This window comes from Lacerta agilis, chromosome 3 (genome assembly GCF_009819535.1).
Source record: "Lacerta agilis isolate rLacAgi1 chromosome 3, rLacAgi1.pri, whole genome shotgun sequence".
NCBI classification, from domain to species: domain Eukaryota; kingdom Metazoa; phylum Chordata; class Lepidosauria; order Squamata; family Lacertidae; genus Lacerta; species Lacerta agilis.
In genome coordinates, this window is record NC_046314.1 from 16,012,849 (window position 1) to 16,084,937 (window position 72,089).

The window sequence follows — 72,089 nt, forward strand, 5'->3', positions numbered from 1 at the left end:
CATACAAATACAAACTCACAAAAAGAACAGAAAAGGTTTCTAGAAATAAACTAAAAAAGACTTCCAAATATTCTCATTTACTATATCTATTCTTCTTTCCTTTGTACCGCACAGTCTCGTATTACGCTAGTTTATCTTCATACGTCCACACAGAATGTCATTTACACTTTTTATTTTACAAGAATCACTCTGATTCTGCCAGATTCTTCGGACTTAGTGGATCAGCTCCAACTTCCTCCCATTCTGAGGGGCTATATCTGAGACTGTTTGCACCTTTTTGTGCTTCCTGTGAGCTTTGGCTGTGTTCTAGCCTGCTCTTAGCCACTGCCTTATCCGCCTACCTGTCAAGGTCAGGAAGAGCCAAAGTCTGCAGCTGCCGGCTCTCCCCTGCCTGACTAACATCTAAGCCTCTCTGTTCCTGACTGCTTTCTGCAGTTGGCTGCAAACCTTCACTTGGAGCTGGCTCATTCCTGACAAGAGGGTGAGGAAGCACCTGGCCCTTTGCTTGCCTGACTTGCCTTTTTCTCCAGTCCTCCGCCATCCAACTCTGAAACTTCCCCTGACTCCAAGCTCTTGTCTCCTGGCTGATACTGGTACTCACAAATCACTGGCCCCCGATTTTGGCAAATATATTGAAAAATTGCACAATACTAAAACAGACCATGAAATTTGAGATATTACCATGCAGAAATGACCAAAGATAGGGAGTTTTTTTGGGGGGAGGCAAGAGTTGAGGCTGCTGGTCCCCTGGGTGCACCCCCAGATCCCTAATCCCCGAACCACTGCTGTAGAAAGGAGCTACAGCACTATGAAGGTAATGGAATCTGTATGCTGAGATGGCTAAAGAGAAGAAGAAAACGAGGAAAAAGTTCTTGAAGAATGGAAATATTTTGTGGAATATTACATGGGTGTAGCTCCCCCCACCCCCGGTTATGCCCATGCATGGTTATATTAAAAAGTATGTAGGATTTGAAGTACAGCAACAGATTGGAATTGGTAGTTTAATAAGTTAGAATTAAGGTACAGTGGTGCCCCGCTAGACAAATGCCTCGCTAGACGAAAAACTCGCTAGACGAAGGCATTCATCTAGCGGAAGGCTGCCCCGCAAGATGAATTTGTCAATGGGGCTGCCTTTCAAGACGAAAAATTTTTTTTTTCGTCTAGCGAAAACCGCGATTTGCATTGGTGCTTCACTAGACAAAAAAACCACTAGCCGAAAATACTCGCAGAACAAATTATTTTCGTCTAGCGAGGCACCACTGTACTGTATATTCTGGCGTATAAGACTACTTTTTAATCCAAGGGGTCGTCTTATACGCTGGGTGGAGAATCTGTTGTCGAGTATATCTCAAACTCTATATTTTAACTGGAAAAGTTGGGGGTCGTCTTATACGCCCAGTCGTCTTATACGCCGGAAAATACGGTATATAATGGGTAAGGCTCAAGTAATATAGCAGCTTTACACAGTAAGAAAAGAACACCATGGAAGGGTGGATATGAGAGATTTGTTCTAAGTGTTGTTTAAAAGAATTTGTAAAATCTGAAAATTCAATAAAAAGGTTATACGAGAAGAAAAAAGAAAAGAAAGGACCGATTAGCAGCATCCTCTTCTGTGACAAGGGATTCTGCTTCGGAATTATAATTGTCCTTCCTCTCTGTGGGCAGTGTGTGACATAGACCCCCCCCCCCAGCTCCTTCACTCAATGACATTCATTGGTGTCATATGTACATACAGCAAGGTAGTCAACATACTAGGCTGTCTTACCGCTTCTGCGATTAGATGTTTCTCACTCATTCTCACTTCCCAGCCTCCCACAAAAGCCTAATCAAGAAGCAGCATCATTTATAGAGCAGATGGTTGAAAGGCTCTAATCTGCAAATTCGTTTTCAGAGAAGGAAAGGGAAAAAAAGCCACTAACAAACAAAGGGCCCTTTTTTTCCTCCTAGGGCTGCTGGGTTTTCTGCTGCCGCTTGGAGAGATCGATTGCAGCTTTCCTTCCCGCGTGCACGATGCTTGTGGAATAAATCTGCTCTTTCTAGTAGAAAGCTATCATTCTGGAATGGAGAAAGCAGTGCTCAGAATGTAACCCTGCTCTTAATAAGGCCTGACTAAAAAAAAACATAGGCTATCTGCTCCTTCCCTCTCAATTTATACACAGTTTTTGTTCATTTTCCTCAGCAAAGTGTCACCAGGATATCTCTCTCTCTCTCTCTCTCTCTCTCTCTCTCTCTCTCTCTGGACTCTGTGTTATTTAATGACTTTACTAATAATCCCAGGCATATTTATTTGGGAGTAACTGTCACGGGAGTAAAAATGATTTGCTCCTGAAAGTCTAGGATCAAGTGGTAGGAGTCTTCCTATAGCTGTGTTTTCCAAAGGTTGCAAGTTTGATACTATTAGCTGAGGCTGTTGTTGTTGTTCAGTCGTGTCCGACTCTTCGTGACCCCATGCACCAGAGCACGCCAGGCACCCCTATCCTCCACTGCCTCCCGCAGTTTGGCCAAACTCACACCAGTCGCTTCGAGAACACTGTCCAACCATCTCATAATCTGTCGTCCCCTTCTCCTTGTGCCATCCATCTTTCCCAACATCAGGGTCTTTTCCAGGGAGTCTTCTCTTCTCATGAGGTGGCCAAAGTACTGGAGCCTCAACTTCAGAATCTGCCCTTCCAGTGAGCACTGAGGGCTGATTTCTTTAAGGATGGATATGTTTGACCTTTTTGCAGTCCATGGGACTCTCAAGAGTCTCCTCCAGCACCATAATTCAAAAGCATCAATTAGCTGAGGGAACTCAGCCCCAAATGAGGTAATTAATAGTCTGGGTATGATAAATAATCAGAAGACATTCCCGAAAGACATTCAAATACAGAGAAGTGAGGGTTTTTTTTGGAGGAAAACAAGGAATGCAATGAAGTAATGAAGCAAACCATTTAGACCGCGAAGCTGCCTTACCGAGCCCACACCTTCCTCATATTGAGGTTTTATTACAGGAAACGGCCGCCAAAGACTTTGTGACAATGTTGATTTGACAACAAGCTGCATTGATTTCTCGCCTCTGCTTAGACCTGTAGGAATCTATTGACTATAAAATTCCACTTCAAGTGACTGAGGCGTCTGTCAACGAGAAGCAACCATGCTTTGGTGAAATCGTATGAGAGGCTGAGGCTGAAAGTTTGGCGCGACGCATACAATTTAAAACAAGCACGTTTGCTTCCAGGAGGAAAATAAAGACCTGGCTTTTAATTTTTGGCTGGGGTGGGGAGATGGAGTCTGTCCTGTATTAGATCACCGCAGCTCGAAGCAAATATATTAGACTTCTGAACAGCACCACAAATTAAGAAATGTTTGTTTTCAGCCACATTAGCCACAGATCCACAGAACATTTCATGCTGATTTACTAGGGTTTAGGCCGCATTCCTAAACCTCTTTTCCTGGGAGTAAGCCCCGCTCTCCTGAGGAGTACAAGTGCTCATTGTTTTTGCTGCAGCAGATTTAAGTATGGTTAAACTATGGAACTCAGTGCCGCAGGAGGCAGCGATGGCCCCCAACAAAAAGAGGGATAGACAAATCCACATAGGATACAGTTCTCAATGGCTCCTCACCATAATGGTTAGGCTGTGGCTCCATTTTCGGAGGCAGTAAGGTTTCAGACTACCAGCTACTGGAAACCACTGGAGGGGAGAGTGCTCTTGTTTGCAATTTTTCCACAGCCATCTGGTTGGCCATTGTGGGAACGGGATGCTGGACTAGATAAGCAATTGGCCTGATCCACTAGGTTTTTCTTAAGCTCTTACATTAACAAATTTATCAAGGTGCAACCTTTCATGAACTACAAAAATTGATGCAGTAATAAATGTGTTTTTAAGGTGCTACATAATACATTTTGTTGTTTCAATTAAAATAGGGAGGCTGTTTTACTGAAAACAGTGAGTTGCCCTGTCCTACCCCCACCCCCACCCCTGTTGTGGGGGGACTTATGCCATACCCTCCAACATTTCTCTGATGAAAATAGGGGTGCCCTGTTCAACAGCAACAAAAATAACAACAATTTTATTATTCATACCCTGTCCATCTGACTGGCTTGCCCCAGTTAATATGGACGACTTGCAACATATGTAAAAACATAAGAAAACATTAAACATTAAACAAAAACTCATAAGTACATTGCATATAAATCTCTTCCCCTCTTTCTGCCCAAATTCACCTCTCCCTCTCTGTCACAGACCACAAATACACAAACTACACATTAATATATACTCAGCTCCTTCTCTCACAAACACATACCTGCTTGTCTCTCTCACACATACACCACACACACACACACACACAGAGAGAGAGAGAGAGAGAGAGAGAGAGAGAGAGAGAGAGAGAGAGAGAGAGAGATCTCCTTCTCTCCTCCATCTCTCTCTCTTTCTCACAAATGGGTTCCCCTAGGGCAAAGTAAACTACTGAAAGTGCTAACTGAGAAGAATTGTGACTCTACATTTTGCCTCATGGCTCAGGTTCAGAAAATGCTGGGAATGTGCTTTCAGCCCTAATGAAAGATGGGAATCTGGAGGTTATGGTTCCGCCCAGGGCACCAAGAAAAGCTTCTGGGGACACCAGGTAAGTGACCCCTAGCTAGGGCTGGATTTAGGTTTGATGCGGCCCTAAGCTACTGAAGGTAACGGGGGCCCTTTATATGTCCAGCTGCCCTTTGTCAGCAACAAATTGTCACTGTATTTTTTGTGTTGAATATATGCTACATGGTAATTTATGGACCTAATAGGTATCTAAAGCCATTTGCACATGTTGCCGTGCAACCAGCCCATGCAGACTGTAGGCACCCTATATATAGAAATGAGGAAACCAGTGACATTTTAGGGAGCAGGCTAGCAGGGCTTTACTTACATCATACACACAACACAAAACACTGTTGCTGTGCGTAAGTTTTATTTTATTTGGTTTTTTTATCTTATATTTTGGAAATGTACATCCAGGTTCTTTTTCCTTTACATTCCACCCCCCCACCCCCACCCCAAGAGCTATAGTTTGTTTAGTTTATATGTAAATCCGGCACTGCCCCTGGCTTAGAGATGATAGTATATTTAGCAGTTTGGAAATGCTAATAATAATAATAATAATAATAATAATAATAATAATAATAATAATAATCCAAACTACGTGATTAACCTCAGGGGCTGGGGCAACCTAGTCAGATAGGTGGAGTACAAATATAATAATAATAATAATAATAATAATAATAATAATAATAATAATAAGAAGAAGAAGAAGAAGAAGAAGAAGAAGAAGTTGTTTTATTCTCACACTAAGGGAGGGATTTTTGGGGGCAGGGAGGCAGGAAGTGAGAACTTTTCCAAATGTATGTTAGTGTCTTCTAGGGTAGCCAGTTGCAAAAGCTGTGCAGGTACTCCTGCACCTTTGTTATTTGTGCAGAATAAGGCATTTCATCAGGTGTAGCAGACCATTCCCTCTGGCACACTACTATTAAAAGTTTAGGAACCCCCCCTTCCTTTGCATTTGGTCACCCCAGAAAGTACTTTTTAGAAAAAAAACAACAGCCCTCCACCACAACATTCTATGCAAATGTTTCTGAGCCAGGCACATAATATGCCACAAGAATAGAAAGGCACTCCATTATTCATTTGTGTTTCTTTGCCCTGCTTCTCCCAGAGCCCCAAGATGACTTGCAGGTTATGTAACAGTCTTTCCTTCTGGTGTCATGCAAAAACATCGAGGTCGAGGGAACTCGGAAAGGACAGGTGGCAACAGAGCCCGTGGAGTCTCTCGTTCAGTGAACGGTACTTTGCAATATATGCATGCCTTTATTTACGAAATAAATTCTTCTTCGCCGAAGAATTGATGCTTTTGAATTATGGTGCTGGAGGAGACTCTTGAGAGTCCCATGGACTGCAAGAAGATCAAACCTATCCATTCTCAAGGAAATCGGCCTTGAGTGCTCACTAGAAGGACAGATCCTGAAGTTGAGGCTCCAGTACTTTGGCCACCTCATGAGAAGAGAAGACTCCCTGGAAAAGACCCTGACGCTGGGAAAGATGGAGGGCACAAGGAGAAGGGGACAACAGAGGATGAGATGGTTGGACAGTGTTCTCGAAGCGACTGGCATGAGTTTGGCAAAACTGCGGGAGGCAGTGGAGGATAGGCGTGTCTGGCGTGCTCTGGTCCATGGGGTCACGAAGAGTCGGACACGACTGAACGACTGAACAACAACAACAATTTATGAAAAACATTTTATATGGCATTTTCCAGCCCCAACGAGGAGCTGCGGAACAATTTGCGCAACAGAACGAAACTAAAGAACGTCCCGTTAAGTAACAAAAAATTAAAACGAGTACCTTAAAATCGAAGGAGAAATCAATAAAAGGAAAGAAGCTGAGGCAAAACTTCAACAATAGATGGGGAAACCACTAAGGTCACAGTCATGCCATACATTTAAAACACTCTTACACTGTGAACAACCCTGAGATCTTATGACTAAGGGTGTTATATAAATCTTAATCACAACAACAACAACAACAGCAACACCACATTAAAACCTTCCACTAAAGAATCTTGGAATGTGTAGTCAGTTAAGGGTACAGAGAATTGTTCTGAGACCTCCTTACAGAGCTACAATTCCCAGCACCATTAACAAACTATAGTTCCCAGGATTCTTTGGGGGAAAGCTGTAACTGTTAAAAGTAGCGTCAGGGTGCTTTAAACATATGGCTTAAATGTGACATGAGAGGCTGCAATCCTATGGTCCCTGGGGAAGCATCCCAAGTGTCAAAGGATTATTCAGATCACCCTTTCTGAGAGTAGAGAGATAGATGTCCACCCTCTGAAAAGGAGAACTGACCTTCGATGCCTCCTCCATGGTCCCTCCATTGTCAGAGCTCTGAAAATGGAGGTGGCAAACAGGAGGCATTCTGGGAGGCTGTCAAGACCTGCACCCAAACCGATGAGGACAAGCAATTTGGGTAGCATCTACACACATATTTAAAATGTTCTGAAAATACATTGAATTTCCCATAAGGCTCACCATTGCCATCTAGTGTCACATTGTATATTGCACTTAAAACACACTCAAAAATATTTGATTTGCACCTGTATAGCTGAGTCCTAAGATTTTTTTGTTGTTGTTCTTTACTGGTAAAAAACTGGATTATGTCAGCTGCTCATGTGCAAGTGATCCACAACCACAGGAGCCAACTCGGAAGGGCCGAAGGGCCTCCCCCCCAAAAAAAATATTTGGGGGGGCCGGGCCACCCAAAGTTGATGGGCATTGCCATTCAAATTGTGTGTGTGTGTGTGCACCGTGTCATGTGATCAATTATGCAGGGTGGGGTCTACCTGGGCTCCCCCCAATATTTTATTCAAGTTAGTACCCCTGTCTACAACAAAGCTCCTTGCTAAGTAGCTGTCTAATCAAACTGGCACAGAAGATCTGTGCCAGTATCAGAGGGCTGGAGCAACAGAGCCTTCCCGCCAACCGTCGCCCTTTGCCATGGTTGCAAAAGAGGGTCCTGTCTTCTGTTGCCATCAACCCAACCTGTCAGGCTTCAGGGAATTGGTTTCCTCCCCCCTTTTGGTGGTAGATAGGCAGAACAAAGGAAAAGGAGCCTTCTTACCAGTTAGAAACTTTAATAATCACAGCGAGAGAACAAAGAACCCATCTCCTAGAAATGGGGGTGCTTCCAATTAAGGATCTCACCCCCTTACATCCCTATTGATCTACGTCACTTCTACGTCTTGTAATCTGAGCTTGTACCTTCTGTGCTTTCTGTTCTGTCACTTTCTGAGCATCTGTGACTTTGGAGAAGGGGGGGGGGTGCCATCCAGAGACTGTGAATCTGTTAACCCTCTCTCTCCCAGTGTTTCTTCTCCTAGCTGTCCCCCATCCAGTATTTCCCAGCTTCTGCCTTCTGAACTATGCCCCTCTGCAAACCACTGTTCCAAATCTATACTGTCCTCCTGCTCCTGGGATATTCAGGATCCGGAGCAGGGGGAATGGGGAGGCTCCCGCCATTACTCCTCAGTGCAGCCCTCCTCAGCACGGTCTCAGACACAACCTCTGTGATGGCGGAGCATTTGACAGGGCTTGACAAAAATGGGGTCAATGCCACATCATGGAGTTCTTCCCAAGTCACAACTTCCAGACAGAACAAAGTGATTGCTTGCCCTGTGCTGATCCCTTTTCAACATCTCCGTGAACGAAGACAATGTGTTATTGAAGTGTGGCATGCGAGAAGCTGAGGGCAGCATAATTTTCACTTGGCTTCATTTCTCACCTGCTCCTCTGAGAAATTCCTTCCCTTCAAATTATCTGAGGGAGGAGGGGTGGGGTGCCGGGGAAGGAGGAATCAATGCTTTACAAGTAATGGGAGCCATTGATTCAGTTACATAATTTATATACTGAATCAGCAACAGCTAAACAAAACTCTGTGGCCGCAAAAAAAAAAAAAAAGCTCGGATGGAATTATAACTTGGAGCGAGAGGGGTTGCACAATTGCATGGAACAACAGATTGCCTGGAGAGCTCTAGGAATCCACACATCAATTAAAATGTCATGTTCTTTGTATAGTCCATTCATTGGGCAGCAGCATGAGGTAGATCCCAGACAATGCCCCCCCCAACCTCAGGCAACATGCCCTCCAGTTTCTGATATTGCCCTTCAGTGAAGTCAAGAGATAGACACTGGGCAGAACTAGCATGGCAGTTTTATTGAAATAAAATCTACCAATGTGGCAAGACAGGGAACAGCCTAAACATCTCCCTTCCAAGCTGCCATTATTTCCCACACAATTTTCTTTCAGGTTTCATTTTCAACATCATCAATGATTTTAAAAATCATTACACACACACACACACACACACAACGTAAACAGGAAGAATTCTATTATCTTTAGTATGAATGGTCTGCTAATATAGATGCAGGAGTACGCCTTTGGGGGTGAGGTCAAGCTGCTGGAAGGCTGCAGCGCCTGTTGTGACTGTAGAGGCCAATGAAAGAGACAAGTTTTGTTGCAGCTTGGGCAGATGAATGTGTGAGGCTGTACAGCTGCAGCTGCACCATGGCGTTTCTTCTCTCTGTGCTCATTTCTTCTTTGGTCACTGCTATGGATACATGACTTGACGGCTTGTTTCCAGGCAGCAGCGGAGCAAGCCAATCGGGTGCCTGGGGTGGCGTGTGTGCCCCGCACCCAGGGGAGGGGCAAGCCGCCTGCAGGGTGGAGAAAGCTGGGGCAGGACGTTCCGCGGGGCCTCCAAGGAGTCTGCCTGCCTTCTCCCACTCAGCCACCCTACAGCTGAGGCGGAGGCAGCAGGCAGACTGTTTTGGGTAGTGTGGAGCCTGCGGGCACCCAAGCCACCGTGTCACTCCCAGATGCCGCGGTGAGTGCCACCCGGCATTTTGTCAACCCCCCCAGTGGTGACACCCAGGTCAGCCTGCCCCCACCGCCCCCTTCCTCCGCCCCTGTTTCCAGGCACTGCGGTTGTCTGCAAAAAAGTTTCTCTTCAACCATGCCTTTGGCTGGTTAACATTCTGTGACCCTTTAAATGTATTTGTGGGAAGGGGGTTATTGATTTGTTTTCAGTCTTGCTTTTGTTTCATTATGTATTCTTGTGTTCTCATTTTGTATTTTTCTGTAGTGAGTCACCCTCTTATCTTCAGATGAAGGATGGTATACAATTTTAATAACAACAACAACAACAACAACAACAACAACAACAATAATAATAATAATATAGAGTGCCCCTACATGTGCCAACACATCCTCAATAAATTGTAACCAGATTTAACTCACATTTGTTTCTGGTGCAGGGAAACAATTTGCAGAGTTATACTAGAAGCAGCAGCCATATAAGCCACATTTCACATTTTTAAAATATTAAAAACACATTGTAGGTTTAACGCTGTACCAAAAGCTACAGTCTCTCAGACATATGATCAGGTTCTTTTCACTCTAGGTACAATGCTAATTTTTACAAGCATTTCTCTCTGTTAGAGGATTATAACTCAACAGAGAGAGAAAATCAAAGTTTACAAATTGGCCAAGTTATTCACTATAATACTCCAATAATAATCTGGAAAGTGTGCATTGATCAGGTTTCACCAGACCATAAAAAGGAGACAATTTTTCAGTACTGGAGTAATACCCCATAAAAACAAACCAAGCAGTGATGGAGCTTCATGCTCCGGCACCAGGGGGCGGAGAGCAGGCGGGGGCATGGCTGGCGCGTGTCCCAGGGGCGTGGCACGCATATTGGGGGCGTGATGTGCTGCCTGCAGGGGCGTGGTGCCCAGCGCGGGTGGGGGCAGCCATGATGGCACCCCACCAGGATCGTGGAGCCGGGGGCGGTGCGCTCCCCCGCCCCCTCTTCCTCCGCCAGTGAAACCGAGTGCAATCATTCCATGCACCCTTTAGAGATATTACTACAGAAGGATTGTTCCAGTAAAAGGAATATTGCAGGTGCATGCATTTGAGCAATGAAAAAACTCAGCATGATGACCTCAGAGATTTCATTGTAGCCAAACTGTAATGGAAATGGGTCACATCCACACTGCAAACTAAAATGATTTATATACATGTGATTAAACTGATCACGACAAAGATCAGTGGTCTTCTGTAAGACAAGCTGATGAAAATTAAGCAAAGAACTAGAAAATCGAGATAGCATTTGCCGTGATGGATTCTGCAAGCAAAGATGAAATCATCGACCACAAATGTTGGTCATGGGGGACAACCACAAATTTGTACACTAAGACCCTGTCCTCCCCTTTGCCCGAGTGATGGAGTCTTCTCCCCACGGCTAGCTCAACCATTAGGCAAAGTGAGACAACAGTTACTAAGGGGTCAAGAAACAGTGGTGAGGTGTTGGAGACCCTTGGATTTCTTATGGTGGGTTGAGGGTCGTGGAATACTTGACATGGCAAGCTTGTGAAAAGTGTGAAATGGTGATCCTACTTTTGAGAATGAACGTGTGCAGGGATGTGTGATTTGTGTTTGTGAATCAGCACTGTGGTTATTTTATTGTTTACCAGAATGCTCTTAGTAAATTGGGATTGTTCCTGCCCATCGATAGCAATAATTAACAGACAGAATTTTAATCCGGTAAACCTCTGACCAATCACTTCATAGGAGGAAAGAGGACTGGCTATTCCAGAAGGAAGATTTATTGGAGATTTTGAAAAGAGGGAAGAGAATCTGAAGGACACTCCATATAAATATATATTCTCTCTCTCTCTCTCTCTCTATCTCTCTCTCTCTCTCTCTCTCTCTCTCTCTCTCTCTCTCTGCCTTGTTGCAATTCTACTTTCTCTAAATACACCAGTAAAACCCTCAGTGCTTACTGGAAGTATATATCAAAGTTATATACTGGTACTTGGGGAAAGGACTGCTGAATGCCTTTAAAAAAAAGAAGAAGCAGTAAAACCACTGAAAGCATCAACTTGATCCAGAGCTACATATATGAGCATCCTGCGCACACACAATTCTAAATGCAAATAGGCTGCTTTATCCATTTCAATGGAGGGAGAAGCTTGCTTAGAATGGCCGTGAGAGCTACATGGGTGATCTGGGATGTGTGGCTTCTGGTAGCCTCCCTCCTCCATCAATGGGCCCTGGAGGACTTAGTTGGTAGTGAGGAACATCTGGGTTTAGCTGCCGTTTAAATGATCCATAATGCCCGAGAAATTAAAATGGTGCCGATCTCCTTGAGGCCAAGGTCCCTTTGGCCCACCAATAAAATATTTCAGGGGGCCGGCCCCCCCAAAATTGATGGGCATTGCCATTCAAATGGTGTGCATGTGATCAATGTTGTGGGGCAGGGCCTACAAGGGCTGCCCCAATACTTCATTCAACTGGGCACCCCTGAAGGTGATTCAATCCAGCCTCTTGTCATCGCTCAGAGTGCCAGACCAGGAATAAAAAGCAGGTGGGGGAGTTAGGAGAGGAAGCGGTGGTGGGCTCTGCTGGGGCCATCCCAACATTTCCCCAAGGATGCAGGGCGGCGATAGCAGTCCTGATTGCTACCACAATTAAAATCAAGAGGGAAAGAGCTGCAGGTGAAGGAGGCCCACATACTCGTTAGGTTCTCTGAACTGCAATAGCTATCTTGACTTGTAGAGCAATTTTATGCGGGTTCAGGCAGAGGTAAGCTGTCAGGCTTCAGGGAATCGGCTTCCTCCCCCTGTGGCAGTAGATAAGGAAAAGGAATCTTCTTACCAGTTAGAAACTTTAATAACCACAGCAAGAGAACAAAGAACACCGCTCCTAGAAATGGCGGTGCTCCCAATTAAGGCTCACACCCCCTTCCGTCCCTATTAATCTATGTCACTCCTACATCTTGAAACCCTCTATGCTTTCTGTTCTGGCACTTTCTGATCTCTTCTTGACCTTGGGGAGAGCAGAAGAATGCTGTCCAGAGACGGTGAATCTGTTAACATTCTTTGTTCCAGTGTTTCTTCTTCTAGCTGTTCCCCATCCAGTATTTCCCAACTTCTGCCTTCTGAACGATGTCCCTCTGCAAACCACTGTTCCAAATCTATAGTGTCCTCCTCAATGCCCATCAACTTTGGGGCCCCCAGCCCTCCTCAGGACAGTATAGGAGGAGGAGGAGGAGGGTCCTACCATTCCTCTTCAGCGCAGCCCTCTTCAGCACGGTCCATGACATATGCCCACCAAGCTAGCAGGACTTGCTCCCAGGCAAAAGTGTGTAAAGAACTGTGGCCCTAGCTTTCTGAACAGAGTGATACTGGGACTCAAGCTAGTTTGGAAGCCCATCCATACTACAGAATTCTAGATGATTGTGGTTGGGTGACAGAGATTTGGTTGGCCACTGTAAGAATGCTGGACCAGAGAGGCCTTGGTTCTGATCCAGCAGGGCTGTTCTCACAGAGTTGTAGAGTTGGACGGGGGATGCCAAGGATCATCTATTCCAACCCCCTGCAATGCAGGAATCACAACTGACAGATGGCCACCCAAGCTCTGCTTAAAAACCTCTAATTTAAATATTTCGTTGGGAGAACAAGATTTTATTTCCCAGGTGGGCCTCCTCATGTTCTCAAGGAAACGTACCTGGCACATGTTCAAATGGACTATGAATCCTTATGGTGTCAGGTGCTGAAGATCCATATTCTGTCATTGGAAACATGTTTTTGGGGTTAGCCTTGTTTTAGTCTGGCTTGAATTGAGCTCTGCTAATGCTCACAGGAGAGATTCAAATTTTATAGCGAATATTCAGCTGCCGGCCATTTCCCTTCTATCCCAGCTGCACTGATATGTTTAGAAGGCACTGGTTTTCTTGACGCAAATAGATCCTGACTTGTATATTGGATTGAGTCCTCACGGATGCTAAGAATACCAATTTCTTGCTAATCTTTTTAAACGCCCCCCCGGCCAGGAATGATCACGAAGCTGTCATTTATTTATTTTTCCGTTTGGAAATACTTCTCTTAACTGCTTTCTCAACCATCATTTCCAATGAAGATGAGTTATGCAATCAAATATACATTACTTGCAGACACCCAGTTACATTGCAGTTGCTACAGCAGGTTGAATCTGTGGGTTAAGTGGTTCAGCAACAGCATTTTGCAGCCAATGATGAATGACTGTAGCACTATTCATTCTTTTAACAGGATTTCTTTCGCTGAGCTGAAGCATTAGGGATTGATGTGTGTTATGGTGCTTGCAGTCTTTGCCTGCAATGCAGTGCCAGTTATCTTTTTTCACACACACACACACACACACACACACACACTTTTATGGAGGCAATTTACTCTTTATGTTGTTTTCCTTATTCAATAATTGATTTCCATAGAGGTTATAATCTGCAATTACTTCGGTTCTTGAGGAAATGGATTCTGACCAGGGTTCAATTTTAACTTGCACAATTTCGTTCATTTATACATTTATGTATACATGTATGTATACATAATTAAAAAATATTGTTATTATTATTACTGTGAGCAGCGAGGTTACAGGGAACCAGGCAGAGGGCCTTCTTGGTAGTGGCGGCCTCCCTGTGGAACACCCTCCCTTCAGATGTCAAGGAAATAAACAACTATCTGGCTTACAGAAAACATCTGAAGGCAGCCATGGATCAGGAAGTTTTTAATGTTTGATGTTTTAGTATGTTCGGATAAATGCTGTGAGCCACCCAGAGTGGCAGGGGAAACCCAGCCAGATGGGCAGGGTATAAATACAACAACAACAACAACAACAACAACAACAATATGGAACTTGGTTATCATTTGGCAAGACCTCTGAAACTTTGGCAGCCAAATTACATGTAAATGTGTGCTGTGCCTAGTACTTTGTTTCCACAAACATCTTGTGCAAATATATGACCCAGTCTTTCCAAAAGCCTGACTTGCTTTTCAGAGGTCAAGCAGGAATCAAGCCACCAGTTTTCCCCCAGTTGTTTATTTCCTTAACATCTGATGGGAGAGCATTCCACAGGGTGGACGCAACTACGGAGAAGGCCCTCTGCCTGGTTGCCTGTAACTTTACTTCTCGCTGTGAGGGAACCTCCAGAAGACACTTGGAGTTGGACCTCTGTGTCCGGGCTGAATGATGGGGGTGAAGGCGCTCCTTCAGGTATACTGGGCCGAGGCTGTTTAGGGCTTTAAAGGTCAGCACCAACACTTTGAATTGTGCTCGGAAACATACTTGGAGCCAATGTAGGTCGTTTAGTACCGGTGTTATATGGTCCCAAGTGGCTCCCAGTCACCAGTCTATCTGCCACATTCAGGATTAGTTGTTGTTTCCGAGTCACCTTCAAAGGCAGCCCCACGTAGAACGCATTGCAGTAGTCCAAGCGGGAGATAACTAGAGCATGCACCACTCTGGCCAGACAGTGCACAGGCTAACAGAACCCTGGAGATGGGAGTGCAGAAGAAACCTAATGAGATGGACATTCAGGGAGTGTGCACAAAAAGGAGGTTTCAGCTCTCCTGCATTGACCGTTGTCTAGCTTACAGTATTCATTCAGCCGGTGATACTGCAGAGGTGATATGAGGAGTCACTGCAGAGACGTGAGCAGAATGCATGAAGACACCTATGAAAGTTGTTTTTTTTTAAAATAAAAGGAGCAGTCAAAAGGTGACAATAGGAAAGTTGGAACGCGAGGAGGTGTCCTTGTGGCAAGGTAAAGCAAGGTGAGGGAAAGTTTAAAGCACAGGCTTCAGCCTGGGCATCTGTTGGGAATTTTAATCTTGGTTTACTACAGAAACACAAAACTGGAAGACTTCAGCACAAAACTGGAAGACTTCAGGATGAAGGCAAGATGAAAAACCAATTGAGCAAAATTGCAAGTAGTTGTCTGCCAGGACACCATTAGAAACGGATTATTTCATACATGACGGGTTCTAAGATATGTCTGTTCATTAATAGTAAGAATATTAAATCACCGGGGAAGAAGGTGATTGAAATTAGGATGTTATACCCACGAAGGATGCATAACAAAGCAGCCATTTAAAGCACTCCCCAACCATAGAATCCTGGAAATTGTAGTTTATTCTCCGCAGAGCTAGAATTCCCAGCACCACTGACAAGTGACTGGATTCTTTTTTGGGTGGTGGTGGTGGTGCTTCAAATATGTTTTAAATATGTGGTGTGTATGCAGGCAAAGCCTGTAGTAGACTTTATAATTCAGTTATGAGTCCTTCCAACATTTTTAGTCACTGGCTGGGGGTTGCGGGAAAGGCTAAAGGTGACCCTCTCATAAGGCAGGGTGAGGTAGCTGACTTGGCAGCAGATTTTGAATGCCATTTCAGGCAGTAAATGGTCCTTTGGATGCGATTTATGGTTTTATATATATCTCCATGGTGGGGCTGCTCTTCATATCTTCTTCCTAATGCCCAGAGATTTCTTGGGCCATCCCTGGGCAGGGGTTGTTCCTCTTTCTCAAAAACGTTTGCCTTAAATTTAGCTGTGTTACCACAAAATATTGTTTACCTCTCGATTTACAGTTCAGCCAACTAAAACAAAATGGATCAAACATGTGCATACGCATTAATGGTCACAATGTTCAATCTCTTATTGAAATTGGTGCTTGGAGAGTAGTTCATGAATAAGTCATTAAGAATCATAAAAAGGAAACTTAGGTAATAATGAACCTGAAGACTGCAAACCTGTAGCACTTGCCTGGAAATAAGTGACACCGAGTTTAATGAGCTGTACTTCTAAATGGGCACTACCTCTTTCCCTGGAGGTCAAAAGCTAAAAAAAAATCTGGAATGCGGAAGAAATTCCCATTCCAGCATTTTCTTCACCCTACTGCCTCTGAGGTAGCTCCCACCCCATCAGTTTCCCCATGAAATTATTCATCTAATCTCCACTCCACTAATAGAGCAACTTTAATCTGTACTGATACCAGGTGGGGTACACCATAAAACTGTTGTAGGGGGGCAAGGACCTTAATAGGGCCTGCAAGGCCCACCTGACCTACACCCAACATTATATATGCAAAGCTCTGTGCAAAGTGCCCTGTGTGGCTCTTTGCAAACTTTGACCGCTGATTTGTGGTGCTTGAGAAGAGCCGCTTGTGGCGTTTTGAAGCCCCAATAGCCAAGCTGATTGTCGGGCCTTCAAAGCACCGTGCACAGTCTAATTTCAAACTCTGGGCGAAAATGGGTCTCCTGAACTCAAAAGTGATGTCAAGTGATTGACAGGCGAGTATCCCTCCAAATCTTTCAAACTTGGCGCCCACAGAAGTGGGGGAAGATAAGGATTTAATTTTCTGGCAGGACCCAACCCCCTGTCCTATTTCAGATGCATGCCCATAGCTTTGTTTAATTGGACACATTTGGTATATAGAGCTAAGGTTCAGTGTTGATTATTTGCCATTGTGTTTCTTTAATAAGGCTCCTGGAATTGGTATATCAACTGTGAGCTGAAAGTCGGCACGACTAACGGTAGGGTTTTGTGATTTAGTGGCTCTGAGTCTTTGTTTTATTTTGGTGGAGACCGTCAAGTTTAACAAGTAGAAAATCTATTCACTCTTCCTGAGGCCAAGAAGGAAGAGTAATGACTCCTTTATTATCTCAGAATTTAAATGGCGCTTTTAAACTAAAGCTTAATTCAACTCTTTCTATTAAAGGTTGAATAACCTGTGCAGTTAATGGCTGACCGTTCAACAAGCTGACGGTTGTATTTTGGCTCCTTATTTATTGTGGTTGAGTGTTTAGCTACTGACAGACGGCCCCCGACAGCTTAATTTCAGGACGCAGGCCAATTTGAAGATAGCAGATGACAAGAGTTTTGCCATAAATTACGGAAAGCAAAAAATATTTCTCCTCTTTCACGGAGTAGGGGGAAAAGGAATTGCGGCTTAGGTAGCCTGTATATCAAATTTCCTGCTGATGCAGTTTTTTAATGGCTTAAGTTATTGACCTCTGGGAGGTGTGTGTGGGTAATGGAAATGCTGACAGACTGTAAACCAAATGCGTACGGCTTGGGTGGTGGGCACTGTAATTAAGGATACATAAATATGTTTTAGCTATTACTTGGCAAGAGCAAACAAACTGCCACGACTGCGTGGCCAGGGAATTGTCTATCGAGGAGGAGTGACCTACCCTTGAATTCTGCACGATGCCCCTCCTTTAGTCCTTGAATATTCTCCAAAAACATTTTAAAAGTAAAGAAATTCCCCACTATTACAGAACTACAACATGTTACCAAAGAGGATGATGATGATGATGATAGCAACAACAGCAGAGGTGGAGCAATACAAATCCCTGATCTGCCATGCTGGAGAGGCAGGGTAAAAAGGTAGACCCCTGGACGGTCAAATCCAGTCAAAGGTGACTCTGGGGTTGCGGCGCTCATCTCGCTTTCAGGCTGAGGGAGCCGGCGTTTGTCCACAGGCAGCTTTCTGGGTCATGTGACCAGCATGACTGAACCGTTTCTGGTGCAGCGGGACACCGTGATGAAAACCAGAGTGCACGGAAATGCCATTTACCTTCCCGCCACAGTGGTACCTATTTATCTACTTGCACTTCGTGTTTTCAAACTGCTAGGTTGGCAGGAGCTGGGACCTTCTGATTGGCAAGCCCAAGAGGCTCAGTGGTTTAGACAACAGTGCCACCCTTTGCTCAGTCCTGCCTGACTCTGACAGTGGGGAAAATTTGCTGTTGGCAGAGAAATCACGTCTGCAAGGAGTGTTCCACTCAAATGTTGGGTGGGCAGAAGCTACTCACAGGGGCACCCCTACTAGCAAAATGGCTACTGCTGGTGGCATGCGGGGGGAATAAGAAAACGGCATGAAAAAGACATGCACAGGATAAAACAGCCATCAATCCCAGCAGCCATTGAGAGTGTTTGGGAGCAGAAGAGATGGAGGAGCTTGGAAGGTGTAAGGGGTGCTTGGAGGAGGCCAGAGAGACTTGCAGAGGAGTTTGGAGAGACAACTTTTGGCTGAAACTATCTTGACCACATGCTGGAAAAAAGGCAACATGCTGCAGGAATATTAAAGAAATACAATAATTTATTTCCTTAAGAAACAAATAACCATATTGGCGTTATCCATAACCATTTTAGTCCATAAAGAAAGTGGTTCGCTAAATGTTGTTACAAAATAATACACGTTTTTCCATACAAAAAACATACAGAAGCAGAACGCCAAAAATAACTGCTACACCTGCATATAGATAATTAAATGTACAAGTAAATATGTTTTTTAATGAACTCTAAAGTGATAAAGTCGGTCGACGCACATGGTTTCTTCTCGCTACATTTTTTGCCACTTCTGTATTTTCCATAGCTCTTTGCAGCTGCTGCCGCTGGTGCTGCAGAAGGAATTGGTCCAGGAGGAATTGAGATTGCATTCCGGTACTCAAAAGATACACTTGCTGGAGAACCGCAGGATTCATTGTAAGCAGCGCTGAAACTTGATGTCCCATGTAACTCTGCAGAGGAGGAGGAGGTGAAATTTCATGCACATGTGGGTTGGGTGCAGTGGTGGATGGCGCTGTCAGTTTGTAGGGAAGGAACAGACAATGAAGTCCGCTGAATCAGGTGAAAGGGGTCGGATGGTTGCTACAGGCTGGCAGGGAGAAGGGTCTATGCAGCATTCTCTGATTGGCTCTCGCAAGCCTGCCTGGGTGCATGGGAGATCACACGCTATTTGAAACTGCAAAGGGTTGCATGCACAGCCTGAGCTTTTCCATAGAACTAAGGTCCCTTCTCCAGCAATTGTGGTCCTGGCATATCCGACTGAGTTTTAAGGTGCTGAGAGAGCATATGATTTGACTGAGCTGTGCCAAGGCTGCAGTAGCATATGTTGTCTGTTGGCACAGACTGGATCACTGAATAGGTTTTTTATATGGACGCAGCCTACCAATTGCCTTTGAACTGTTTAGATAACAAAGTTTCATAAGTTCACGGTATAGGTCACAACCAATACTCAATCCATGTATGCTCCTTTAGATAAACATGATACCCTTGTTTAAATCTCAGTATTTTTTTGGCTCCTTAAACTAAATCTTTTCAGTATTGTGCTTAGAAAGGGGCACCTGTGTAATAATTTTATGTGAAATGTAATTGGACTAGGACATTTTTACCAAAGTCATACCAGATTTTTGTTGTTAGTCATTGTCATAAAATCAATGCTATTTTTACATTGGTTCCCATCACAAAATCCTTTCCTTTAAGACTTCACCTCCACCGACCACCTACAAATCTTTTTGGAAGCTATTTAGCTACACTAAAAATAAAACAGACAAATAAAAACCCACTGTTTTCCCAGGCTGAGGCTATTTTAAAGAAAGGATTTGGAATAGTTCAATTCTGCAGAGGATGGGCAAAAGGTTAGATAGCTTTTGTTTCTCTGTTTCTCCCCCCCCCCCCCCGTAACAATCTCAACAGGGCCTTCTAAGCATTTCACACCACATACATTTGCACTTGTTGTGCATACCGATAACAGCGCAGACATTTTCCTATGATTAATAGGCCACTGAGCTGTGGCAGAGAGGGCAGAAATTGTAATTGCTGATTTCTTGGGCTTGTACACAGTGCTTGCAGATATTGCACATCCAAAACTGATACTCTGTGATGGCTCTTCCTGTAGCCACACAGGTTGGCAGCTTCCCTTCTCCCCTGTTAAAAGAAACACAAAGTGGAATTTTATTTTTATTTTTTTTAAAGAAGACCACCTACAGTGTCCCTCATACTGAACAGTGTTATTTCTAGTGAAAATATGATCTGTTCCATTCAAAGCTATGTTTGTTCACAGCACCAGTGTACAGCTATTTGTTTTTTAATTTAGAAAAATTACAGTATATAACTTCCTTGATTTGTAAAACATTGTAAATATCTTAAGCAAGCAAGGATAAATAATGAAAAGATGGTGATAAAGAAGGAAACAGAAGGGAAATAGATAAAGAAAAAATATAAGGGAATGAAAGAAAAAGAGAAAGTTTGTATCTACGTGTAAAAAAAATATGTGCATATTCTCCTGGTGCATAGCTGGTAAATCATAAGACAGGTATATGACAACTATTAGCAGATATAGTCATAATATGTCAGAAAAATCTTATTTGTGAGAACAACACAAAGCGCTGAGCATTGTCTTGAAATTTCCAGTGGTTTATGAATCAGCTCAGTGGTCAAATTTGAAGATCCTTGAAGCTCATGCCTTGTTAGTTTTATAGTAAGCAAACTAAGCTAAAAAGAGAGATTCCCAAACCAGTTGTACTATTGCATTTTGTCAGGTGGTTTAGCAAATTTCTGATTAATAGCAACCACATGTCCGGGTGCTACTAATGAATAGGTAGTGAGTTCGAGTTTCAACCTCTATCAAAAATTAAACATGAATTGCAACATACAGGATAGCTACTTTTAGCTCATAGAGACAGCATATATTCTATTTTAGCCATAACGGGAATAAAAGCAGCAAGCTTACTCTTCAAGAAGACCCTCCAACTCTGACTTCTTGTTATCTTTAGGAAAGTGTTTTGTGAATATCTGCAGGGCAAGCTCTTCATACTGGTGCTTCTGGTCTGGGAGAGAGTTTTCCAAAGATTCCAGTTTAACAAAAGCTTTTGAACAGATAGAAAAGGCTCTATTGGCACATGCGCAAAGAGCCAACAGGGAATAGATCTCTACTGCAGGAATGATGTCTTCGTAATCCCTCAAGTGAAGGGCTGCAAACAAGAGAACGAGATCTCAGCATACTTGCTTGCCACACTAAAATAGGCAGTAGAAGTACATGAATCCTATTATTGTAATTCATTCAGCCTGGTCCACACTCTTTGTACAGAGTTCCCTTTGTGCTAATGGGAATGGTTTGGTGCAAACAAAATGGAGCTCCGTGCATGGATCAGCTCCTCCAGTTAAACAGGAAAATCCTTTAGTAGGAGGGAGCTTCTGTGAATATTAGAGCTCTCACACTGGCATTGAATTGCAAGACTGGAGCAAGTGCCTTAACTGTAAAAGTGACAAGGTTTTGTCAGATCAGATCTTCATGCCAAAGAACTTGGGAGTATGTAGGGGCTTTAATGGGATTCCCATTGTGTAAGAGAATATCTCCTGATTTACAGATGATAAAAGGGCAATTTGGTTAAGGAACGCATGTCTAATCCATTCAAAAGCTGCAACCTGAGCTTTTGGAATCCCACAAATGATGGATCTTAAACCAAACTACCCAGCGGTTCATAACAACAAGTAATCCTACCAGTCTTCATTGCTGTATCTACATAACCCTCATAAAGCTGCCTTTGGGCAAGTATAAAAAAATGGTAAGCCTCAGCTCCTCGCCAAGCGTTATCGATCAGGCGACTGTCTGAAGAGAGAACATCTTCCTCGAGCAAACCGGCTAATGCTGAAGTAGCCTGGAAGCAAAGACAGAAGAGAGAGAAGAAAGCATGAAGGGGAAATAGTTTGTGCTATTAATTCATAATGCCCATTCTCAGTTTTCACTAGTGAAGGCGGCTTCCTCTAAGTGAATTTCAAACTCTGTATGCAATACCATTGCCAATGTCTTTTGAATGAAGCAGCAACGCACACAGTGCAGAGAGCTCTTAAATAACAATTAAGTTACCTCCTCCAAACTCACGGTCACTGAATAGGGTAAGTGTATCCTAAAACTAAACACATTTGCTTGGATGTGGAGCTCTGGTGCAGAGATTGGCTTTCCCATATTCCACAGGTGAGAAACTAGATCTGGCCGCTGGCCTTTAATCCCCTCAGACCCCCAGTGGGCCAACTCTGATAGGTGAGTGGGGCCTGTCCAACAGGAGGCGGAGGCGCTGTGCACAATGAAATGGCAGCAAAGGGGTCAAGAAGCTGTTTTTTGCCCTTTCTCCTGTATGCTAAGTGAGATGTGCCGCTGGGAATTTTTTTTGGGGTGAGCTCTTCTACAGGAGTTGTGAGCAGAGGAAATGACGGCATAAGGCTTCTGCTGCAATCCTGCCTGTAACCCTTTAACACCCTTTTCTGGATCTTTTACCTTTGTGAAACTATTCTCTACATATTGTCCTAAACAACCATTTAAAAAAAGATATGAGAAAGATCGATTTGTTGCCATCTGTTCTAGAGACATTTTTCAAAACGTCGTCTTGAAAAGGTGCGACTTGCTTTCATGTTTGGTGGGCGATCAGGCATTTAGGCTCCATACCTCTGAAATTTTCCCCTTGACTTTTCCCCTCTGCGCGTTTTTCATTTGTTCGTGATATTGTTCTACGAGTAAAGCTGACATCACATAGAGCTTTTTTACACGCAAAGGCTTGCTCCTCTTTTTAGCCTCTTCATCTGCAATCTTTTTAAAGAGAAATTTCAAAAGAAATGCACCATTAAAAAACAAAAAACAAAAAGATGGAGTTTATTTTTGTTTTCTGTCTACTACAGCTTGAGAGTGAAAGCCTAAGGCTCATGAAATAGAAAGTATGAAACAAGATGCAACTTTATACCTTATTTATAAACCCCAGCCAATCTTGCTGCTAATCATCTTCCCCTTTACCCTGCTGGAAAAAAGGCAAGAGCAGCTGCATCACCACTTTTGGAAGCAACCAATATGGTGGAACAGTAATGCTCTGTTGCCCATCCAACAATGGTGTCGCTGCTGCTTCCTGGGGCGATGCAACTTCCTGGGGGGTGAAGTTGGGTGTGTGCAAGCACACTGACATAACCAATCTATTGCTCCTGCTGGTGCTCCCTGGCAGCCCAACCTTGCCACTGCCCTGGTAAGTGGCAGCAATGCCGCTGTTGGAAGTGCGGTGGACTGGCATCGCTCCACCACGCCTGACCACTGCGCTGTACTTCCCATAGCAGCTGGCTACCCCACAAGAGGAGAGGAAACAGGGCAGGATCAAAGTTTCTTCTGTCACTTTGGGTGGAGGAGGCTCTCGAGTCTAAGAGGCACCTTTCATATTTCATAGAGAGCCAGTGTGGTGTAGTGGTTAAGAGTGGTCGACTCGTAATCTGGTGAACCGCGTTCGCGTCCCCGCTCCTCCACATGCAGCTGCTGGGTGACCTTGGGCTAGTCACACTTCTCTGAAGTCTCTCAGCCTCACTCACCTCACAGAGTGTTTGTTGTGGGGAAGGGAGAAGGAGTTTGTTAGCTGCTTTGAGACTCCCTAGGGTAGTGATAAAGTAGGATCTCAAATCCAAACTCTTCTTATTATTCACCTCGATCCTTAAAATGACACTTTGCTCCAACTACAATTTACCTGAGACTGTGGGGTTAAAAGGAAGCTCACTGTGACCTGAGCCACCAGAAAGGTCACCTAGGGCCCCTGAGAGAAAGAACCTCATGGTAATGGGGAAACCAGTCTGGCCCTATGCATTGGACAGCAAATGTTGTGGGGAAGGGAAAGGAGAATGTTAGCCGCTTTGAGACTCCTTTGGGTAGTGATAAAGCGGGATATCAAATCCAAACTCTTCTTCTTCTTCTTCTTCTTCTTCTTCTTCTTCTTCTTCTTCTTCTTCTTCTTCTTCTTCTTCTTCTTCTTTGACATTTAGCCAGCTGCAGTTCTTCCAAAGAACTGATGGAGCCCGCAAAGCCCTTTTATAAAGCTTACTGAAGCTCTCCTGGACTCTTCAGGGATGATCCCTCCCACTGGCCAATAGTGTCAAGGTAAGCTTCAGCTGGTTTAAAGATGTCAACTGATGGGTGGTATATCTTTTGCCATTTTCAAAGTGATAAGCTTTGGTCCAGGTTTAATTCTGAAAGGTGCCTTGCTGCTCATTTTGAGCAACCCAGCAGCTCTGAATGCCGCATCCCACTCTGTTGTTGTGGGTTTGCTGTCATTCAATAGGAAAGAATAGGGTGGGGAACTACCTAACCCTTACACTCACACTTGGTTGGATGCAACCCATGTTTCCACCCCAAATGCAAAATACCACCCCTTTTAAAATATGAACAGGAAATAAACTCCATTTTTTACAACAACAACAACAGCAACAACAACAAAACCTGAAACAAAAAAGTAACAAACATTTAGATACAAGCTGGCAGTTCTGTGCAGCTTTCCTTTGTTAAGAGGTTAATCTTCCTCCAGTGAGTATTAATCTTCACTTGAAACTTAAATGCATTGAGCTACTGATGTATTGCTGAAAATATTGCAGCCTTAGTATGCTGATTATGTGCTTGTAAGCGCTCATCTAGAGAACTGTGTGGATAAAGTCACACAGACAGTGAGGAGCTGCTGTTCAGAAAATACATGCCATGCACCCCTGTGTGCTTGAAAGCCCAGATAAAAGGCTTCACTGGATAAACGCTACAGCATACAATTAGAAATGCATACATTTGTTCCCAGAAACAGAAGCAGCATCGTTGTGCAAAGTTAAACCAAAAGCTCCAACATAAAACGTAAATCGTCTTAATTAATTAGCATTGCATATTATCAAAAAATGCACGCATATATTGGACAGTTTATCCACAATAACCATACCTTGAACATGAGCTTAGCAGCGTCAAAGAAATAGTTGGCTTTACGATACAACTCAACAGCATCAAGGGGCTTGTTCTTTTCTAATAACTGAGAAGCGTATCTAGCTAGTAGAGAGCCAATCTCTTTCATATTGTGTTGCTTAGCCAGCTCAACAGCTTTACTCCACTAGAAGCAAAGGTAACAAACGTTAAGTCAATTAAATACAATTTTATATATCTCTATCTATCTATCTATCTATCTATCTATATCTATATCAATCAAAGGTCCACTGTCTCAAGCAAAAGAGCTCTGCTGCTGGAGAAAATTGGTTCAGGCCTTAGGGCTTTGAGGCCACTGGTAAAACCTATTGTGGTGGAATATTGGGACACAACTCAGGGACAGAATCAATGTAGCTTCTGTTGGTACTCTCAGTGGCAAAACAGTGCTGGATAAAGGTGTTGCACTGCCAAAGTTTCTGAAAGACTCAGGGTGAGGAACCACTTTTGGGCAGAGAGCCACATCTAGCGCTGGGCGATATCTGGTTTTTAACATTGTGATATATCACCAGCTAAACACCAGGAGATACCAATATATCACGATGTCTGAAATCAAGATGGAGCTACGTAGAGGCATTGGCTGGTCTAATCCTTTCGCCTGTGTTAATTCCCAAAATACCTGCCTAGATTCCAAGGCATATAATAGCAGCTTGGGGAGTCTGTGCATAAGGGAATTGGAACTGGCACAAGGGAAAGTAGAAACACTTTCCATCGCAACATCTACACTGTTGTAAGTCCTGATCTGAATTGTGTTTCTCCACTCTGCCAGCTGCTTTTAGGGAAATTAAAAGGCTACTGGGAGTTCTGATTTCAGATCCCTTATGCAATTTGTGGCTTGGCCCTCAGACACAGAGCATAGGAGGATGTAAGCAGCTGGTCAGTAGAAATCAGTTGATTATTAGAGGTTATTATGTAAAAGCAATCCTGGCTATTGGGGGGAAATGATATTAGAATGAACCACTATTAGGTATTAGAATGAAATTAATGTGCAAACAACCTTCCAGTTCAGCAACTCCTGTACTGGGCTTATATTGTTACCTGGTTGAGATTTACACAGATATCTACTGCATCCTTGGGTCTGTTACACTTGAGAAAGGCTGCTACAGCTTGTTCGCACATACCCACAGTAACGAACTTGTGGGCTATGTCCTGCAGGAGACACCAAAAGCATAATTAAGCTGCAGAAGATCATTATTAGGGTGATTGCCAATTCAGTTGTACTCAAGAGTATAGCCTGACTTTATTGGATCTGCTCCGAGTATGACTAAATTGGCTATCACCCTATGTCTGTATTGTCTAAACTACAGATACCAACTGCAGATACTTTGATACTAATAAATTCACCATGGCATATGCTAACAAGGAGACTACATTGTCAGATGCATCTGTTCATTTGATGGATGTAGAAGCACAATATCATTACCATATGTAGTCACTAGCAGAAACTCTACCATCTTCTCCATATTTTAGGCACATCAATAAAATTTAATGCAGCGATCAGCTGGGATATACTCCCCCCCCCCTTATGATAAGCAATGTGCCACTTTTCTTCCTGTGTCCCCTAAAAAATAATAATTAACATTTGACATTCTTTCTACCGGGGTTTGGTATTAGAAAATTTAGAGCTCTGAAGAGTGCCCAAGGATATTTTTGTGTCAAATCTCTCTCTCTCTCTCTCTCTCTCTCTCTCTCTCTCTCTCTCACACACACACACACACACACACACACAAGGACACAGGGACACTCTATCAAATATGTCTGTGTTGTCACCATCTTCTAAAATTCAAAATGTGGTTGAGGATGAATAACATAAAAGATCTGATTTGTGTAAACCAGTGGTTAGTTGCTGGATGAAGTCAGGTTGTTCTGACAAGCAGAACCATAGGCCCAGATTGAACTCACCTGGCATGCTAGCAGAAGAAACCAGCACAAACATTCCTGCTGGTGCAACACGGCTTTCCGACCCTCTCTCTTCCCCCAAAATCCACCTTGGAAGGTCGGGGAGAACCCCCAGAACAGTATGAAAGGGGGAGGAGAGATGGGGTTGTTCCATCTGGCTAGCAAAAATGCTTGTGTTGCTGGAACAAGCAGTGCTGCAGGCCTCCCACAAAACGTCATCTTTTGCATGTTTACTCAGATGGCTATGCTTTGCTTCCACAGCTGGAGGCAGCAATGTTTCTGAACACCAGTTGCTGGAAGCCACAGGAGGGGAGAGGGCTCTTGTGCTCAAATTTTGCTTGTGGGTTTCCAACAGGTGTCTAGCTTTCAACAGTGAGAACAGGATACTGGACTGGATAGGCCACTGGCCTGATCCAGCAGGCTCTTCGTATGTTCTTAAGACCCAGGTAGTCATGTACAGAATTACAACCTGAGGGTGAGAATTCACAATAAGTAGCTTTCCATACTTACAGGAAGCAATTTGTTGTTTTCTGGAAGTGAGTTAGCCAAATCCTCTAGCGCTTGATAGTCTTCCAGCATATAGTAACATTCAGCCAAACGTTCATGGTTTCTGCCTTGTACATAATATGGCACAGCATTTGTCCTATAAGAAGTTGGGCATAGGTGGGAGAGAAACCAGATCTCTGATTATCTGTTAATATTACCGGCTTGCTATTGTCAGATTGTCAATATGTTTAATTTCCTAAGGTCAGTGCTACAAAAGGATCTATAATTGCACCAGCAACGAAGTAGGAAAACCACAGAATATATCTTATGCCTAAGTTTTTAAAATGGAATGCTTTTTGTGTCTCTTTCAAATAAATTCACTATATATATATATATATATATATATATATATATATATATATATATAATATTCTCTAATTCAGTGTTTTTCAACCTGTTTTGGGCAAAGGCACACTTGTTTCATGAAAAAAATCACGAGGCACACCACCATTAGAAAATGTTAAAAAAAATTAACTCTGTGCCTATATTGACTATATATAAAGTAATTCTCTTGAATAGGAATCAAATAAAAACAAAGAAAGTATTTTATAATTACTTTATTATGAAATAGTAAGTAAACAGAAATATGAAAAATTACAAAATATTTTATTCAGTGCGCAACCTGGGTCTGTTTGGCTGTTTTTTAAAAATCTTTCGAATTTTTCAATTTTTCCCACGGCACACCAGGCAACATCTCGCGGCACACTAGTGTGCCGCGGAACAGTGGTTGAAAAACACTGCTCTAATTTACATTTCAAAATATTCATTTAAACAACCTTAAATCAATGACTTTCCTTCTCTTTCCGTGGTTCATTTTGCAAACCATACATCCCTTCATATTTTACATGAACTAATCCATTCAGTAATCCATTGTTACATCCATCAAAACTTATTTACACTGTTGAATTTATCTTAATGCTACCAGCGTTTTTAAATAAACGCAATTTTCATCCATACTTTCATTAAACATTTTCCAGTCTTCTTTAAACGTACATTCAAAACCATTTTCCTGTCTGTTTTAAACATTTCATATAACAGATGATATTGTACAATATCATCAAATAAATTCATTAATTAATATAACTAATTCATCAATCACACATTTTTCCGTGTATAAGACTAGGTTTCCCCCCTATAAAATAACGTCCAAAATTTGGGGACGTCTTATACGTGGATAGATGTCCCATCATTTTCTTAAATCGGAGTCCCCCTAAATAGGGGGCATCTTATAGACGGAAAAGCACGGTAAGTCCCCAGTTTGGACAGGAGGCAGCAATTGTCACTTATAGTGTCAAGTTACGAACATACCATTTCTGTCTATCGGCAAAGTAGTCCCCAATTTCATTGTGTGCCATTTCAAGGAGACTGTCGTCTCCGTGTCCCGAGCCCGTTTGCAAAAGCTGCACTACTCGAAATCCATTCCCTAGTTTCATTCGCAAATCAACAGCAAGGTCTCTGCAAATATAAAAACCAAAAATGCAGCTTCACGAAATACAAAGAGACCCAATTCTAAAATGCTTTATTTAAAAGTACGTTTAGATCACTTTGAAAAGGCAGAAGCATCTCAAGGTGGCTTATGAAACAAAAACATACAACAGAACACAAGCCTATGGTCCCTGCGACAGGGGACAGCACTTTCTGCCACCATGGCAGGATGGTGACGAAGATTTCCACTGCTATGGTTGTCCTGCTGCCGGTCCTCCTTTGGTGGCAGGGCCACAGATGGGGTGATTCAGGTGTGTGTCAAGGACAGCCAAGGATCTGCACGCTCTCAAACAGAGCCAGAAACTATGTCAGCCTGAGAGTTGGCATAGTTAATTCCCTCCCACTGCCTCCAAAAAGAAAAAAAGAACTCACTCCTCTTCCTCCACATTCACTCCATTATACTCACTCCTCTCACATTCTTTCTCCCCCCGCAGCCCTGTAGGTTTCTGAAAGTACAGAGCTGTGGGCCAAAATGTTCAAATTGTATCTCAACCATGAAGTGACCGGGTGGTTTTTGGCAAGTTATTCTTGCTAAACTCCCGCCCACCTAGCAGTTTGAAAGCACGTCAAAGTGCAAGTAGATAAATAGGTACCACTCCGGTGGGAAGGTAAACGGCGTTTCCGTGCGCTGCTCTGGTTCGCCAGAAGCGGCTTAGTCATCCTGGCCACATGACCTAGAAGCTGTCTGAAGTTTAGCACCAGGTTATCTACAAGATAAGCCAGAAGCGGCTTAGTCATGCTGGCCACATGACCCAGAAGCTGTACGCCGGCTCCCTCGGCCAGTAATGTGCCACAATCCCAGAGTCGGACACGACTGGACCTAATTGTCAGGGGTCCTTTACTCTTGCTAAACCTCAGCCCGCACCTGGAATATTAACTGGCCTGCCTCATATTGGGTTGCTATAAGAATGACGAAGAGCATGTCTGGAATTGCTCTGAACATTGTAAAGCTTTACATAAATGCACAGTATCATCACCAAGGCAGCTTACTAGGCCTCAAACAGATGTTTTAGTCTACATTGTGCCTGCATCACTTTTCTGTTGGTTTGCCTGACCTATCCCAGTTCTGTCCCCATGCCTGGTATTCTTTCTTTTTCATTGGTCTTCCCCCTTTTGAGTTATGCAGACTTGAAATTTAGAAACGCAAGTATGGTTTGTGCGGTGCTCACAATTCCTAAATTCACTCATTCAAGATAAGCAGCTCTCCCACGATCAATTGTGCTGTTGTGCACTCGGGGGATTCTCTTGTCAATTCAAATTTATCCTAGAAAATTACCTTCTGTCCATGTCCAAATACATTCTTTCAGCTTCTTCGAATTTGCCGAAGTAAACTGCCACTTCGGCTTGCCTCAGTAATTCACTCTGGAGGTTGAGAAGACGCTTGACAAACTTGATACCTTGGTAATTTTTGTAGCGCACAAATGCTTGCTCAGCAGTGTCAAGATCCAATCTCTGGAGAGCTGTTTCAGCCAACAGTCGCCTGTATAAAGAACACAGATGTCTTACCTGGAAAAAACAGCTTCATAAGGAACAGGCTTAACAAATATTCGTGGCCGAATTGCAGAAGGAGCCAAAGCAGTATATAGAAGAGAAGCTGAGAAGGTGGATGCAATGCCCAAAAGAGCTCGTGGTTTGGGGGGGTGGGAAAAGCTTTGGGTGTGCAGATGAAGGGTCTCTGCAATACCCAGAAACCTCCAAAGGTTTTGCATCATCCCTGGTGGAAAAATCTAAGCTTATTTGAGAAGGACATCTAAAACCCTGAGAGGACAGTGATATATCTAGTTCAGGGGAAGTTGCTGTGTGAACACCTTTGCTTGTCTGTATCTCTAGATGGGTTATGGGAGAGAGAATCAGGCCTCCTGAATTCCTGGAATGAGTGCCAATCTCTTGGAATCCCCTGGGAGAGCAAAAGAGGAAGGGAAGTGATGTGAAATATGCAGCATTCAAGGGTAAATATGGAAACCATAGAAGGGGAGGACAGGAGGTCAATGGTTCACAGCTTGCGGGTACTTCTGGATCCTTTGCTGTCGCTCGAGGCTCAGGTGGCCTTAGTGGCCAGGAGTACCTTCCATCAGCTTCAGCTGGTGGCCCAGCTACGCCACTATCTGGACAGGGATAGCCTAACTACTGTTGTCTATTGCTCTGGTAAGCTCCAGGTTAGATTACTGCAATGCGTTACACATAAGACTGCATCTGAATACGGATCGGAAACTTCAGCTGGTGCAGAATCCAGAGGCCAGATGCTTTGAGCATATTACATCGATCCTGGTCCGACTGCACTGGCTACTAATCAGTTTCCGGGCCCAATTCAAAGTGCTGGTTTTGACCTACAAAGCCTTAAATGGCTCAGGACCACAGTACCTCAAGGACCGCCTCTTTCCATATAAACCTGCCCAGACCCTGAGATCATCTTCTGAGGCCCTCCTTCGTGTGCCTCCTTCTCGAGAGGTCCAGAGGGTGGCTACACGAAAACGGGCCTTCTCTGCAGTGGCTCCCCATCTGTGGAATGCTCTCCCCTGGAAAGTTCGCCTGGTGCCTTCATTATACACCTTTAGACGCCAGGCAAAAACATTCCTTATTAGCCAGGCCTTTGGTTGATTTGGTAGACATCCTATGCCCTTTTAAAATGTGGTGCTCTTTTTTTGGGAGGGGGGTTATTGGGATGTTGTTTTTATTTTGATTACATATTTTGTGGTTTTATATTTTGATTTTGTTCTGTGAAGTGCCCTGAGACCTCCAGGTATAGGGAGCTATATAAATTCAATGAATGAATGAATGAATGAATGAATGAATAAATAAATAAATAATGTAATTTTCAGTCTATGCTAAAATTTGTAGGGGTTTTTTAAAAAAAAAAAAAAAAAGAGGAAGGAAAGTAGATGAACCCTTTGCCAAGCTGTGAAATAAGGTGTCTTTAATCCAACTAACAAATATAAGGTGGAGGAACGTTTACATTCTGGACACCACTCTTGCTAGGTAGAGGTATTAGAAATCTCTACATCCTGCCTGACCTGAACCTGGTGGATATTTGCCCTTCTTCCACTGGGCTTTTCTAATGCTTTTGGACGTGCCAGGCATTTCTGTGGTTGGCATCTGTCCAGGCAGGGCAGAGGTATGGCGTGTGGCTCTTTGGAGCTTTAATCAGAGTTGCGTTGCAGAGTTGCGTGTCCAGTGACGGCCCTAATGTCCCTCTGACCTCCTGCTGCCTTTTGCTTGGTGGGAATGTCCTCTGTCTTCCAGTAAAAGGTTGCTTCAGCTATCGCCTAGATGGGTTGCTCCTTTCTGAAGGTTCCCCATCTGACGTCTGCACTGCTCTCTGCTTCTTTTCTCTCTCTCCTTTAAAATAGGCTACCTGGGCTTGCTGAAACGGCTTACCTACCCACGATGCAGGTCAAAAGCCGCCTGAGGATTGAGAAGGAAAATGTACCACATGGTCCTCAGTGACCTTTGTTGTTGTTGTTCAGTCGTTCAGTCGTGTCCGACTCTTCGTGACCCCATGGACCAGAGCACGCCAGGCACGCCTATCCTTCACTGCCTCTCGCAGTTTGGCCAGACTCATGTTAGTAGCTTCGAGAACACTGTCCAACCATCTCATCCTCTGTCGTCCCCTTCTCCTTGTGCCCTCCATCTTTCCCAACATCAAGGTCTTTTCTAGGGAGTCTTCTCTTCTCATGAGGTGGCCAAAGTACTGGAGCCTCAGCTTCAGGATCTGTCCTTCTAGTGAGCACTCAGGGCTGATTTCTTTGAGAATGGATAGGTTTGATCTTCTTGCAGTCCATGGGACTCTCAAGAGTCTCCTCCAGCACCATAATTCAAAAGCATCAATTCTTCGGCGATCAGCCTTCTTTATGGTCCAGCTCTCACTTCCGTACATTACTACTGGGAAAACCATAGCTTTAACTATACGGACCTTTGTCGGCAAAGTGATGTCTCTGCTTTTTAAGATGCTGTCTAGGTTTGTCATTGCTTTTCTCCCAAGAAGCAGGCGTCTTCTAATTTCGTGACTGCTGTCACCATCTGCAGTGATCATGGAACCCAAGAAAGTGAAATCTCTCACTGCCTCCATTTCTTCCCCTTCTATTTGCCAGGAGGTGATGGGACCAGTGGCCATGATCTTAGTTTTTTTGATGTTGAGCTTCAGACCATATTTTGCGCTCTCCTCTTTCACCCTCATTAAAAGGTTCTTTAATTCCTCCTCACTTTCTGCCATCAAGGTAGTATCATCAGCATATCTGAGGTTGTTGATATTTTTTCCAGCAATCTTAATTCCGGTTTGGGATTCATCCAGTCCAGCCTTTCGCATTATGAATTCTGCATATAAGTTAAATAAGCAGGGAGACAATATACAGCCTTGTCGTACTCCTTTCCCAATTTTGAACCAATCAGTTGTTCCATATCCAGTTCTAACTGTAGCTTCTTGTCCCACATAGAGATTTCTCAGGAGACAAATGAGGTGATCCGGCACTCCCATTTCTTTAAGAACTTGCCATAGTTTGTTGTGGTCGACACAGTCAAATGCTTTTGCGTAGTCAATGAAGCAGAAGTAGATGTTTTTCTGGAACTCTCTAGCTTTCTCCATAATCCAGCGCATGTTTGCAATTTGGTCTCTGGTTCCTCTGCCCCTTCGAAATCCAGCTTGCACTTCTGGGAGTTCTCGGTCCACATACTGCTTAAGCCTGCCTTGTAGAATTTTAAGCATAACCTTGCTAGCGTGTGAAATGAGTGCGATTGTGCGGTAGTTGGAGCATTCTTTGGCACTGCCCTTCTTTGGGATTGGGATGTAGACTGATCTTCTCCAATCCTCTGGCCACTGCTGAGTTTTCCAAATTTGCTGGCATATTGAGTGTAGCACCTTAACAGCATCATCTTTTAAAATTTTTAATAGTTCAGCTGGAATATCATCACTTCCACTGGCCTTGTTGTTTGCGAGGCTTTCTAAGGCCCATTTGACTTCACTCTCCAGGATGTCTGGCTCAAGGTCAGCAACCACATTACCTGGGGTGTATGACACCTCCGTATCTTTCTGGTATAATTCCTCTGTGTATTCTTGCCACCTCTTCTTGATATCTTCTGCTTCTGTTAGGTCCTTTCCACTTTTGTCCTTAATTGTGGTAATCTTTGTACGAAATGTTCCTTTTATATCTCCAATTTTCTTGAACAAATCTCTGGTTTTTCCCATTCTGTTATTTTCCTCTATTTCTTTGCATTGCTCGTTTAGAAAGGCCCTCTTGTCTCTCCTTGCTATTCTTTGGAAATCTGCATTCAATTTCCTGTATCTTTCACGGTCTCCCTCGCATTTTGCTTGCCTTCTCTCCTCCGCTATTTGTAAGGCCTCATTGGACAGCCACTTTGCTTTCTTGCATTTCTTTTTCATTGGGATGGTTTTCGTTGCTGTCTCCTGTATAATGTTACGAGCCTCCATCCACAGTTCTTCAGGCACTCTATCCACCAAATCTAAATCCTTAAACCTGTTCTTCACTTCAACTGTGTATTCATAAGGAATTTGATTTAGATTGTATCTTACTGGCCCAGTGGTTTTTCCTACTTTCTTCAGTTTAAGCTGGAATTTTGCTATAAGAAGCTGATGATCTGAGCCACAGTCAGCTCCAGGTCTTGTTTTCGCTGAGTGTATAGAGCTTCTCCATCTTTGGCTGCAGATAATATAATCAATCTGATTTCGATGTTGCCCATCTGGTGATGTCCATGTGTAGAGTCGTCTCTTGTGTTGTTGGAAAAGAGTGTTTGTGATGACCAGCTTGTTCTCTGGTCAAGTGACCTTTTGCATGCACCAATTCTTACATGACCTATTTACACTTTTGACACATCATGAGCAGCAAATGTTTAAATTTGACCTTCGTAGGAGGTCAAATTTAGCTAGCGGCTCTTACTACTATTGGATGTTTTCACATCAAACTGAGATTATTTTCCTATATAATAGATACCAGTCCAAATCCTCAGCTAATAAAACCTGTTTTATTAACCTAGATTTAACCCTGAAAAGCCGTAAGAATATAATCCCTCTAAATAGGAAAGAAAACCTAGGGAAAAAATGGAATTTTACCAAAGCCTTGGGTGTGAATTTTCTTCAATGAACTGGGCAGACTCTGCAATGCCTGCATTATTTACAATCGCCTGTGCATCTCGTAGTGATCTAATCTCAAAATTAAGTATGTAATCCTTATTAGGATGTTCAGGATTCTGTAAAATATGCAAAAAAAAAAAAGTTTAGTGGCTGCTCATTTCTACTGAAAACCACTGTTGTATAAACTGAATGTTTTTAGAAAGGGGGGAGGGGAGAAATCTAAAACTTACCTTTAATATTTCATCCAGTAAAACAGATTTGATTTCTAAATCTTCAAAGTTGCAAATGTATCCGGATGTTTGAAGGGGTTCCTTAAAATACAAGTTACCATATAATCAGCAAATCAAAATTATCTGGCAGCATTTCAGACACCACTTTCAATGCCATTTAGGACGCAATCCTATATACACTTCCTAGGAAACAAACCCCACTGAAATCAGAGAGACCTAACTGTGCTGTTACTCACATTTAAGTGTGCACAGGATTGCAGACTTTGGCAATGTTATCACCGGTTTTCCTGCCTACTCAATTTATCTTACTCACGCAACCTCATATTTGTGCTCCCTCTGTATTTGTGAAATGCAGAGGGAAGCCTGTGGAGCTCCTTACAGCTTTTAGAAAGCGTCAGCCTAGTATTGCTGTTGTTTCTGCATTTGCAGTTTAAATCCTCAAGGGGCTGGAGCACCATTCCTACAGAGAACAGCTACATCATTTGAAGCTTTCAGTCTTAACTGTAAGAACTATGGAGAGGCTTGTAACATTTTCTAAACTGTAATTAACCAAGGTGTGGTAACATCTTTTAAGGGTAAGATGACTTTAAGCAACTATCAGACAAATTCATGGAAGATATCTCAATTTTCAGAGAACTGCAAGCACAGCTAGACTGGTGACCATATAACACTGGTCCTAAAAGATCTACATTGGCTGACTGTATGTTTCCAAGCACAATTCAAAGTGTTGGTGCTGACCTTTAAAGCTCTAAATGGCCTTGGCCCAGTACACCTGAAGGAGCATCTCCACCCCCATTGTTCAGCCCAGACACTGAGGTCCAGCGCCGAGGGCCTTCTGGTGGTTCCCTCATTGCAAGAAGCAAAGCTACAGGGAATCAGGCAGAGGACCTTCTCGGCAGTGGCGCCCACCCTGTGGAACACCCTCCCACCAGATGTCAAGGAGATATTATAACTATACAACTTTAAGAAGACATCTGAAGGCAGTCATGTATAGGGGAATTTTTAATTTTTAATGTTTGACATTTTACTGTGTTCTTATATCTGTTGGAAGCTGCCCAGAGTGGCTGGGGAAAATCAGTCAGATGAGTAGGGTTCAAATAAAATAATAGTAACAACCACCTTTAAATACTAGGTGCTGAAGGCACTTTGTTCCCTTAATCGCTGTTGAATTTCCACCTATTTTCACTTTGCTTTCAGCTTGACAAAAACTCCTAGTCAATCAACCAAGGAATATATATGACAAACAATGTGCTAAAAGAACATATGATATCCAAGTGGATCTGCAGAGAACCTCGCCAACTACCTTCCTCCTATTCCAGCCCCCAAAAATGCAATGGGAGATTGTGGACTCCCAATTAAAATATTTGTATTTAATTATTGCTTATTGCTGTACCTCAGGATCCATGTTTCTGAACACATACATCCTCGTTTTCTCCATCATGGCAAATAACTCTGGATTATCTCTGGCCCATTTCATATCCCAAACATCTTTGCGTTCCAGTTTGAGTTGTTCACCTACTGCTTGGCTTCCTGAACTGTCTGTTATTCGGGTGTCCAAGTCAAAGAAAACCAGCATTCCTAACATGTCTATGATAGCGAGACGGCTGAAAATGAAGGGAGAATGAAGGAAAACAAAAATAGTCCTTCTTTATCAACTTTCTGTCTCAGAATTTCAGTCACAAATAGCATAGATAGAACTACATATTAACGGGTAAACATTGAATTCCCAAATTGAGGTTTCTTTCAACATCATAGTAATAATGATAATAATAAAAAAATTAGAATACACCCTTCTCCAGCAGGTCCCAGGACAGGTTAGAGCAATTTAAAATTCAGAATTAAAAACCAGTTATCAGCTATTATGTTTACAAAAAGAGGATGAGCCCTGAAGACACACATTTCAGGTGTCTAAGGCCAGAGTAAAGAGGCAAATCTTCACCATTTTCTGAAAGCTGTAGAATAAAGACAATTCCACAATTTAGGGGCTGCCACAGAAATTGCCCTCCCCCACCCCACCCCACCTTTTGAGGGGGTAGAAATACCCTTAACACCTGGGAGGATCTGTCAGGAATGAGGTGGTTGTTCAGATCTTTGCATCCTAAGTCTTTAGGGCTTTGAATGCTAACATGAGCATCGTGAATTGGGCCTGGAAACAAACTGGCAGCTGAGGCATCTGTTTTAGAATGGACTGATAAGAGTTCAAAAAGCAAACCCAGCCAATAATCTGGCTGCTGCGTTTTGGACCACTTGAAAGTTTCCAAATCATCTTCAAGGGCAACATGGCGTAGAACACACTGTATTAATCCAATCTGGAAGTTACTAGAGCGAAATGCTAATATAAGGAAGGGAAGCCCTTCTTGCAACCCCATTTCCTGCCAGAACCACCCCCCTTCAGTTAATTTTTCACCCTTTCCCCCCCAGTCTATTAAAAGCCTTGGGTTGTATCCAACATAGTTCACTGTGAACATTCCTTCAGTGCAAGAATTTCTGCTTGTGCAATGGAATGTTCTTCCCCTTCCTCTCCCTGTGCACCCACAAATCTATTCTAAGGGATCCCCCCAACCCTTCGGAGCAGATTTGGGAAGGCATGGGTGGAGAAGGGGGGAGATGGCCCATTGTACAAGCAGAAATCCTTGCATTGATGGGGTGAAATGGTTGAATGCCACCCCTTGTCTCCAATAAAATATGTAATCTACAAAAAATTCAGCCTCCTAGAATAATGTTTCAGCTAACAGAATGTTTCCGAATTGGTAAAGACTGTGTCTCAAAGTTGAGAATCTATTTTACAACCAAAACTTCTGTCTTACCTGGAAATGCAATTCAGAGACATTTGATAAGGCCGACAGTTGAGGAGATACTTCCGAATCAAACCAACGTTGGGGAGCCTGTAGCTCTGAATGGTGCCAGATTCTCGACCCTAGAGAAAAACAACTTTTGAGAAGCGAGGAAATATGAGCATAACGTACCTTTCTTTATGTGCTGGACAGGTAGCAACCTGTAGTCTTATCAAATGAATGAGCCAAAGGTGTGGGAGAATAAAACTGTAGAGTTGGAAGGGACCATGAGGGTTCTCTAGCCCAACCCCCATTGCTGCTATTTCCTCTTCCCTTCAGTCCATTTGAAATTGCTGCGGCTGAGCAGGAATCGCTGAGCAGTGGAGAGAAAGGGGACTTAGGCACACCCCCTTTATTGGAAGCCCCACCCCCTTTTCCTCACTGCTCAGCTGTTCCTATAGATTGGGGTGCATGAGAGAAGCTGGTGGAGGAGGAACAGAGTGATCTGTCTCCCTCTTGCAGGTTATTGTTGAGATTTGCCCTTTCAAAAAACAGCAAAAGAAATTCTTTGCAGGCACTGACTTCCCCAGTGTTGCATGAGGTTTCGTGTCCACATGTGAACAGCCAAACCTGCGCTTTCATGCTTGAAACCCTTTGCTTCATTTTAAAAAAAATGTTTTTATTTATACTTTTCAAATTTATACATTTCATTAATTTTACGACTTTAACATTTCAAAGTTTGACTTCCTTCCCCCTTTCTGCGGTTCCTTAAATTTATTTGTTAATATCTTCTGCATATTCAAATTCATTTTATTTGCTCATTTAATTATCTACTTTAAATATATACTCTTATGAAACTGCAGGTTATTACAATAATCCTGCCAATGTTTTTATGTTTGCAATTTATCTGTAAATATTCAATAAAACATTTCCATTCTTTTATAAAAAGTTTGTTATCTTGATTTCTTATTCTTCTGGTAAGTTTTGTCATTTCTGCATATTCCATAAGTTTTTGTATCCATTCTTCCTTTGCTGGGACTTCTACTTCTTTCCATTTGGGGGCAAGTAGCATTCTTTTTGCTGTAGTTGCATACATAAATAAATTTCTATACCATTTAGGTGGTTCTGTCCCTATAATTCCTCAAAGAAAAGCTTCTGGGTTGTTTTTTTTCCAGAGTTTATTTTAAATATCCTTTTCAATTCATTATATATCATTTCCCAGTAAGCTTTAACCTTACTACAAGACTAGGGATTGCTGCGGGTGCTGTTTGTATATAATCTTTTGTGCCTGAGACTCGAATCAGCTTATCTCCTGTTTGGCACCTTCTCCTGTATGCCGAGGCATAGTCAGTAGTGGACAGAGTAGTGAGGCAGCGACACTCACCTGACCTCCAGCAGTATCACTGCTGTTTACCAGCAGGTAGCAGAGAAGAATGCATACAGTGGTACCTTGGTTTTCAAACAGAATGCATTCCAGGAGTCCATTCAACTCCCGGAACCATTCAAAATCCAAAGCTCGGCTTCCAATTGGCTGCAGGAGTGTTCTGCAGCCAATTGGAAGCTGCGGAAGCCGCGCTGGACGTTCGGCTTCCGAAAATCGTTCGAAAACCAGAACACTCACTTACAGGTTGTTGTGGAATCAGGTTAACACAGGGTTAACTCTGCCCAGGAAGTGACGTTCTGAACTCTGGATGTTTTTGCTGTTTCTGTATTGCTATTGTAACTGTGTCGCAGTTTGATTTGTGTGTGCTGTAAGGCAAGATGGAGGAGTCGATGTGCTCTCGGCTGATGTATATATTACTGCAATAAAAGATGACTTAGAATAGAACTATCGTGTTCAGAAGCCTTAATTGGACTTACACTTCAGGGGCACGCTGTGCTATCTCTGCTAAGACTGTTTATTACGCACGTCGTTGGAAGCGCTCCGGACCGAGAATGGCTGCCTGGCAATCGGCTGAGAGAGCTCGTTATCCACTTGGCTTGCAGTCGCCTTTATTTCGAATACAGGTTTCGATCGTTCGGGAGCAGATTTGTTTGGGAGCCAAGGCGTTCGGCTTCCAAGGTACGACTGTATTGGAAACACATTGGTGGGAGCACCAGATTGGCTCTGCTGGCGCACTTGTACCACAATGACCTCCCTGCTCCATCTCTGCCTCCCAGTGAACAGCAGCAGCAAGACTGGCCAGAGGTGTACTAGTGGATATAGCCTTTTAGATTCAGCAGGGCAAGGGCAATATCGCCCAGCTATAAATCTAAGTTTATTCTTGTGCAGCGTTAAGAGAACCATGTGTGCTTGGAAAAGAATATGCAAATATTGTTAAATAAATAAATGAATTAAAATAAACAGCACATTCGGTACTTACAATAATAAGTGTCTTATCAGATGCTGTTATTGCACAAATCGGATCCCTCGTTCCCTGAAACCGTATCAGAGATGTCAAGTTTAATCACCAAAAGCAGTTTTATTCTTTGAAACAGAGGTGCGGAGCGAAATCGCTAGCAAGAATATGGTAACATTTAGAAGGGAAAGTAGTTCTTTTGAGTTGTATGATCGAGCAATTTAAAAAAATAATCAGAAGAAATCTAATGCACTTTAAGATTATAAACAACAGCTCAAAATGGCTTTCCTCACAGATTGGCAAAACAAGATTCTGGTAAGAACTTACTTGTAAAGCTTTCGCATAATCAAGTACTCCATCACCTGCTCCAGAAGGGGTATCATCTACATGATAAATCCTGAAAGGAAAAATGGAAAAAGGAAATTGGTACCCTCTGAACTACAGGGATATTTTTTTAGGGCTTGCACTTTACATACTGCACATTTCGTTTCCCGAATGTGTGTGTGTTTTTCTGTGCTTGTTCTTAGTGCAGGTTTTTAAAAAGTGGTTATAGGGTTGAGGAAGGCAAAAGGTTCTGAAGAACCTGTCTGTAAGAATAAAACCCAGAGTGGGAGGTTATTCTGTCTAGAGCGTGTCCTCCAGTGCACTCTTGCAAGCAGGAAAATGCTGCACAGAAAGAGGATTGGATTTTGGAGGTAGTGGGGTGCCAGACTGAAATGAAATATGGCAATCTGATTGGGAGAAATTCTCAAAGCAAAATAATCCTAACTTCCCATTATTATTCCAGGTATGACACAAAAATTTAAGCTTGGGTCCTAAGACAACTTAAGGAGCTTGACAGAAGCAGAACTCTTCCTCTTCTTGCCCCCTGCATCGCCCAAAATGCTTCTCTGGACACTCAGTGGGGGCCTGCCCAAACAATGCAGAAAGGGTACAGAAGGCAGGTAGAGGAACGAGAAGATTGGAAACTTTCCTTCTATGAACTTCATTAAGCTAACTTATCTTAGGATCCAATACACAGCATTGTAGAAACAGATAAAAGAGCTGGGCCATGAAAGATCTGAATGGCATCAAAGAAGAGAATCCACTGGTGTAAATAAGGGTCCCAGAAGCAGTTACAGTGAATGAGCTAGGAAGAATATTTGGCATGCTGAATAAGAGATGTTAGTCCCTTCCTGACTGGGAAACAGGCAGATAGTATTTACAAATTAATTATTCACAAAGCAACTATTTTATGAATTTGCTTGCAAATCAAATGTCACAGAGATAATGCTAGGAGTTAAACAGCATAGCACAGGAAAAGAAGCTGCAAAATTGGAAAACAAACCTCTCTTTGCCCTCTTTTCTAGTTCGTGCCACCTGATTAATTTCCATCGCAGTGAGCTTCTTGTCCACGCGATACTGCCAGATATAAAATGCTTCTTTTGAAGCTGCTATCACCTGGGTTTTGGTCATGATAACGAACAGTGGTGCTATTATAAAATCCAAACAAGAAGCACAAATTGAATAGGTCCTTTGAATGGTGCAATCTTATTTAGACCAAGATAGGAAGTAGGTTGTGTACATGTGTAGCCAACATGCAGGTAGTCAACCTGAAGGTGTTGTTGTAGTATAACTCCCATCAGTCTCAGCGAGCAGGGCAAATGGTCAGGGATGATGGGAGCTTTAGTCCGGAAACAACTGAAACTGGCTACCCACGCACTGCTCTGGTTCGCCAGAAGCGGCTTTGTCATGCTGGCCACATGACCCGGAAGCTGTACGCCAGCTCCCTTGGCCAGTAATGTGAGATGAGCGCCACAACCCCAGAGTCGGACACGACTGGACCTAATGGCCAGGGGTCCCTTTACCTTTACCTTACCCTTGGATGTCATTGCGAGGTATAAGAAAACCAACACAAATCTCATGGCCTGGTTCAAAGATCTATATCTGCTGAACACAAAATGTGCAGGGAATTTCCAGGGAATAGGTGCTGGCACACTCCAAGTATACATTTCTCATTTATTTCATAATACATGTGCTTCCTATAGATAATTATCTTTAAAAACTTTGATTTTAGATACAGGTGGGTAGCCGTGTTGGTCTGCCATAGTCGAAACAAAATAGAAAATTCTTTCCAGTAGCACCTTAGAGACCAACTGAGTTTGTTCTTGGTATGAGCTTTCGTGTGCATGCACACTTCTTCAGATACACTGAAACAGAAGTCACAGAAGGGTTTGGCCTTGACAAACAGGCCAAACCCTACGCCAAAGGATAAATGGACATAAATCTGATATCAGGAATCACAAGACAGAGAAACCAGTAGAACACTTCAATCTCCCAGGACATTCTATAAAAGATCTCAAAGTAGCTGTCTTAATACAAAGAAATTTCAGAAATAGACTGGAAAGAGAAGTGGCTGAATTGCAACTAATCACCAAACTTAAAACCATGGAGAAACCTGGTTTGAACAAAGACATTGGATTCTTATCTCATTATACATAACATAGCCATCTTTAGCGATCTCACCCCTTGCCTTTCCCTGCAAGACTAATTGCAGCCGTCGTCAACAGTTTTTCCACACCTATCTGCTGATCACCCATTCCCACCACCCTTCTGAGTAATACCCCTCCCCACTCCCTCACTATATTTAAGGATCTGGTGACTTCTGTTTCAGTGTATCTGAAGAAGTGTGCATGCACACGAAAGCTCATACCAAGAACAAACACAGTTGGTCTCTAAAGTGCTACTGAAAAGAATTTTCTATTTTGTTTTGATTTTAGAGTTATCATTATATCCATTTCCATTCCCTTACTTGCCTTGTATTCATTATGCTATCAATTTTATAAAACAATGCATTCCTAATAATGGGAATCTTTCTACAGAAAAAGGTAGCAGTGGAAGTCTCCACCCCACTTTACTGGATTTGGGGCACAGATGGAGAGTCTATGCTGGCCTTCCTAGATGTTGTTCGACTGCAACTCTCAGAATCCCTGATCCCTGGCCATGCTATCTGGGAATGATGGGAGCTGTAGTCAAATGGCATCTGGACGGCAACATATTCCTCATTCCATTACAGTGTGTATGCTCTTTTGGGCTGTTTTGGGAGGAACAGTGGGCTATAAATTATCTAATAATAATAAATAACAGCAACAAAAACATATGAAAGGTAAGATCAATAATACTACAGTAAGTAACAAGGTACTTTGAAGTGTGATTCTTTCTATTGTGTTGCTCTAACATCTACCACCAACTATAAACAGTGCAATCAACAATCTCTATTGAGCTTTCTCTATCAGTCGTTTTGATAGTTTAATATCTATGGCAGAAATAACCAATCAGCAATAGAACACTGAAATTGAGAAACGTTAAGTGGGAACTACTCTTCTACTCTGCCTATCAAGCTCTGTTGTTAGAAGTAGCTAGCATGGTAAATACATTTTAAAAGCCTCCCATTGAAAACTGGCAAATATTAGCCTTTGATGAACCTGCATGCAAATGCTTAATTAAAAATAAATGGAACTTGATAAGGAAAGGCAGTTGCAAATTGGGCTCAAGTACTTGACTGAAACCTGGAAATTAAACAGTTTTTGAAGATTGGAATTGCATGAATAAAGTGTGCAAATGCTTTAGTGACATTTGCAAAAGTCGGAACGATTCACAATATGCCTAATAAAACAGCAGATGTGTGGGTCCTTTGAAAAGTGAGCACGATCGGCACTTTTGAAAAGAGCAAATATGTTTACATCACATGCGCAGATGTTCTGATGTGGTGTGGGAATGGGGAACCTGTGGCCTTCCAGATGCTGTTGGACTCCAATTCACATCAGCCTCGGACAGCATGGCCAGTGATTAGGAATACTGTAGTCTAACAACATCTGGAGAATCACAAGTTTCCTGAGATGGAATCCAGAAGTTCAACATTTTCAGTGATTCCTCCTCAATGAAGTCTTTCAAAGCGCCCAAATCTCCTCCAGAGGGTTGGGCAATAGGGCGGTTCATAAAAAACTTTTTTTAAAAAAATGCCTGGTCCAAAGGTCTTATCTTACTACACTAGGGATTATATAGCTATACAGTGGTGCCTCGCATGACGAAATTAATTCGTTCTGCGAGTGCTGTCGTATAGCGAAAATTTCGTCTTGCGAAACACCAAAGGGGGAAGAGCAGTTTGACGGGGGGGGGGGGAATCGGAAATTTTTTCGTCTTGCAAGGCAAGCCCATTGAAAAATTCGTCTTGCGAGACAGCCTTCCGCTAGCGAATGCCTTTCATCTAGCGAGTTTTTTGTCTAGCGAGGCATTCGTCTAGCGGGGCACCACTGTATCTGAAATTTCATGCATATCAGTTAATATCTTGACCCTGTTCCACTGAACTAAAATTTCAGCCTTCACGACATAGGAAAACGGCCAAGTAAACAGCTATTTTTGTGGAGGAGGGTCAAAATATTAACTGATATGCGTGAAACTTCAGATATACCTGTAGCTATATAATCCCTAGTGTAGTGGGATAAGACCTTTGGAGCAGGCATTAAAAAAAAAAAGTTTTTATGAACCGCCGCCCTATTGGGCAACCTTTTGGAACGGCATGGGAGCTGGTGCCAGTGGCTTCAAGGGGTAGGGGGTGGGAATCACATAATCAGCTCCCTTCACATTCTGGTGACAGAAGCTCTTCTGGATGAAATAGCCTTTGTCTGCACTGGACGAAACACTATGCTTTGTCAATAAAATAATATTGGCTTAAAATCCCATTCCTACCTGATGCAGCTGGCATTCTGAACAGAAATATCAATTAACAAGGAACTGGATCTAGACTAATAATAATAATAATTTTATTTATACCCCACCCTTCCCAGCCAGAAAACCGGGCTCAGGGCGGCTAACATCAATTAAAATCACAGCAAGAAAACATAAAAACGATCAATTTAAAATAACAGATTAAAATACAAATTTAAAAATTCAATTAAAACTGCAGGTCTCAATCTCAAAATATCCCACCAATAAAAGATGAAGCGTAAATATTAAACAGAAACCAACCCAAAGGCCAGGTGGAACAGCTCTGTCTTGCAGGCCCTGCGGAAAGATGCCAAATCCCGCAGGGCCCTGGTCTCTTGTGATAGGCTGTTCCACCAAGTCGGGGCCAATATTGAGAAGGCCCTGGCCCTAGTTGAGGCCAACCTAACGTCTTTGTTGCTCGGGACCTCCAAAAGGTTATTATTTGAGGACCTTAAGGTCCTACATGGGACATACCAGGAGAGGCGGTCCCTTAAATACGAGGGTCCTAAACCGCATAGGGCTTTAAAGCACAGTTCCACTTATGGGATGCTCCCATGGGCAGAAAGTGGGACCCCCCACCCCAACCCCATAAAGGCTGAAGGATGCCCTAGAACAGTGTGGGAGGTAGTGGAGAGGGGCTTCCTGGGGAATTTTTGTGTGTGAAAATCACCTCCCTCCCTTCCTCCAGTGGATGTTTCCGCTGCATCAGAATCCCTTCTGCAATCAAAGGGAGGGACATATGTCTGAACCCAGCCCACAGGCACTTTTGCAATTAGTTTCAAAAGAAGTGGACCTAGCAGGCCATACTAAAATGGCAGCAGGAGGTAGACCTACTTCTATTACAGTTTGCTAACGTTTCAAGACACTAAACAGCAAAGAGTTTGCCAGCCCTGTCACATAAGTAGAAGTTAGCCATTTTGGATTGCCATTGCAATCCGAAATGATTTGGGGCAAAGGCTCAAGAAGCATAATGAATACAATAAAACTCTGAACATCTGCTTACCAATGTCAATATATTTTGGATCCAGAGGAGTACCAATGGAATTGCAGAGAACAAGTACATACTATGGAAAAATTAAAAACACATAACTGTCAAAGCAAAACACATAAGCCACTATGTTCGGCAACTCAAATTATATTGAACTCAGCTTATATATTATTATTTAAATCTGTATCCTCCCGAGGGAGCCCATATAGATTAGGTAAGGAAATACATCCAAGATTTATGATCGCATAACAAGTTAATATAGTATTTTAAAATCATTTTAAGGGGAGAAGAAAGGAACAAGAACTCATGTTTCATTAGTATCCTTTAGTAAATTAGTAAATTCCTTTCAACTAAAACCACCACCACAACAAGGAAACCACCCCTTTGCAACAAAATGTCACTGCTTATGAAAGGGCAAAGCACAAAATATTATGTTAGAAAGCACTACTGAATTCCTTTGACTAATCAATGAGTTGAGTCTAGATCACTTGAACTTGGATCCCATTGAAATGAATATGAAAAGTTAGTTTTACAACTAAGTAAAATTCATGTTGCCTGTTTAGTGAGGTTTCTGAAGCCAAGGTAGTATTTTTTGGGTTTATACGTCACCCAAAGAAGGTCAAATATACTATCACTCTCTGTGAAACAACAAAGATCTAAAGGGGCAATTCCAGAAATTATAATTCAATGAAATGGGTGCTGATTACATATACCTAAATGGTAAATCATATCATACCCATATAAGCCACCCATTAAAGCAGCATATAAAAGAACTGTTTTACCATTGCACCAAGAGAGTCAGTTTCATGCTCCTCCTTTGTAAGCATTGTACAAGAGATATGGGAAATAATTAATTCTTTTGGCAAATAAAAGAATACCAATTAAACTAAGTATATTGTATGTAACAGCAAAAAGAAAAAGCGAGGCTATTGGATTTCTTCCATATAGATGGGCTTCCAAATTATTAACAGTGATGTAGAAAAATTTACTTGCACTGTAGCATTTTGCTCTATGTCCTTCCCAGTGGTTTTTTCCCCCTGGAGGGACGCAGGGGTACGCATACCCCTAAACATTTTGTGAATCTTTGTACTTTTGTCCATTTACTGTATTTTTTCCCCCTGATTTGAACTATAAAATGGTGTAGTAGGTTTATGTTAGATAAAATTGCTTTGAAGAAATTTTTTTGTGTGAATGATATAATTGTTAAAAAAGTATTTTAAGATTTGGTGTTTAAGATATGGTTTATATTTGATTAGGTATTTGATTAAGTAAAGTTAAGTGTATCAAAAATATGGTAAAGGTTAATGGAATAAGATATAAAGCTACCTAGAACATATATATGATTTTGAAGACAGTGGAGGGAACGGGGGAAGTCCCCCGAATAGAGAAGACTGTAATAAGAAAACTACAAAGATAAGTGTTGGTTAAGGTTTGTATTTGTGTCTATTTTATGTTTGCTATATTGTTATTGTTTTTATTGTGTTTATGTATTGTGTTTTTATAGTGTTTATGTTGGTGTTTATGCTATGTTATTTTTTTCTTTGTTTTAATGGAAAAATAATAAAAAATCTCATTAAAAAAAAAGAACTATAAAATGGTGATTTTCTTGAGTCAAAATGAGAGTAACCCTAAACATTTTAAAGAAAAAAGCACTGGTCCTTCCTAACTGCATCTCATTTCAAAATACAAAGCCATGTTCTCAATAGCAAAGGAGGACTGTTCCTTGGGTTTAGTAATGTTAGAGAGAGTTGGTTTACATAATCAAGCAGACTCAATGGAGAGCTAAAAAGCAGGTGCCCCATTCAGCACGACATTAAGGCTGCAAAATAAACTTAGGTACATAACCAAACTCCTGATTGTTCCTTTGCTGGAGCAAGGCACACTCCCAACTGCCCATCAGCAGAGAGGTTGCAGGATCATGGCTTGCTCAAGGAGTGGGGAGGCAATTTTCATATAATGGAAATTGCTTCTGCCCCCCCCCCCCCAGCACAGCTTTGGAACCACCTAGGAGAAGGGAAGGCTTGCAAAACCATTTCCTGTGCTCTCTGTTCCAACCTCTGATGTTGCAGGTTGAAAGGCTCATAGCGGGGAGAGCTTTGCAAGCCTTCCTATGCTCCCCATTTCTACGTCTAACGTTGCAGGTTGAAAGGAGGAGCACAGGAAAGAGCTCTGTAAGCTTCCCTGCACCAACATCAGAAGTTGAAAGGATCGGCGCAGGAAGGCTTGCAAAGCATAGGGCTTGCATTGTGGTTCTTGCTTTTGAGAACTCTGTACAATGGATTGTGACTGGTGGGTTGGCCAACGAATTGGGAGCCAAAAACATTCCCCACCTGTTTTGAATATAAGCCTGCTGGGCAGGGTTTTACTGTTGTTTATTTTATGTTCTAGGCAGCACCTCCTGATGTTATTGACACTTTAGAAACAACAACAACAACAACAAAATCAGTGCTTTGAAGATTTACAACTTGCAGCAGAGCTTTCAACTACAGCTTCTAACTAGTTCTTGCCACAAGGATGTTAAGTTCCTACGTCTTTGAAGGGAACTGAATTGGTAATGAGTGGACCTTCTATCAGGGCTCTACAAACGAATTAACAGTTCCATTTTCTAATTCAAAGTGATTCAGCAAGAGTTATAAGGTAACTAGGGATACCTGAAGTTGATTTTCATCGGCTTTGGTTGCCAAAATGCAGAAGTCTCCACAGGTGGTAATGGAAATCAGACTCTTGACATACTTCAAATACTTCTCATTGTTTTTTATGTCCCAGAAGACAACACAGTACTCTGGACGATCAGGTCGGGTATATGCATAAACCACTGTATTAGTGCAGTAACCCCACTGTCAACAAAGAAAACATTATTCGTTATTCATAGTAGAGAGTAACATATAGAAATATTATTCATAGTGTAGAGCAGGGTTTCCCAAACTTGGGTCTCCAAACTTTTTTTTTTGGGGGGGGGGAATACAATTCCCATCATCCCTGACCACTGGTCCTGCTAGCTAGGGATGATGGGAGTTGTAGTCCAAAAACAGCTGGAGACCCAAGTTTGGGAAACCCTGGTATAGAGTAACATACAGAAAATATAATGTACAGACCTACCACTCATCATTACTATTCTCCTCAAGAGAATATAACTAACACTAATGGACATGGTGAAGAGCTGCTATTATAATTATAATTATTATAATTATTCAATACCAATTTCTATACTGCCCTTCATTCAAAGTTCACTTGGCGGTTTACAATACAAAACCACAAAAATACACACCACAATAACAAAAAAACAACCAATTACACCCCACCCACCTCAGGTTAAAAGGCCATAGGTTGCTTAAGTAGCCAAAGGCCTGGGAGAAAATGAATGCTCTTGCCTGGCACCTAAAGATATGTAAGGAGGGTGCCAGGCGAACCTCTCTGGAGAGATCATTCCACAATCGTGTAGCCACTTCAGAAAAGGCCCATCCTCATGTTGCCACTCTCTGGACTTCTCATGGAAGAGGCACATGAAGAAGGGCCTCAGACGGGGAGAGGCGGTCTTTGAGGTGTTGTGATATTCCAAAGAGATGATTCATTTTAATATAATAATTTCAGGCTTCTCTTTCTGTGATGCTTGCAAATGGTGCTGTAAGCCTTCCAGTGAAAGTGGCATTCTGCAGCTACTTACCTTATAGTCTGGCCGGATATTTGCAAAATAAATACATTGGTCAACGGCTAGCGATATTTTTAAGCCTCCTCCTTCCCAAGACAGAGCTGAAACTTGTTTGCCTGGAACCTTCAGGGTACGCAAATGCTGAAACAACACCATCCATTCACTGGTTACATGTTATCTGTAGGACTTCCAATTGGGGCATAATTGAACATACTGCACAATATATTTTGCAGGTATGACTGGAAGAAAGGTATACATGAACTCAAGAAGGCCTGGGCCTTCTTGCCAATCTAATAGGATGACTTGAGAGTGGTAATTTGTGTGGAATATGGGTATAACTGTGATAAAGAGCTTGGCATCCCCCCCCCTTTTCTTTTTGTTTTCTCTTTTCTCCTCTTATTTTTTGGCTTCTATCTCTCTCTCTTAGCTTAGTTTGGCTTTTATTGTATATCATGTTGAAAACTTTCAATTAAAAAAAATGGTTGCATAAAGAGAGAGGTAATTTCTGATACGGTATCTCCTGAAATTAAATTCTTAAAAAACAGGAACAAACAACATTTATGGAGAGGGTTAATATTTAATTTTAGCCAAACAGAGTTAAGCACATCAAATAGGAAAATGAAATAAATGCTTTTACCTCACCAAATGGAGAGTAGAACTGTACCACGTTTATATCTTTATCTTGTCCAGCTACTTTCTGGAAGCCTGCAATAGCCAGGACATTTCCACAGTGGTTCCACTGAAGAGTCACAACATTCAGAGCAGCGTCGATTAAGACAGGATCTGGTTGTTATAAGTTTGGAAAAGAAATGTTACAGACACGAGCTCTTACAAATAGCTTGTCTGAAAAAGGATCTGAGTTACATCACCCTCCAGCAAGACCTCCAAGCCTTAAATTCACAGTGCTTCTTTCAATGAGTAATCAGAAGTTGTGCTTACTTTGATCATTCTCATGTCTCATTATTTGGCATCTTCCATTGTCAAAACAAATAGCAAGGCAAGGACAATCTGGTTCAACGTAGCCCTCCGTTCCAGGGTACCAGTGGATTCCAGCAATACTGAACGCTCCAGTTACATTCACCAAACAGTTCATTTTCATTTTCATCTAAAGTGACCATTTAGCATATTTAAGTTAAAATGAACTTGACAAAACCAGCGGCTTAAACAGATGTGCAGGTTGATGCTGTGCAAGTTTATTTGAAAGAAAGACCCACTGCATTAAATTAGTTTTGCTCCCAAGTAGGTTTGCTGAATGGAAGAACCAATCTTAGCTTAAATATAAACCAATGCAAACCAAGATATATTTTTTTTTCAAAAGTGAAGTACATAAACGAATGAAAGAATAAATAGGCAGCTAACTCTGGCTGCAATCCACATATCAATTAAGTCAAAGTGTTGGCATTCCGTCCAGGTTAATGGCACTGGCTTCAGTTAAATCACCTTCATTGGTTGCTGTAACCAGCTGCCTCTGTATTTGTGCTCTATTAAACACCATTACATGCTCCTGTTTTCAATTCCTGCGGTGATTGCAGAACAGTTTTTAAGCACATCATTACAGAAGGATAAGCACCAGTGACTTTATGCAGCACCAGTCTAGATCAGGCAGAAAAAAAAATCTTCCCAAGTGTGAAAAAGACCAGACAGTGAAGGCACCCAATAGTAGACTACGGATTATACTTCTTATACTTCTGAACTTACCATAAAAGTCCCATTCTTGTCATAAATGTGTATTTCACCATTTGCCATTCCAAAGAGCAGAGTCCTGCCATCTGGAGACCATGCAACATGATGGAGTTGTGCTTTCAAATCCTTTCCCCAAATGCGATTCCCTTTTAAGAGAAAATACGTTCAGCACAGCCTACAACTAAAAATAAAATTTATGCCACTTAAAATACTAAAGGATTGCTACTGCAAAAGTTCAAATGATGAATGTTAACTCATGCACACATACACGGCAAAAAAGGAGAAATGAATTCTGCTCTCTTTTCTATTGTTATATAAACAATCCATGAACACAGTTCTGTTCCATTCATGGAATCAAAATGAGAATCTAAACCAGTGTTTTTCAACCACTGTTCTGCGGCACACTAGCGTGGTGTGCCGTGGGAAAAATTGAAAAATTACTTTATATATAGTCAATATAGGCACAGAGTTAAATTTGTTAACATTTTTTAACATTTTCTAATGGTGGTGTGCCTCGTGATTTTTTTCATGAAACAAGTGTGCCTTTGCCCAAAAAAGGTTGAAAAACACTGATCTAAACCACTGCAAACACGACAGTATGGCTTTATTATGCTTTTGACAACTATTAGCAGGCTATAGACACATGAGTCTAATTGCATATCATCATACATTCCAATAAATCTTGACATATTTAAAATATTATGCATGTTTTAAAATTATTGGGTAAGCTGACATACAGGCATATCCTAATTTCAACTGCTGTTTATATAGTATTCTCCAAACAAAGAAAATGCTTTTATCTCAGGGAATTTAAGTCAATTTTTATTAGCTTTTATTTTCATATTTAAAAATGCAGAAAGACAGAGCACAAAAACTACACGGTTTTAGCACAAACAGGAATCCACTCTTGCAGTGGGGCTTCTCTTCCCTCTCCTTACCCCTGTTGAAAATTGCTTCAAATTCCAGATTTTGGAGGCACATGGGGGAAGGAAGTAGGAGAGAGACCTAAAGTACCAATGTACAATGGGGCAGACATCATTGGCTGTCACCCCCATATCTCTGTGGTCAGATATCATCAACACCGCAGTTGCAAATGGAAAAGGAGGACAATAAGATTTTGGCAAACAAAAATATTATTTTTAGGAGTCACAATTCTATAAAAGCAAATTTAGTCAAACACAAATTCATCTGCAATGTTTGTGAATCATATTCACTGCAAACAATGCTATGAGAGTCTTTTATTTAGTACATGAGATACTTTACCATCCACAGAACCAACAATTACAGCACCGTCTTCATATATAATGCAAATTTTTTGTCCATCAGCATTCCATCTCATACTTCGAACAACAGATTTATTTCTGTTGTTGATCATTTCCTCATACCAAGAACCTAAAGCCAAAGAATAAATGTTTAGCCCCACCTTCAACACTGCTGTACTTCATCTAAACTATTTCTATTAGAAGTAAACCAGTTGGAATTATCTGCCAAAAACATTGTACATTACCTGGGGAGCATGTTAAATCATAGTAAGAAATATTTTAAAATAATTTACTAATGAATAAAAAATAATGGTGACTTAAATCTGTGGTCATCTCTTGATTGACGGCTTTGGCCCTGTATACCTTGGAGCATCTCCACCACCATCGTTCAGACTGAGAATGAGCACTGAAGGCCTTCTGATGGTTCCCTTCCTGTGAGAAGTGAGGTTACAGAGAAACAGGCAGAGGGCCTTCTTGGCATTGGCACCCGCCCTGTGGAATGCCCTCCCATCAGGTGGCAAGGAAATAAAAAAGTATTTGACTCTTAGAAGATATCTGAAGGCAACCCTGTATTGGGAAGTTTTTAATGTTTGATGTTTTATTGTGTTTCTATCAATGTTTTATCATGTTGTTTTTTTTAAAAAAAAATTCTTTCAAAAAATTTATTGGTTTTCCACATCCAAAAAACAAACAAAGACAACCGAGCAAAAACAACAACAAGTAATAACAATCACAAAAAAACCAAATATTACAAACAACATCAACTAAATAAAAGAAAACAAATACATAACCTCACAAACAGGAACACACCAACTATAATTATAATCTAGTTCCAAATCTTGTTAAGGGGACTTCCCCCGTTCTCTCTCCTGCGTTCAATTCTAATTGTTTTATCATGTTTTTAATATTCTGTTGTGAGCCACCCAGAGTGGCTGGGACAGATGGGCGGCATACAAATAATAAAATCACCATTATTATTATTATTATTATTATTATTATTATTATCCCCCACAGGCCACACACACCTCAAAATATTTATAGGGAAGATAATTAATGATTGGTAGAAAAACTCTTATCTATTTTTAATTGAAGGAAAAAGAGCTAAGAATTTTCTATGGAAAAGATGGTTCTAGAACACTAAATTTCAAACTGGCTTTATTAAAAATCACAAGCTTCCAATGAATTTAAGAAAGCTTAATCCATGAAACAATAAAATCTCAGCAAATCAGCTGCTGTGATTATACATAATGCCAGCAAACAGCCCTACTACACATGGCAACCTGTCAGAACAAAATACTTGTAGGCTAAAAGGCAGATATGCTGTTGGTGAGAAGAAGGGCAAAAAAGCAAGATGTAAACTTAAGAATAAATCGAGTAGCCCTGTGCGCTTTATTGGTGGCTAAGTGACTGGCTTTACAGCACTGGAAGGACTGGACAGCTCCCTCCAGTAGCTCATTGGCTGGAGGAACTTCCTTTCTTGCAGCATATGGAACAGCTACTTTCTCTCACAACTATTCTGAGATCTGGGACCCCTTTTTAGAGTTATGGGCTCTCCCTGAGTCTTGCCCTTCCCTTCCCTTCCCTTCCCTTCCCTTCCCTTCTCTTCCCTTCCCTTCCCTTCCCTTCCCTTCTCTTCCCTTCCCTTCCCAACAGTTTTCTCCATATGTGTCTGACTTTGCAAAATGGTATTGTGAATTGACCTGTTTTCCTTCTTTGTGCTGTTATGGAAAAACTTACAACTCAATATTCTTTTTTTATTATTGAAGAATAAATTGATTAAGGTAAGCATCTAGGACAATTTTTAAAATAATTAAATAATGCTACTCGCAGCTTTGTAACCAGCGATTAAAAATCTGGAGAAGCATTGTACAAATCTCAAAGGCATCTATTCTTTGAGATTTCACAAAGGTACAATAAAGACTTGAGATACCACAGTGCTATTATTGCCAGTCTCCAACAAATGATCTACCTTTATACAGCATCCACACAATAATAAGTCCATGCTCATCACTGCTGGTTAATTTCTGATACTGTTCATTCCAAGTCACTACTTGCACAGCACCTAGAAAATTATAGATGAGTATATTATTGGATCACAACAATATTGTTAATAACACACAATTAAAATGTTATTAATTCATAAAAATCCATTATCCAGAAACATCAGTCATAATAATATAACCGTATTTGTGAGCTCATAAATAACAAAGCAATATAGGGCATAATGAAAAAATAAAGTATAGCTTGGATCCAATGGGGTTATTCCATTCACTGAATATGGTTTTTTTTTTAATACAAGGGCATTTGATACAATAGGGATTCCTAGAAATGGAAGAGCGAAAATATTTACCAATTTTCCCTCCCCACTAGAGCTCCAAGCACCTCTGCCTATATCGGTCCAAGGAAATATGTAATGTCTTTGAGCATATTTTTGGGGATGTATGGGAAATTTGGAATTCACCTTCTCCCTTGTCCACTCACAAGAGTCTTTGCTAGATTCAAGACCTTTACATGATGCTTTTCACTTATTTTTCTCTTTGTATAATTGTATTTTAACGTGTTAATCTTCTATACCACTTTGGCATGCTGAAATGATAAGCGATTTATACATAAAACTAATAAAGTGACATGTGAAATTGCAGGTGGAAAGGGGTGTATTGGAGGGATAAAGACTACAAACCTAATGATATATTTAATGTAATATTTTAATAAAAATAAACCAATGCAGGAAATTACATCTTTTAAATCATGAAGAACTGTGGCTGATATTTGCCTTTGCTTATCTAACAATGTACCCCATCTGAAACATTAATATGCTGTTAGATGGTGCAGGGAGAAAATAAACTGAAAACATGATGTCGAAGATGTACCGCCCATATATTTTTACTTCATTTGCAATAATTGCACATGCCAAACAATGAACTCTAATGTTTGTTTTTCTTGCGTAAATGAATTAATAGAGAAAAAAAATATCAATGGAAAGTGAATCAGTTTCTGAACACCTTATTCAGCAGGCAATTTTAAACTAGTTTATAATGAATGAATATTAAATACAGGATCATAATGACTCTTACCAGTGTGACCTTCCAGTGTTTGATTCATTGAGAGATTGCTAGGTGCTGCAAGCCCCTTTGCTTTGGATTCATCTAACAAAGAAGTTTAAATATCATTTTAAAACAAAGGCTGGGATACTAAATTGTTCTCCCAGTAGCACAAAAAATCTGCAGCTCTTAACAACATATCCACATATACTCAGGGGTCCCCAACCATCAGAAACAGGGGTGCAGAACTCAACATATCCACATATACTCAGGGGTCCCCAACCATCAGAAACAGGGGTGCAGAACTCTGCAAAATGTGGGGGGGGGGAGGTGAACTAAAGTCTTAATTCCATGGAGCTACTCCATGGCTTGCCTGGGCTGCCCACGCGTCTCCCTCTCATTTCCCTTCTCCCCACCCTCCATCCCATCAATATGTACCATTCCACTTCACCAAACCTATCCACAATCCCCTTAGAGCCTCACAAAACTTCCCTCGTGGACCCACTTTCTGCATGTTTGTATAGGATTCCCTGGTGTTCGCATCACAGGATCAGAAAAATGGTTGATTGCACTCATCCATATGCCTTTCACGCAATGAAAATGTCAGATCAGATTGAGTGCGTTGCATTGCAGCAGCAAAACATCAAGGGCATTGCACTGCTACAATAACTCAGGATAGTGTGACTACATTGGCACCAGTCATGTAGCCATAGAGGGAGCAAGTATCTGAAGAAGTGTGCATGCAAACGAAAGCTCATACCAAGAACAAACTTAGTTGGTCTCTAAGGTGCCACTGGAAGGATTTTTTTATTTTTTATTTTGTTAAAGCAAAAGAGAGACCATCCTATGCCACCACAGAATGGGAACCAGGTTGTGCTGATGCAATGCTAGTAACTGTTTTCAAAAATCTGATAGGCGCAACGGAAGTGTCACTTACCTGTTTTTGTCTCCAATTTTAAAACTTTCAGCAGACCATCTTCTCCCCCACATGCTATATAGCCCTGGTCCTTGCTCCAAGAAATAGATCTTAGCCGAACATTGCCAGGAATTGTAATCTGAAAGGAAGATGGTTTTGTAAATTGAAACCAAATTCAAAATTGCTGACCCCAAGATATGGACCGGTTGTGCATCATAAATTCAAAGCGCATACGCCCCACCCCTGGCAAGAATCCTGGGAACAGTAGTTACCTTTTGCAGTGCCACAATATCCAGCACCCTTAGCAAACTACAATTCCCATTCTTGGAGGGTTAAGGTAACGTTAAAGGGACTCCTGACCATTAGGTCCCAACTCTGGGGTTGTGGAGCTCATCTTGCTTTATTGGCCAAGGGAGCCAATGTACAACTTCCAGGTGATGTGGCCAGCATGACTAAGCCACTTCGGGCGAACCAAAGCAGCGCATGGAAACACCGTTTACCTTCCCGCCAGAGTGGTACCTATTTATCTACTTGCACTCTGATGTGCTTTCGAACTGCTAGGTTGGCAGGAGCTGGGACCGAGCAACGGGAGCTCACTCCGTCGCGGGAATTCGAACCGCCAACCTTCTGATTGGCAAACCCTAGGCTCTGTGGTTTAACCCACAGCGCCACCTGCATCCCTCTTGGAGAGTGGGGTGCTTTAAATGTAAGGTGTGACTCACATTGCTTCTCCAGTGTATATGGTGCTTTAAACGGTAATACAGTCATAACTTGGATCTCAAACGCCTTGGCTCCTGAACAAATGGGCTCCCGAACGATCAAAACCTGGAAGTGAGTGTTCCAGTCTTCGAATGATTTTCAGAAGCTGAACATCCGGTGCGGCTTCCGCAGCTTCCGATTGCCTGCAGGAGCTTCCTGCAGCCAACCAGAAGCCGTACTTTGGTTTCCAAATGTTTTGGAAATCGAACAGACTTCCAGAACTGATTCCGTTCAATTTCCAAGGTACGACTGTATAAGCAAAAGACAGGCTCCTGCCTCAAAGAGCTTTATAAACTGTAAGAAGTTCTATTCAGGCTATACGACTGAAATGAAAAGGTTTCTGGGGCAACATGGGGGTCAAACAGAGGGGGAAAGAACACCAAAAGTGGTAAAAAAATAACTATTGAAAGCTTCAAAGGTTGCTCCAGTATCAGAAAGGTTTGCTGTATTAGTTAATGGGCCAGAGGGAATAGCTGACACAATCTGGAGGAATTAAATAAGGTGGGGATTTTTTTTTTTACACAGCAGAGACCCTCCTATTTTCCAGGGACAGCCCTGGATTTACAGAAGCTCTCCCAGTTTCTGATTTGATCCTGGAATGTCCTGCTTTTTCTTAGGTGGTCCCTATTTTCATTGGAGAAATGTTGGAGGATATGGAGTTATACACACGTCCCCCGTCCCCCCCCCCCCGCCATAACCAAGGAGATAAGTAACTCTACTTTAGAAAACATCTAAAGGCAGCCCGGTATTGGGAAGGGGTATATATATATAAAAACAACTTAACTGTGTAAAAAAAAAAGTGATCTTATCACAGCCGTGTCCTGATTTCCTCCTAGCCCATGCACACGCCCCACAGGAGGGCAATTTGATTTTTTTTGGGGGGGGGGGCAATTTGAGAATTGAGTGCTCACTGGAAGGGCAGATCCTGAAGTTGAGACTCCAGTACTTTGGCCACCTCATGTGAAGAGAAGACTCCCTGGAAAAGACCCTGATGTTGGGAAAGATGGAGGGCACAAGGAGAAGGGGACGAAAGAGGATGAGATGGTTGGACAGTGTTCTTGAAGCGACTGGCATGAGTTTGGCCAAACTGCGGGAGGCAGTGAAAGACAAACATGCCTGGCGTGCTCTGGTCCATGGGGTCATGAAGAGTCGGACACGACTGAACAACAACAATTTTAGGCTTCCACCACGTGAATAGGAGTTCACTTTTTGAATAATAAAAATTATATGTCACAGAGTGGAGGCATCAGGATTTCAGAGATGCTTAGGTAGGGCATGGCCCAAAAAAGGTTGGGAACCACTGCTCCTGGCGCTACGTGCACATTCAGACGTTCCCAACCAGGGTTTCCCAAACTTGGTTTCTCCAGCTGTTTTCAGGCTACAGCTCTCATCACGCCTAGCTAGCAAAGGTTCAGGGTGGATGGGGGACTGCAGTCCGAAAACAAGTTTGGGGAGCGTCGCCCCCGACCTACACGCAACTCGTGTCTAAACCCTCTGGCGACAAAACGCGCGGCGGGTGTCACGTGTGAGGCGCTTCGACACGTGTCCATCACCACCACCACCAACAACAAACGAGGATCTCTTCTGGCTGCAACCCGAAAACAACATCACGCGCAGGCGAGTGAAAGCAGTGATGGTGGCAAAGGGGAGCGTCGCTCCCGGGGGGAAAAGGCACTTTTTAGGAGGAAAGTGAACTTTTGGAGCATGCGCCATGCGCCCCCCCCCCGAAGGTCCGGGGGTGTGTTTGTGTGATTTCGAGGCAGCCCCGCTTTAACCCCCTCCCCAGATTTCGCCCTCCCCCCCAAAAAACAACTAAAGCCTTTACCTTCTTGCTCAGGTAGACAAACATTTTGCCGAGAGTCTTCTTCCTATTAATTCACGCGCGCGCCGCCGCCGCCGTCTCCATGGCAACAGAGGCCTAGCGCCTCCGGCTCGCCTTAGCAACCCGCAGCCGTCGCCGCCGCCGCCGCCTCGGACGAAAAGCTTCCGGGTCAGAAGAGAAAGGAAAGGAAATAAAGTTTAAGAACAACAGCAACAACAACGTCAACGAAAAGGAAAGGAAACCCAAGTCTCCCGCGGCATTTCAAGCTTTGTCCACGCTGCCCCTTCGCCTATTCTGCGGCTTCTTCCGCGCTCTTGCAAAAGAACCACAAACCAAAAAAAAAATTGCCATTGCTCCTCCATAACGCGCGACTGTTTTGCTCCCTGGTTTCCCTAATAATAACAATAACAACAACGATGCATTGTTTATATGCCGCCCATGTGACTGGGTTAACTCTTAATTTTATAAATAAATAAATATTTACTTATTTATTTTTTACAAAGTAATCATAGATAAATAAGAATAAAAATGTGCACCCCCACCACCGGGACCATTCCATTGTAACTATCCAGCCTCCCAAAATTTTAACACTTCTTGACATAGTTTGACTCCTTTTCCGTTTTAACAGTACAAATTTTACAAACGCCCTCCATATCTCATCCAAATCATTTCTCCTGCCTATTCCCTGTCATGCCTTAATGGCACGTGTTAATTTCTCATTAATAGCTATATCTCACACCTCTTTATACCATTTGGGTTAACTCTTCTAGCAGCACGCACACACACACACACACACACACACACACACACACACACCACCGCTGCTTAAAAGTTTTGGATTATGGACGCCAGTGAGCAAAGGGAAGGGGGAAAAAACGAATGGAAAATTAGGATCTGCCAGCTGAGCCAAGCACGCTACCACTCCTATAATAAGGGGCATTGTAGCAGATTAATATTATTACATTTATATGCCACCTTTTTCTTCAAATGAGCTCAAGGTGGTGTACACGGTTTTGCAAGAGGACTGCGCTCCTGCTCCTATAATAATTGTGTAGAAATCATAGAATTGTAGCGCTGGATGGGACCCTGGGGGTCATCTAGTTCAACTCCTTGCAGTGCAGGAATATGCAGCTGTCCCATAGAGAGGTCAAACTTGCAACCTTGGCATTATCAGCACCATGCTCTAACCAACTGAGCTATCCAGGCTAATGAACACGACGGGTTTTTGCCATGGCAACCGCTACCCACCATCAGGCTTTTTCTTTGGTTCAGTTTGAGATGAGCTGTGAACAGTTAATTCCAGAATCTCAAACCGAGCCAAGGCATCCCACTTGAAAAAGGAAATCTTAGTGAATCTCTGCATATCATACTTTTGATGCAAGGCTAACAGCTTCATATGTCAAAATAGGGGACTCTGCACAATATTTTAGGCATCTATATTAATAGTCCCCTAATGGTCCCATGGGATGCGGGTGGTGCTGTGGGTTAAACCATAGAGCCTAGGGCTTGCTGATCAGAAGGTTGGCAGTTCGAATCCCCATGATGGGGTGAGCTCCTGTTGCTCAGTCCCAGCTCCTGCCCACCTAGCTGTTCAAAAACACATCAAAGTGCAAGTAGATAAATAGGTACCGCTCCGGCGGAAAGGTAAATGGTGTTTCCGTGCGCTGCTCTGGTTTGCCAGAAGCGGCTTTGTCATGCTGGGCACATGACCCGGAAGCTGTATGCCGGCTCTCTCAGCCAGTAACGCGAGATGAGCGCCGCAACCCCAGAGTCAGACACGACTGGACCTAATGGTCAGGGGTCCCTTTAATGATCCCATGTTGAAAGCAACATGACAGAGCAAGCACTGAAAGAAGCATGTCTGGACCTGGCCTGTGACTAAATGGGGGACCATTTGGGAACCTCATGTATGCTGTCTCGAGTTCTGCGAAAAGAAAAAGTTATGAAGGAATACATAAACTAAGTAAATAAAAACAAGCTCATTGATGCCTGTGAGGCATTTGAGCATGTGCCATAGAAAGGTATAGTTAATTTGCTTTCTTAGCCTATTTATATTAAATTATTCAATCGCTGATTGCTTGCTTCAATCAAATATGAAATGCAGAAATCAGTCTATTAATATCTCTGCCAAAGAAACTTCAGTATTGGTTCCAGTTATAACATAGAGATATGTTTGTTTTTTTGAAAGCAGTGAAGCAAGCTCTTACTAATTTTTTTCTGGGCTTCTGTTTGTTCACAGAAGAAGAGCCTGTGCTGAACAACACTGCAGCATGTCTCAACAGGCATAGCCATTCCTTTTCATATTTACAATACATTGAATTTCTTTCGACATGCAGGTTAATACTAACCATAGTTTACCTATTCAGATGTCATAGCAAGAGAATTTTTACTTATTAGTTTGGCATTACCATTGGTCCTGGTTGGATATTTAGAAGTGGCCTAGCTATGTAAATAAATGAGTCCACTCCTGCTACACTTCCATTGTAGAAAAGATGGATGTTGTTAGCCAGAATTTATCTCTGTTCTAATTAAAGGGAAAACAGCTTGCTGACTTTATAGGAAGTATTACCTCTAAATTGCAGTTCTTAATATCTCCACCTAACCTTTTGGAAAATTACTGGCTAATGTTTCCATTAAGTCAAATTATAATTAACAGATAATGCCCTATAATATCTTCAGATAGTTTCATTTAAATAGATTAATGGACAAGCCTGTCTATTCCATATTTCTATCATGTAGGCTTGAGAGGAATTAGATAACTGACTGCAGCTTCAAGAAATCTAGGCATGCTAATTTTTTGGTCATAGCAATAGATGAAAGTATCCTGTTAACATTGTATCCTGTTTTGTTATCCTATTAAATTTGTATCCTTTTAACTTTGGAAATGTTTCTAATTGTCCAAACTTACTTTCAGAATCTCCAAGTCACATTTTATTTATACAGCATCTAATAAGTTGTATTGTTTCTGTTTTTCACGTTTCTCAATTCTTCATATGTACGTCCCAAACCACCAGCCTTGCATGCAGATTTCTAGAGAGATTCAATAAATGAATGTGATTCTATCTTTGATTATGTTCCTTGTTTCTATCTTACCTGTGTATTACTTTATAGAACAGATCACTAGAGACCAGCATTTGTTTTGTAGTTACCTGTACTCTTTATGGTATTATTTAGATTCTACAAAACACAATAAAAACTTAAAAAAAGAAGAAGAAAGAAGAATAATCACAGTTTCCTCTAGTGATATTGGTCCCAAAAGATATGAGTCCATAGGTAAATCCAATATTGATTAGAAACACTTGAAAATAAGTTGTGCTATCTAGTGATTTTAGATGCTTATAAATACAACTTCATGGCAAACCAAGTTTATAAAACGATGGCATTCCGTCCCAGGAGGGTACTTACTACCCACTTAAAACTGGTTTCTGAATCTGGCATGTTTGGAAGCCACTGACTATGGGCGGGGAGTGGGATTTCAGGGACTGGCTGGATGCCAATGAGTGTGCACCGGGGAAAGTGGGGCTGGAGTCAGTCTCGGGAGAGGGGGGCACTGATTTGTGGGGAACTGTACCAGCCAGGAGGCAAGAATCAGGAGCAGGGGAAGGTTCAGAGCTGGAGGTCGGGCAACTGAAGGGCCAGTTGCTTCCCCACCCTCTCCTGCACTACTGTCTCCCAGAACCAGGAGGGGACTGAAGAGGGATGAGCAGAGGAAGTTGCCATGGAGGTGCAGTCTCCGGCTGCATGCACACAGCCTGTTGCGTGAAGGTACAAAAACAGGTGGATGAGGAATGGACCCCTGTTGCTGCAACTACTCCATGGAGCACAAACCTGGGAATAGCTAGACATAAGATTGGTGTGTGTCGGTGTCCAGATTTGTAGAAGCAACTGCGTTGTCTTTGACCATGAAGAGTTAACTATCTGCCGTGTGTCTAGGAAGTGCCCTTGATATTGAACCAGTGGACCAGATTCTGGGTTCTCTCAGCCTTGGTGGTCCATTCTGACAACGTCAGTTACCCGATGCCACTATAATGGCAGGTGTGCTGTTTCCCCTCTGTAGAGCCCAAGCTGTGCTGCAAAGGAAAATCTAAGCCCAGTCAAGCGGGGCTTGAAATTCTCGCTGATTGGTGCTTATTTCAAGTTCCATTTTTGGTGGGCTGGGGGCAGGGGGGTCTGTGTTGAGTTTTTGATGCAGTGCTGGGTTCTCAGTAGCACAGCTGATCCCAGTGGGCTTGAAGATGGAGCCTATCAGTTGATAGGCAGTAACTTCAAGCTCCACTTTCTGTTGAGATTGGCTGCATCATGGGGTTTCCCCTACAGAGTGTTCTGTAGTGCAGCCCATCCTCTTTGCCAGTCAACTGCTTGCCAGTGAATAATTCACAGCTCCCTTTAATGCTCCCACTTGTGTATTGGCAGTCATGTCTCCATCTGCCCCTCTCTTGACATGGCATGTGATACCTGGTGTGTGGCAGGTGGGCGTGATTTGGGGGTAAATGGACTCGCAGGCCAAACTGGGACCTTTGCTGGGCCTTGCTGGGCTGGATCTTCCTTGTGCCTACCACGAAACCAAAGATCCTAGTTTGGGCATAATGGCAAGTTATGGTTAACTGTGTTTTCTTGGTTTGTTTTGCAAAGCGAGGAGCAAAACCATAGCAAAGGGTCTGCATGTGGGCGCACAGAGCTTGGGCATATCCTGGCATAGGAGGCCGGGATCTGTTTGCTGGAACACAGTCAGTGTTTCCCAGTAATCAAGACTGAAGAAAAAATATTTTTAAGTAGGAAATCATTTTATTCCATTTGACTACGACAGAAAGTTGGTGTGTATAAGGTAATGCACCAGTAATAAATACACAGCTGCTGACTGCTGAGCTCAATGCTCCAAAGCCCTCGGAGATTTGTTATACATATTGAGTTGTGATCTGGAAATGAAATGTAGCAGATTCCTCAACCTTCCATCTGTGTGTGAAATGACTGAGAGAAAAAGAGCACAGAACTGTGTAATTAAGGCTACATGTCTGTGTACAATGTTCTCGTGGCATGGTGGTTTGCAGCTCCTACTTAGGTATTTAATTTATGAGAAATTCTTACTTCATGTGCCTTTTGCTAACTATTAAATATGCAATGCATAACATCATGTATTATAATTAAAATTATACTTATTTTGACTAGTGTCAAATGCCATTAAAACAACAACTAGGTTATTCACACCAGATTAGACATGGTACCTTTTAATTTATTTCTGGGGAAAACATTGAATTATTTAGTTCTTTATCTGTTAATTTACAATTTACTGACAATAGACATTATTGAGCTTTGGTTGCTACAGGAACATGCTTGACAGCTTGGTATTTCTTTTCCCTTGTAGAAGTGTGCTGCAAAAGTCCTGAGAGGTGGCAGATAATTTACAGATATAACAATCTCTTTCAAGTGAACAAAATGTATTGGTTCTTTTTTTAGCCAAGGATGTCCCAGATCAATGTGACGGGAGTAGTAAATGGTGTCATAGTATTGATCATGTGTTTTTTTTTTCACTTTATGCATTCAGAAGTTTTTTCTTTTTTCTTTTAGAAGGGAGGACAATATAATTTACTCAAATGCAATGTCCATCACTCCAGGATCAACCCCCTCCCACCCCAAAGCATACCATTAAAGAACATTTCCAAGTGTGGCATTAATAAAGATTAAAAGCTTTTATAAAATTCACCACTCAAACCATGGACACCTTGGGATTTCCTATTCTTTAAGCGTTTCATCTCAGATTCTATTTTGCCTGCTGTTATAGTCTAATTTAGATGGTCATTATGCCCTTTGCTGAATGGGGGGAATCTCTGTCTTATCTAAATATACCTTGATGGCATCCAGATTGGGATGATCTGCAGAATAATAATCAGCAACTGCTTGGCAGATTATCATTTCTTTTATGGCAAAAGTTAGTCTCTTGACATTTTTGAGTTGTGCAACTTGGTGCCATAACTGTAAGGCTCTTGTTGTCAGCCTTGTGATACATCCAGTTTAAATACACCGTACATCAGGGGTCAGCAAACTTTTTCAGCAGGGGGCCAGTCCACTGTCCCTCAGACCTTGTGGGGGGCCAGATTTTTTTTAAAGAAAAATAATAATGAACGAATTCCTATGCCCCACAAATAACCCAGAGATGCATTTTAAATAAAAGCACACATTCTACTCATGTAAAAACACCAGGCAGGCCCCACAAATAACCCAGAGTTGCATTTTAAATAAAAGGACACATTCTACTCATATAAAAACATTTTGATTCTTGGACCATCCGTGGGCTGGATTTAGAAGGCGATTGGGTCGGATCCAGCCTCTGGGCTGGATTTAGAAGGCGATTGGGCCAGATCTGGCCTGTGGGCCTTAGGTTGCCTCAGGAGTTGACAATATATTTTGACTGCCGGTTTGTTTGTTTGTGTGGAGCTATATATTGTGAATGTTCAGCACAGACAGCCTCCTTTCACCTCTTCAACCTAAAAGCCTCTTTAATGCTGGGGAGGCCCGGTCAGATGGGCAGGGAATAAGTAATATATGATAATGATGATGATGATGATGATGATGCATGGTCCTCAAATTACAGCCTTCACTGAATCCCAGAGCAAGTGAGACAAGATCTCAGAGAATTCATTAAACTTGAAATATGCACCTAGTTGTTCCTGCACTAGTTGATCGAGCAGAAGCGAGGGGCTAAGGCTAAGGCACCAAGTCCTTGGAGTCATACACGGGTCAGCAAGAGGAAATGTCATAGAATCATACAACTGTAGAGCTGGAAGGGCCCCTGAGGATCATTTAGTCCAACCCCCTGCAATGCAGAAATAGGCAGCTGCCCCATACGGGGATCGAACTTGCAACCTTGGCATTATCCGCACCACGGAACTGAGCTATCCAGTCTGGCTCACTGGATGACTTTGCACCAGTCACTGTCTCTCAGCCTAATCAACTTCACATGTTTGTTGTCAGGAAGGGCAGAATAAATGTTGCTGTAAACAATAATAATTAATAAATAGCTTGTCCTGTGGTGAAACTGATTCTATTGGGTATCAGTGAAACGGATGGTATTGGGTCCTAGATGTGGGGTTGCATGTTTGACTGCTCCGCATGAAAAAAGATTCCTATGCAGAAAAGTATCCTGTGGGAGTGAAGCTAGCACTTTTCTGTCTGGCATCTAGCATCCGGCACCATTTATGCACGAAAAATATGTAACTATTACCCTTCCTCCAATGGTCCCACATGCTTCCCCCATTTGATCAGTGAAGAATTCCTTTATTGTTGATGCTGCAGCAGACTATTAAAGTGGCGATTCTGAAAAATTCAGGAATGGTGTCCAAAAGCTATTTGAGAAGACCAGTGGTGAGGAGCATGTGACCCTTGAGAGTAGACCAAGCACAACTGGGTTTCATCCAGGTGGATTCCAAAACTTGTTCTGCATCATGCTCAACAGACAATTCAGTTTCAAAAATGACTGAGGATTTACTGAAGACCATTACGTACAGATATATTATGCCGGCGCTATAGGAGCTACAGCGATGATTTTAATCAAATGCCCTTTTATGTTACTTTTCCGTGTCGTCTTGCTTAGCAGCTTGAAGAGAGCCGGTTTGAGTAAATGGCTCCTTAATAGCTTAGTGGATGTCAGAAGGCTTGAATTGGCACTGTTTTACACTCTGAGAATGATTAGATCAAAATGTTGGAGTTAGAAATATTCAGCGGATGAGTATTCGTCTTATTTCATGTGATGAGGGAACAAAGTGAGAAATAATGAAGATGTAGGAGTGAGAAGCAATATATCCATCATTTGCTCAAGAACAAGTCAAGATTTCATTTCACCTTGTTTAATGGAATTGGGAGTTGAAAGGCAATAAGCACCGGTGGCTATTAAGGCGAAAAGGAAAAGGTATAATATGAGAGCAAAAGGACAGATCTGATTGCATGAATATAACAGAACAAAGGGATACAGGGATAGAATAATAGAATATTAGAGTTGAAAGGGACCACAAGAGTTGTCTAGTCCAATGACCTGACATGTAGGAATCTATTGCCCAACATGGGGCTCAAACCACGATTCTGAGATTAAGAGTCTCATGGTCACAGGTTGTGTGTGTGTTTCAAAAACCTGATCCGACTTTGGATTTGGTGGTTTTTCTGCCAGCAGTAGAAAGCCTTTACGAAAACAAGTCTCTCCAGATGGTAAAAGTCCAGGAGGAAATAAAGGCCTTTGCTTGCTGTTGGAAAGACATTAAAGGGAGGCCGAAGTAAACTTCCCTGTGAAGAGAGTTCCCCAAACAGTGAAACCGCAACTAAGATTGAGGAAGCGAGCCAGAAGGAAGTTCTCTGGCTCGCGCCATGGTTTAAATGGGTCCCGGTCACGCCCCCCCACCAGCGGATTGGCTGGTTGGATCTTTGACGCAGCCGGGACCTCCAGTTGACGAGGGACTCCTCACCCCACCGCCGAAGTGGATTGGGTGGCCACGTGGTCCACTGCAAGTCCTCCACCCTGGGAAGTGGAGCGGATTTCCCCAAACAGTGAAACCGCAACTAAGAAGGCTGAACAGAATTGAATTGCAGGGGTTTAATATTTATATCTGGGACGCGGGTGGCACTGTGGTGTAAACCACTGAGCCTAGGGCTTGTGGATCGGAAGGTCTGTGGTTCAAATCCCTGTGACGGGGACTGTTGCTCAGTCCCTGCTCCTGCCAACCTAGCAGTTCAAAAGCACGTCAAAGTGCAAGTAGATAAATGGGTACCACTCCGGCGGGAAGGTAAACGGTGTTTCCGTGCGCTGCTCTGGTTTTGCCAGAAGCGGCTTAGTCATGCTGGCCACATGATCCAGAAAAACTGTCTGCGCACAAACGTCGGCTCCCTCAGCCAGTAAAGCGAGATGAGCGCTGCAACCCCAGAGTCGTTTGCGACTGCACTTAACTGCCAGGGGTCCTTAACCTTTACCTTTTAAATATTTATATATATGTTAAAGTTTAAAAATAAATGATTGAAAGAAAGTAACAAACAATTAGTGTTAAGTTTTAGAAACTTTTTAAAAAAATTAAATTTAATGTAGCTGGAACAATGCATAAAATGGAAATAGCCCTGCTCTCTCGGAAAAGAATGGCTTTCTCCATCACCTGTAAAAAAAAAAAAAAGGAAGCCATTGCTGCCTCATGACAGGCACTTAATCTACTTTGGCCCCAAGCTACATTAAACTCAATTATATTCACCTTCCTCTTGACTCTTGTAAGCTGCAGTACATTTATTTAACTCAAGTGTAATGGCTTCTTTTACTTGGGAAAAAAAATCATATATCCCCATCAACTGCTTAGCTTTTGTCCCTGTGGCAAAAGTCCTGAGAAGGTAACAAAGAAATACATCCCCCCCTTTTTTTAAGAAGAAGAAGTTTGCATCATATCTTTGTAAGGAGGTCCACAGTAAACCCCATGCTTTCTTAATCCTGGCTACCATAGATACTGTATAAAAAGAACTGATTGTAACATGTGAACCAAAGGGCCCCCAAATAGTGTCATTGTTTTGGTATGCATTTCCCCTCACATATTGTTCAAAGAGGACTTAGTAAACATAATCGTGAAGATAATGTATTAATAATCAGTTCATCAAAACTGGATTTATTGGTCAAATCCTGTGTTTGGACTACTGAAATCACCACATGGACTTTATGACTTAGGGCACACACCCAAAATGGTGAGAGATCAGTGTCCCAGTGAACTGTGAGACTTGCCGATATTCACGACACTCTGCAACATTTTGTTGCAGTCTCACACTTTCTCATCTTTCGTAAAGGCAGCTTTAATAAAGATGTTCAGAGGTGCTTGACATCTTATAACTCCTTGCCCGGTTGGAGTATATAAAACTAGGTTCATCAAGTAAAATGGCTTAGATTTTACGACATCAGTAAGTTGCCACTGAATGAGTTAGAGCAAAAAATGGATGAACTTCCGTCCTTCGTGAACATAAAGAAAAAAGTCAAAACAAAATAAAATGAGCTTTTGTGTGCATGCACACTTCTTCAGTGTCAGTATCTGAAGAAGTGTGCATGCACACGAAATCTCATACCAAGAACAAACTTAGTTGGTCTCTAAAGTACTACTGGAAGGAATTTTTTATTTTATTTTGTTTTGACTATGGCAGACCAACACGGCTACCTACCTGTATAAAGAAAAAAGAACATCAATCTGATTTGTCGAAAGGAGAGCATTAAGACTTCCCTTTGAACACAGATCTCACAAGGTCATGGTGAGGAATGGGCAAATCTGTAAGTTCTGGTTTCTCTCTGTTTTCCATTCTTAAGTTCCATTCTCCACATTTCCACAGCAGCTTACAATTTATTTATTCATTTATTTAAAAAAAAAAAAACTCATGAAAATTCATCAACGGTTTAGTGTGAATTTCACCTAATATGCGGATTTTTGCCAAGCATATTCCCCCTGACTTTAGGTAACCCCTATTTAGGGAGCCCTAATTTTGAACAAAGTTCATAGTGCTTCTGTTCAATTCTGTTCCTATGCATGAAATGGGAAGCAGAACAGCTTAGACAGCTTGGAGAATAGTGCAGTGCCGGCGGGATACAGCAGAAGAGCGTCTTGTGACATGAAAGATTGGCCAGAACCAGAGTGCCAGGCTTCTGTTACTAGAATTGTGATTGGGTCTTAAATATTCAAGTTGAGCACCGAGGGCTTCCATTAGTTCCAGGATGGATTTAAACTACAATTCACTAAACGCACAGATGACAACCATCCATCAAGTGTTGTTTTGCTGTAAATCCTCCAGCATCCTTCTCAAAACCCATTATTGCATAAAGCCCCATTAAAATGAATGGAAGCTATGCAGTAGTACTACGGATATAGACCTCTTTCCTCTGCGGGGCACCACCAGGTTTGCTAAGATGCAGGGGTTACTAAAATGCTTATGACCTTAAAGTGCCACCTATGTGTGTGTGCATGCAATAGTAGGGAGATTCCAGAATGTAGGAGGGAACACTAGGGTTGTGCCTATTGACCACGACCCTTTCTAAATTGATGCATTCCAGACCATGCCCTCATCTATCACACATTCAACACCAGCGTGAAGGAGTCAATGACATTGTATTAAAAATGGATTTAAGTAACCTATGGTCCATACCAAAGAAAAGCAGAGCTGAATATGATGATGGATCAAATAATGTGATAAACACCTGCTTGTTAGCATGAGAAAGTATTGGCACCAGATACTTCTCCGATTTCTGTTAATGGATTAAAAAAAATAACCCAAGGGGTAGGTTAGGAAGTGTTTAGGAATGGAGAACCAGAGACCTGCTTTCATATGACTCTTTCTCCCTATTTTCCAGGGACAGCCCCGGATTTACAGAAGCTGTCCCAGTTTCTGATTTGATCCCACAATGTCCTGCTCTTCCTTAGGTCGTCCCCATTTTTATTAGAGAAACATTGGAGGGTATGGTGCGACATCCCTAGTTTCACTGGAGAAATGTTGAAGGGTATGGAACTGGGCTCCAATCTGTATATATGAAAAATCAGTAAATAGATTACAAGACGCAAACTAGTAAACGATTACAATATAGATCTTCCCTCCCAGTTTATTCAATTAATATCTTATTTGAGCAAGGCGGAACAGCTGTCTAAAATCCTGGAGGATCACTGATAGTTTTTAAGATGAGGGGTTCAGAACCTCCAGACTAGGGGCCCACCACATTTAGCCTGTGAGGCTGTTTTGGCCAAGCTGCGCACACCTGCCTTACATCTAATATATATGACATCAGGTATGGGGCAGGTAAAGACATGGAAGGAACAAAGGGGTGTTGAAAGCACAGCTAAGATCAACAGGCACCTGCTAACTCCAGTGCTCAGCATACCCTCCAACATTTCTCTGATGAAAACAGGCACGTGCTATTCTAATAATGGGACGCTGGTGGCGCTGTGGGTTAAACCACAGAGCCTAGGGCTTGCCAATCAGAAGGTCGGCGGTTCGAATCCCCGCGACGGGATGAGCTCCCGTTGCTCGGTCCCAGCTCCTGCCAACCTAGCAGTTCGAAAGCACGTCAAAGTGCAAGTAGATAGACCTGTACTAAAAAGGGTCAGAGGGAAAACCAGTTGTTGGAGTTGGTGGAGGAGGAAATGTGTGGTCTTGCCCTGACTCGGTAGTTCTCTTTTTAATTTTCTTGCCACTGTTAATAAATGATTTCAGAGGTTCACTGATTACACTTGTTTATTATTATTTATATTTATATTTTCATATCCAGGTATGGACACGAAATGTACCTGTTGAAGGTGATTTATCTACAGAAATTACAAGAAAATGTGGCAATAGTAGAGGTCACCTGACTGGGGACAAGGTGTACTTTGCTATTAAAATGAAGTCTGTATAATTGCTGTTATAAAATGTAAATATCTCAGAGAAACCCTATATTCGTTTTCCTGTAGCCATCATAAGTTTTAAGGCTCTGTCAAACATGCACTCCTCTCTGCCTGAGCCTGTAGCAACCCAGCTATAAAGTCAATTAGCTCTGGTGGAAACTAGAAATGCATCTCACAGAGCTCTAAATAATGCAAAGAACCAAATGATCTTATGCAGTTTCCTCTGTTCTGTGACAAGGCTTGAAATGAAGAAATTTTCTTTTATGGATTTTCTTGCAAACACCCTATCAACACTTATAAATGCAAATCCTGGCTCACCATCTGAAACAACGTGAGCTTAGCTTAATCTGCCCCTCCTTTGCATAAGAATTTAAGAAGATCCTGCTTGCTGGATCGTATGTAATCCAGTATCCAGTTTCACACAGAGCCCAAAAAGACAAATAAGAGAACGAATTCCCTGACTGATACCAATAAATATGAAAACAAAGGCTGGTGTTTAAAAGGCAAATCATTAATATCTGAAAGAGCTTGCAATGGAACTTTATGAAGATGTAATCTTACAGCCAAATGGACAGT

At 42.2% G+C, this 72,089-nt stretch overlaps 1 protein-coding gene across 3 annotated transcripts; it reads right to left on the reverse strand.

The window, feature by feature from the left end:
* Positions 1 to 19,845: 19,845 nt before the first annotated feature.
* On the reverse strand, positions 19,846 to 59,247 carry WDR35 (WD repeat domain 35). 3 transcript variants are annotated; one of them, XM_033142907.1, is made up of 28 exons: positions 59,152 to 59,247; positions 56,589 to 56,706; positions 55,685 to 55,756; positions 54,580 to 54,672; positions 52,612 to 52,740; positions 51,364 to 51,494; positions 50,605 to 50,770; positions 50,303 to 50,448; positions 49,681 to 49,806; positions 48,668 to 48,853; positions 46,799 to 46,831; positions 46,032 to 46,092; positions 41,610 to 41,754; positions 40,610 to 40,679; positions 40,307 to 40,360; positions 37,977 to 38,086; positions 36,563 to 36,773; positions 35,170 to 35,250; positions 34,919 to 35,055; positions 30,134 to 30,337; positions 28,681 to 28,827; positions 27,337 to 27,469; positions 25,966 to 26,076; positions 24,893 to 25,057; positions 22,618 to 22,758; positions 21,676 to 21,832; positions 20,905 to 21,145; positions 19,846 to 20,099 (listed from the first exon to the last, which is right to left on the reverse strand). In XM_033142907.1, the coding sequence occupies exons 1-28, from the start codon at positions 59,173 to 59,175 to the stop codon at positions 19,946 to 19,948; spliced, it is 3,546 nt and encodes a 1,181-aa protein (XP_032998798.1). In that variant the 5' UTR covers positions 59,176 to 59,247; the 3' UTR covers positions 19,846 to 19,945. The 3 variants fall into 3 exon arrangements, with proteins under 3 accessions (XP_032998798.1, XP_032998799.1, XP_032998800.1); XM_033142908.1 differs by lacking the exon at positions 46,799 to 46,831; XM_033142909.1 differs by lacking the exon at positions 24,893 to 25,057.
* Positions 59,248 to 72,089: the final 12,842 nt, after the last annotated feature.

Excerpts from the sequence above, each read along its gene's own strand:
- WDR35 (XM_033142907.1), bottom strand. The coding sequence starts at position 59,175 with ATGTTTGTCTACCTGAGCAAGAAG. Across the intron at positions 56,707-59,151 it reads TTGTCTACCTGAGCAAGAAG|ATTACAATTCCTGGCAATGT; the intron begins GTAAAGGCTTTA and ends TCTTCCTTTCAG. Across the intron at positions 21,146-21,675 it reads AGATACAGCAATGAAGACTG|CCCTTCACTTGAGGGATTAC; the intron begins GTAGGATTACTT and ends TCTTGTTTGCAG.